Genomic DNA, 60,998 nt, shown 5'->3' with positions numbered 1-60,998 from the left:
CAGAAATGTTAGAGATTTAGTCTCAACTTGAGTTAGCAAGGTTCTAATAATTCATATTCTTTGAGAACAAGCAATACTTAAAAAATCTTTAAAATAAATGATATACAAGTTCTTTAATAAACTTCCATGTAAATTCTCAATTTTTCGTATCATTATTAATTGAGATAGTCTAATCGATCATGCCAATTAATTAATATATTTAGACTAATAAACTTTTTAATTTACTATGTACGTGATTCAATAATATTAAGATAAACTTGTAGATACTATATCATGTGATTTAATCATACAAACAAGTATACTATCATTGTATTGAAAAAAAAATCAGATAATAAGTCTGAAAATAGTTATAAATTTCATCATTGAAACAACCAAATATAAAACATTAAACTCAGTAGCCTAAAACCATATGCATTTATTGGGAATGACTCCACCAATCTTCCACCAAATAAAATTATTTAACCTATCAAACATTCCACCATATAATTTTTACAATGCACAACTTTACATTCCTTAAATCAAATGTTAGGAATGACTAGAGCCTCGTCGCAACATGGTGCCTTTGTCGGGAGGCGTGCACGCCGGCTACCTCCACCCTAGCAGATTGAAGGGTCTTTTGGGTTTGGGCTCCATTTCGGGTCCATTATACTGCCCCAGAGCCCTTTTTGGGCTTTGATCCAATTCAAGGATTCTGATAATGGGCTCGTTTCATGTGTTCAGGATATGGGTCTCGTTCACAAATTCGGTTCATGAATAAGGTTCATAGGCCCAAGTTGTGGATTTTAGCTTACATGTCCGATTCATGTGGCCTAATTGGGTCTGGCTAGTCGGTCCATTAATGGCTCAATAGGTCCGGTTTATTGGTCAAACTTAAGCTAATCGCCCACAAAAAACATGCATTTTGGAAGAAACAGAATAAAAACATCAAAAACACGACTGGACAAAACATTACCGACGCAAGTGATATAACTTGGTCTAAAATTTTGTGCAATAAATGGTTATATAGGGTTTTTTTTACATGGTTATTTAGTGTATTTAGTAAGGCAAAAGTTTTTATTTTCTTTTTGAACCAATCTAGTTAAAAATTATTAAGTAAAATTAATTTATTATTAACTGACGTATCTTGAAAAAAAAATATACTTCTACCAAAAAAATCATGAAATTAAAAAGTGAACATAATAAATCTAAAATTTAATTTATGAAATTCTTTGAAGAATATTGAATCAAATGAAAATAGAATAAAGGGAAAATGGAAAAGTTTAAACAAATGGAAAACTCATTTCTAAGAGGAGTCCTGAGCTCTGATTAAGCAATTCATTACATGTTTTGTGTAATTTAAAAATATTATAACATATTGTGTAACATTAATTACACAAATATACAAAGAATTGCAACTTTTATAATGTTTAGTGCGACACAATTATACAAAAAATTGGCTATTTAAACAAATGATTACAACATTCATTATATTATGTATAATTACAGAAAATATTGCCTAATTAAACAAACAATTACAAATCTCATAATATTTTATGTAACACTAATTATATAAAATATTACCTAAATAAATAATTTAGTAAATATATTTTTGTATTATTTTGTAACACTTGAGTTTATAGAAATTGTAAAGCCTTTCTTAGAGATTTCCCATTTCCAAAAGCTAATCATGAAATTTGTATATAAATTAAGACGAAAGGACGAGGGATGAGACAAAAGGTGGTGGCGTGTGGTGCAAATAGTGCCAGCTCGTGGGATCCGCATATAGGATGAGCTATTGTCTTGGTGCATTTATAATAATAAGTTCGAGGATTCATTCTCTTATTTACTTTCGTATTAAATAAGAATTCAAACAGATTAATAGTTTAATGCTTCATCCGAATTTGTAAAAATATCAAGCATTTGATCTGTCAGTGGCGCACTATTTTAGGTGTGACAATGACACCAAAATATTTCAAAGCAAAACGTCATACATCTCCCCGACCGTACCTTTGTTTTGGGTCATATATTTAATTACACGCATTTAATTTTATTATACATCAGGTATCGAATTTAATCTTAATAAATGTGACAAGGAACATGGGATATGCAGCTTTAACAAATATTGGTTTATATACCAAAATTGAAGATAAAGTTTATAAATAAACATCAAAACTCAATAGCGTAGAAACATGAAGTAAAAGAAAATTATTGAGAATAAACAAGCTGACAGTTTTAATATTTAACACTTTTTGCTGTTTAAATCAGCTATAAAAAAAAGTAAATCACACAATATAATATAATATAAACACTATATATAAATCCCAACAGCATGCAAAGTCAAATTTTATAAAGAATACCAGCTTCATCCATGACTCAGTAGTCAGTAATCCAGATTCAGGCAATTGAAACCAAAAGGTAAACCATAGAAAGATCACTTAGGGTAACCAGGTGCTGGATAACCAGCTGGAGGGTACTGATGAGGAGGATATGCGGCCGGCGGGTAACCTTGAGGTGGTGGATAAGGCTGTCCATATGCTGCTGGTGGATAGCCAGCTGCAGGGGGTATTGGTTGATCAAGGCGAGACATCTGCTGAACAGGGGGAATGGCCATGGGTTGTGGACCGAACATGCCATCTCGTTTGTCCATTTCAATCTTATGTTGTGTCTGTAATCAAAGAAAATGTTAAGAAATGGTTCAAAATAAGGATATAACAAAATGTCATTTTGCATGGATTAGAAACTCATCATACCTGCATACATGCACAGACCCTGCAAAAGGTAAAAATAAACGGGTCGTCAGTGTATTCTGAATGCAAAATTAACTAGAAGATAGATAAAGCAGAATGGAACAGATCACTTTACGTGCAATAAACCATATCAGCCAAACAGTTCAGCAACTGTGCAGCATCTTGAAGCTCATCACTTCCAACAATCATTGCAACTATGGAAAATATGCAGGCAACTTGTTGCAGGCAAAACATGAAACCCTGTATATTAAGTGACAATATGTTTAATCATTGGCCAAGGACATCAGATGGAATTACAGATACTGATATACATTAAGTGTAGAAAGGGATAGTTTACAATGATGCAGTTGTCACATTTTGTTGTTTGAATGTTGAATTCATCTTGCAGCAGAAACCGGGTTGAAGCCACGGAGTTTCCAAAGCAGAGGAAAACCTGGAAATGACAAACACATTATATGAAAATGATAACAAGATACGAATAGAAGCTCACTGCAACTGGCACACCAACTTACAAATTATCTTGAAAGAAAACCACACAAAAAGTTATATGCCTATCACGAAAAAGTAGGTTCTTTAGACAATTTTAACATTGCGCTTTATAAAATAATACAATGTCCCTTCCACCCTCTCCTTTCCCAGATTGGACGTGTTTTTGCGCCTAAGGATTGTTTTCCCCACAGCTAGATCTTTTACCAAATTTTCAGAATTGGACATGGTTTATCTTTAAAACCCTGTAGGTTTTTGTATATTCAGTTCAATCTCAGTATCACTAATATTCCTATAGTTTGTGGGTAGTCTGGAGTAGGGAACCAAGTCTGTAAGCTTATAAATTAAGTTGCATGTTGAAGAAAAAAGACAGCAATAGAGACCATATAGACAAACTTCCTACCTCAGTGCAAAGGCAAAACTCGGGACATTTACTTTCACCACACCTACCACTGCATGGCATATAACCAGCACAACATGTATACCTACAACAAAAACAAAATGACATGTTTAAACCAAGATATCACTTCATAAACTTGTAATGAAAGAGGGACCAAATGCATCGATCACCTTGACATGTCATTATAAAGAGCTCGTTTCCGGAGCATGTAGGATACACATGGGCCACTGCAGTAAAACAAAAGCAGCAATGTATTTTGGAGACAGAAATTAAAGGTTAGATGTTTCCAAAAGGTTGAGCGAAAGAGAAAATTCATCAACATATTGCACAAGACTGCACATAATTTACTAGTATAGAGGCTAAAAGAAATGAAGACCAAGCAAAAAGCGAGTATTTTCAATTTCCACGGTGAAAGTGTAAGTGATAGAATTAAGATATCAAAACACTAGCAGCAAAATTAGGCATTCTAGGAAAGACATTTTAGCATCCAAATTAAAACAGAAACATAAAAATCACGCAGAGTCAACCAGGTCAATCCAGTCACCACGTCTCGATCTTTAAACCCTAAACCATCACAAATAAAAAAAAACAGCGCTTATTGCAGCTAACTAAACCAAAAGAAAAAATCGAAAACACAAAATTCAGCAGAGTCAGAATCAGATCTACAACAAACAAAAAAAAGATTCGGAATTACTTACCACCAAAAAGCCAAGCAGCAATCTGCAAAATTGAAATTAATAAACAATAAATCAAACTTTAAAAACACAAACACACACAAAAACACAGAGAGAAAGAAAGAGAGGAAGGAAGAACTACAAGGAGGGTCGCGTTGAATGCTGCTCATGAGATCCGTGTGCCAGAGATTCCGATACTCCTGACGGACCTTCATCTTGTCCAAGTATTCTTGCGACGCCATGATCTCTCAAACCCTAAAACACAACCACAGAAACAGAGAGCGCAGAATAAAAATGGAATGGAAAATGGAAGAGGAAAAGCTTTTTTTGATGAATGAATTGTTAAGGGTCAATGGCAGGCTTTGGCTTTGGCTTTGGCTTTGGCGTTGGCGTTGGCTTTTTGTTTTTTAGTTTAGATTTATCTTAAATACCAAGTCATTAAGACTAAGAAAGACTTTTGAATTTAAAGGAAATAATTAATAAAATTTCAATTTTAAATCGAGACGCCCAGGGAAATGGAGAATAAAATAACGTGATTTGCCTTAATTGCTGACCGCGGTTATTCTATTAACGCTGTTAATTTTTGTGATTTAAATTTTACTTTTTTTGGTTTAAATTATTCTTGTTCATGGGTCCAATTATTCGTCTAAAATTTAGAACAATTTGAGAAAAAATATTAGGCCTAAAAAATAAGTTTTGGTAAAAAAATTAGACTCGTTTAAAATATGAGTAGAGCTCAAGTATAAACATTCAAGACTCAAACCCGGTCGATTTTTAAATTTATAATATTTTATATTATGTTATTTTTATATATCATGTAATTTAGAACACATTAAAAAATAAACCTATATAAAATATATAATACTACTCTAATATTAAGATGACTATATAAAAAATTTTCAATAAATAAAAAATTTATAAAATTGTTAAATATTAAAATAACATAATATAAATATTTTAAAAAAAATAAAAAAACATGAACCGGTTTGGGCAAAATTTTAAGCCCATATTTCGAGCAAACTGGGTCTAGATAAACATAAAATATATTAATATCATGATTAGACCCGACCCAACTTATGGACACTTTTACTTTAAATCACGTTTAATTACATTAATGTAAATTAAACTAATAAATATATATGCTTAGATTCGACTCAACCTATAAAAACCTTTACTTTAAATCACATTTAATTACTTTAATGCAAATTAAATTAGTAAATACATATATATAATTATACATATCTCCAAAAGAAAAAGTATCAAAGTAATGATTATGGTTATTCAAAAAAATTCCCCACATTCATGGCTATTGAATTACAAAAATGTTTTCTTTATGTTATGTATGTTTAATAAATTTATGAATTTAAATTCTTTTTATAATTTTGGGGCAAGGACAAGGATGTCATTTTATTGTTATATAAAGTGGATGCAATTTATTTAAAACTTAACATTTCATTTCACCAATAACATGATAAATATTTCAATTTGAATTATTTAATAAATATTAGAAATAATTAAATAAATAACATTGAGACTACAAATTGTCGTTTAAAATATAGACGGCCCTAAAGTCTTACATCATTTATTCAACTATATATGCCTACCAATAAAGGCTTCGCTCCAAAGTTTTCTTCTCTTTTAGTTGTCTTCCTCGAATTTTCTTCGCGTAAGAAAATAATATAAAATTAGTAGCATTAAAACTCATGAAGAATTTCTTACTCTTTCGATAGAAGCTACTAGTACTTTTCAAATGTTAAAAGCTTTATATTTCAATTTTGTTGATAACATAAATATTTTAAAATTCAATGTGTTTACATAGTAGAAACTTCTCATGGATGCTTAGCATTGTCGATCATTAATATCTTATATGCTACAAGGCATATGTTTGAGTCCAATCATGCGTATCGTACATAATTTATTTTGTTAAACTGTAATTGTTACTTATATCGTGAACATATGACAATCATTTGAAACAATTTTATTGAACTGTAATCACTGCTGATACCATGGATGTATAATCATTTATATTTGAAGATCAATTCATTTGAAGTAACATATATTAAATATTTGATTAGGTCAAACAATAAGACCTTTTTTAATAAAGAGATTGGTTTCAAATCTATTTATACTAATAATAAAAAATTCATGATTAAGTTAGATGTCAAAGTGACCTTGGCACCAACTCAGTTAGGAAATTATAAAAAAACATGAGATTTCCTAATTAAAATAAGTTATATTATTCGATGGTATTTAAACATTTTAAATTTAAAAAAACGATAATAATATGTATATTGTGAGATTTTAATCCATGCAAATTACACTGTAGAAATTTTAAATTTACAACTCACTAATGCTTCTTTTTTTTTATTTTTTTATACTTTTTAATTTTATTATACAGACTTTATTATCCCTGTTAATTTCCTATTTGTATCTATATTATTATTTAAGCTTTTACTGAGTTTGTGTCGCCCTCAATCGGGTCACCAACTCGATCAAAAATTTATGAAAATGTCCTTTCAAAAATCTAAACTATTATTTTAAGTGTTCTGTTAATTTTGTAGCACCCTCAACTGGGTCGCCAGCTTAATCAATAAACTATGGAAATGTTCATTCATAATTAAAAAAATTATTATTCGAGGTAATTTTAGTTTTTTATTTAAAAAAATTAAAATATGCGTATGATGAGATTTGGAACCATTAAATGTAAAATACCCCATACCCGTACCTGAGACCGGGATAGGATACGAGGCATTACCAAAATTTTCAGAATAATTTCAATTAATTTATATTATTCAGTATTCATTTTCATGTTTCATGTAACATCCTTTTCATATATTCAATTCAAAATATCATATAAAATACAATACAATACTTAAATTGTCATATTTACTTGCTCATTCAGGGTATCCGAATCTACCTGACTAAATTACAGAAATACCAAGATTTAGGGGCATATTGGTAATTTACCATTTTCTCAAATTTCACCCAATCTTAAATTGATAATTTCATTTAATTTATTAATTTAGATAATAAAACAATTTATTCCCTTCAATTTAGTCATTTTTGACATTTTTACAAAATTACCCCCTAAAGTTTTACTTTTATTCAATTTAGTCCATGAGCTTAAAACATGCAAATTAGCCATGCTAACTGAATATTCATATATATTTTTTCCTCCTCCTCATCTCCATTCCACATCCTTAATGTATATAACATTCTTGTAAGTACGATTTCATAATTTACTTATTAATGCTCACATCAATCCGTTCACACGAGTCATAGTCACTCAATTATTTATAATTCGAGCTACAGAGCTCAAAATTAAGATCCGTAAATTTTCCCTAAAACTAGACTCACATATAATTCCACCATAAAATTTTAAGAATTTTTGGCTTAGCCAATTAGTACATTTTATTCATTTAAGTTTCCCCTGTTTCACTATCCAACAGTTCTGACCTCTCTTTACTAAAAATTAATTATATCATAGTACAAAACTCGGATAATGTTCCCATTGATTTTTATTGAAAATAGACTCATTAAGGATTCTAAGCATATAAATTTGAGACTCTAATTAATTTTCTCCAATTTTTTGTGATTTTCCAAAGTCAAAACAGGGGAACCCGAATTCATTCTAACATTGTCTCACAAAATTCATTATATCTCATAATTTACAAATTCATTGCTTACACCGTTTCTTCTATAAAAAACTAGACTCAATAAGCTTTAATTTCATATTTTATTCATCTTCTAATTCGATTTCTAAAATTTATGGTGATTTTTCAAAGTTAGTATACTTCTGCTGTCCAATATTGTTTTAGTTCAAGATGTTTATTACCATTTTTCCTCTAAATTTCAATGGTCATACAATTCAATCCTTGCTCAATTAGCCCATCTATTAAGCTAATTTTTCTCAATTAACATTTTATTCCATCATTCTAAACTATTACACAATCTTTAAAAATCAGAATTTTAACACTAAACCTTAATTCACAACTTTTTCACAATTAGGTCCTAAAATCAATTTCTATTGAAATTACTTGATAAAATCATCAAACAACAAAATCAAAGCTTAAAATTCATTTTATTTCATCATAAACAGCTAACACTTATCAATGATAGCTTTTAATTTTGTTCATAAAATCAAAAACTAATGAATTAAACACTTGGACCTAATTGTAAAAGTCACAAAAACATAAAAATCTCAAAGAAAAGGGTAAGAATTGAACTCACATATGTCAAAGTATGAAAAACCAGCAGCTTTCAGACCTCCCATGGCGTTTTTGCTGAAGAAAAATGATGATATCTCTAGATTTTTCAAATTTGTCTTGTTTTATATGTTTAATTTGCAAAATTTCCCATTTTGCCCATGTTTCTCCTTGTCTTTTTTGCTGATTTTCTTGCCCAACCGTCCAGCCCATACAATTTGGGTCCAATTTTCTTTTAAATCCCTCCTTTTTAATCACTTAAACTATTTAATCACAATTTAATAAATTTCACACTATTTTCAATTTAGTCCTTTTTAATTAATTGACTAACCAAACGTTAAAATTTTCTAACGAAACTTTAATACTAACTTAATAACACTCCATAAATATTTATAAAAATATTTATGGCTCGGTTTATAAATTCGAGGTCTCGATACCTCGTTTTCAACCAAATTTACCTGATTAATTCTTTTAAAATCGCAAAATTCACTAATTAAAAACAATTCTTTTAAGTTCGCACTTGGCCTATAATTATTATTTGTTAAAATTTCTAAACATACTCGTCGGATTTAGTGATCTCGAATCACTGTTTCCGACACCACTGAAAAATTTGGCTGTTACAATACTAATTGGATTACTAAAACTTTAAATTAAATACAAAGCCAAAACTTCATTTTAATATAATTTATACATTTTTATTTTAATATGTAAAATTTATTATCTCCATTAGTTGTGTGTCTATATACTTACAATTTATTAAGCCTTTTAATGAGTTGGTGTCACCACCAACCGAGTCTCAACTTAGTTAAGAAATTAAATATATATATATATTGCAAAGTGAGTTATATGAATATGAGGGCTTTTTTCGTATTTTATAAATCAATAGAAAATTCATAATAAGATTTGAACTAAGGACACCATGTGTATAAAACTTTTTCATTTACCATTTGAATTAAGTCAATTTTAAGTTTTTATTTGAAACTTTTATATCTATATTGGCATAATGACTTGTTTAGCCGTCCAATTTTACAAAAAAAAAACTCTCCATTTAATTTTTTCTTTTTTTTAGCCTTTAAACTTGTATTGTTTGTCAAATTACCTAAAATGAATAGAAAAGTTAAGAATTGTTAACTTTGATAATGTGGCATGCATGTGGATTTTCATGTGACAATTAATTGATTTTTTAAAAATTTAAAAAATTATAAAAACTATTTGTAAAAAATAAAAAATATTTAAAAGATTATCAAAGATATATATATTTTATATTTTAAAGTTTTTAAAAAATAACTAATTGCTAATGCGATAAGTCACGTGTGTCTCATATAAGCTAGAGGTGTGCATGGGCCAAGCCGAGTTTGGGTCAGACACAACTAAAACTTTAGGCCCGTTTGCTCGGCTTGAGCTCAGCACGGCCAAAAAAATGGGCCTAAAATTTTGCCCAAGCCCGACCCTAATAAAAATGCTAAAATCCAGGCTTGACCCAGCCGCCCATATTAATTTTTATATAATTTTAAAATATATACATCAAAAATACTAAAAATATCAAAATAAATATTTCCTAATAAATTGAAAATAAATTTTAAAAATATGTCCAAGCCCATTTTTCGAGCCTATATTTTTGCCTAAGCCCTCTCACATTTTAGGCGGACTTTTGGGCTAAGCCAGGTGGCTCGACCCATGAGCAGGTCTAATGTCAGCAAAGTTAACAAAAATTAATTTTCTTATCCATTTTGGGGTGTTTTGACAAATAATGTAAGTTCAATGGCAAAAAGAGGCAAAATTTTAAATGAACGGTTAAATGACTTTTTTTTTGTAAAGTTTGAGGGCCAAATAAATCATTATGCCATGTACATTTGTGTTCTAAATTTTCATACATTTGTATCTATACTATTTATTAAGTCTTTTATTGATTTAGTTTCACCATCATTCGAGTTCCAACTCATTTAGAAAATTATCAAAAAATATTTTTATTTGCAAAGTAAGTTATACGATTATGTGGGTGTTTTTATTTTTTTTATATTTTATAAAATTAATAAAAAAATTTAGATAATGAGATTTGGACAAAGGAATCAATGCATATAAAACTTTTTTTATTTATCATTTAAACTAAAGCAGTTTTTAGTTTTCATTTGAAACTTTTATAAGAATATTTATGTTCTAAATTTATATATATATATGAATAATGTTGTTAATTGAGTTAGTGTCACAAGTCAATCGGGTACCAACTCGATTAAGAAATTTTAAAAAATGACATTCCGTATTTAAAGTAAATTATATTATTCGAGAGTATTTTAGACATACATTTGTGTTTTAAATACTTTCACACGCGTATGTAAAATAAATTTATCATACATCAATGTGGTTAGGAAGATTACGGAAATGTCCTTCTACAATAAAATAAATTATATTATTTGAAGGCACTTTAATTTTTTTATTTAACAAAAACCAGTAAATATTAAAAAATAAATATGATGAGATTTGAACTTACACCAGTTGAATTAATAACATCTAATATTTACCAGTCGACCAATTTTTTATTTTTTAAAGTTTTTCTACATTTTAAATTTAATATGCATAATTTATTATTTTCGTATTTATGTTTTAAATTTGTGATTTATATAATAAGATTTAAAGGGTATTTGAAAAGTATCATGATTTGAAATTTTGAATGATTTTGTTGATATTTTAACCTTGTATTGAGAATTAATGTCTAATTTTTTAACCATCTAACTTTGTAAAAAAATAGTTTTAGCTTTCTAATTATTTTTTCATATTTCCTATTTTTTAACTTTGTATTATTTATCAAATCACCTAAAAATGAATAGAAAAGTTAACGTGTTAATTTTGCTACCGGACATACACGTGAATTGACGCGTTGGTGTCGAGTTGGCTTGTGCCATAAACTCAATCACACACTTAAATAATAGTATATATATAAATAATAGTATATATATAAATAATGTACCCAAAACAATTTGTGTAATAAAATTGAAAAATATAAAAATATTATATTATAACTTTAGTTGAAGTGTTAAAGAAAATATTTTTTAAATGTTGATGGCTTGGTTCAAATCTCAACACTTGTAATTTTTTTTAAATAAGAAAAAGGAGAAAAGTACCCTCGTAATTGTATAACTTATTTAAAGTATGTAAATTTATTTTAGTAATTTTATTAATCGAGTTGGTGTTGAGTTGGCTGTGACATTATCTTAATCACACTTAAATAATAGTAAGTATAGATATTCAAATAATGTGAATGGACAATTTATGTAATAAAATTGAAATGTATAAAAATATTAAATAAAAAAAATTGTAAACATTGGTTGAAGTGATAAAAAAAGATTTATAAGATGTTGATGGCATGAGATCAAATCTCTAGATGTCTATTTTTTTATGTTGATGTAATAATAATTTGATGTTTTGATTTGTATGGAGTTGTAGTTAAAGTTATTGTCACTTTATAAATTACTGGTAATTTTACATTTTGGTCACTTAATTTTAAAAAAATTATAAAATGGTCACTAAACTATTTAAAAAATTTTATTCAAGTCATTGAACTATTCGAAAATTTTTATTTAAATCATGAGGTTGTTAAGTTTTTTTTTTTGTAAAAGTTTAAGTAGTGAGCTCCAAGGATCATTCGACAATTAGTATTCATCGACGAGTAAAAGAACAAATCTTATATCCAAATCAATCTGATAGTTATGGTTGGAGATCGAAGAAGAAAGCTGTTGGATTTTAGTTTGCCGATTTATGACGCTCAAAGTTGTTTCATGAAAATAAAATGAAGTGTAAAAGAGAAAGGAAAGAAAATCTTTCGATTGGTGCAAGCGTTATGAACAAAAAAGGTCATACAACAACGACTTTAACAACCCAATGACTTAAATGACAACATTTGAATAATTCAATAATCATTTTATAACTTTTTGAAGTTGAGTGTCTAAAATATAAAATTACTGATATTTTAGTAACCTTGATGATAATTTTTCCTTAAAATATTTGTCTTCGAACTTTTGATAATCTGATTATCATCAAACTGATTATTTTGGAGGCAGGGAGCTTACTTACTGCCTTAGACGACAATGGTTTGGGCCTTGGGGCATTCGGCAAGGGTACACCTTGATCTTGTTATAGTCTCCTTTTGCCCGAAACATAGCTTCAACTTGGGCCACATTTACGTCTAGTTTCCCAACATGTTCGAATAAAGGGTTCGTTCGTATATTAGATTAACGTCTCAAAATTCTACACATACATATATTCCATCTCCAGTCCTACATATAAATGCTGTTGTTCCAAGGGCGAGACCCGAGACCCTTTGTCTTGTTCTTCCATGGAATAATGTCGAAGACGTTAATAAACAAACTCAGTGCCTGAGCCTTGTCACCTTATGCATTCTGGCCGTTTCTTGGCCGAACAGAAAAATAAGTAAAATCAACCCAAAACTTTCCTTTATTTTTCCTCTTTGCTCTGTTTTTGGTTTCTACAGTAAAGAAATGGTTTCCACTGATACCATTGATTATCACTCATTGTTTGATCTTCCTTCCTTTCCTCTCAACGATTCTTCATTAGATTATAATAATCTTCAAGCCTTATTGAACAATAAACAAACCCCAGAAGAAAACCCAGTTGTTGATCATCAACCCACTTGCCAAAACCAATTACTTGGAACCCAGTTCCAGTCTTGTTTGTCATTTGGTCCGAATTTGGAACAGGGGTATGAAGAAAGTTTCAACAACTTGAATGGCTTTGAACTTAAAAATGAAGAATGTCAAGAGGTAACAAAGTACTTGCGAAGAAACTTTTCATTTCAACCTTGTTTTGATCCTCTCGTGGCGTCAGAGAATTTTCAAGGTCAAGCTTTGAGCATGCCCCAAAACACCTGCAATGGAGATTTAGAGGTTTGTTACTTCGTTTTGTTCCCTGTTTCTTGCTCTGTTTTTTTTTTTCCTAATGGGGATCGATTCTTGTTTTGTTCCTTTGGCTTTAGAATATGAACCAAAAGTCATATGAGGAAGCACAAACACCCTTTAAAGTAGGACGTTACAACCCAGAAGAGAGACAAGAAAGGATTTCCAAGTACAGAGCAAAGCGCAATCAAAGGAACTTCAACAAAACAATTAAGGTTTTGATTTATTTAGAGACCACATTAATTGGATCCATTGTGTTTTAAAAACCCTTCTAAACATGGTTTGGTTTTATGTTTGATGTTAAAGTATGCATGCCGCAAAACACTAGCCGACAGCCGTCCTCGTATACGTGGCAGATTCGCACGCAACGATGAAGCTATTGAGATTCCCAAAGCTGCATGTTCAACCAGAGATGAAGAGGAAGATGATTTATGGGTACTTCTAATACACCATTAAAACGATTTTTACTTCATATATTTTGGATACTAAAAGTGCATGTAAAATGTAAATATCTCGTTTTTTTATTGCTTCATTTTGCAGGTATTGCATGAGGTTGAAGATGATGAAACACTAGCAAGAGGAGATTTTATGAACAGTTTCTGTCAAAATCAATTTCAATACCACCATGGCTACTTCTGATAGTGTGGGAAAAAACCTTAGTTTTTTTAGCCTTCTAGTATCTTTAGGATAATCGCCATGGCTACCATTTTAGAGTAAGAAATAATTGTAATTTCTAATTAGTGTGAATAACTGCAGCCATTATATTGAGTTTGAAATATTTTTACATATTATCAAAAGCATTTTCATCCCCAATACTCGAACTTAATATCTTAAAAACTTAATAATTCATATTTAATATTATTATATGATAACATATTTTATGTGAAGTGCCCATAATCAATAACACTTTGAAAGGTTTGAATAATATATATGTATATTTAATGATCATGTCAAGCATCTTCACTTGTTGAATTGGATCCATTACTTTAAAAAAATTGGAAGATAAAATATGGGGGTCAAACATATGTTGGTGGTTGAAAATCTGTTTAATTAATGAACTTGTTCAAGTTAACTGGCTTGGTAAATTGTGTTAGAATTTAATACCAGAATATTGAACATGTTGATCAAAAGTCTCAAATTCCATGTGTTCCTCTGGTTTAAAGGTGCATTTGGTTTTTTTAAGCCTTATTATGGAACATTTTATAACAACTTGAAGAGAACTTGATTAATCTTTACCAATTCCTATCAAAATCAATACAGAAACTGTTCTGCAACTTGCAAACTTTTCTTCTTCTTTTTTTACTATAAAAAGAATTACAGTGATCGGTTACCAAAAAAGGGTAATCTTCATTGGAATATGTCACTTGCCAGTAGGTTTTTTTAGGAGGGTTTATGCTACATTTTTTGTCTAAATGTTTGGTTAAAGAGAAATGGTATCTTCCCTTTTCTATGTATATTTATGCCCTTCAATGTTCATCACAGAATGTTGAATTGTTCACACAAACAAAAAGGGTTGTTCACCAACATAAAAATGCCCTTATATAAATCCATAACAGTATAGGATAGAAGAAGAAATTCCAGACGTGAAACTTCGAATTTTAAATCCATTGGATGTTATATCTTAGAGGTGCTAACATGAAAGAAGATTCGAGCCTAAAAGTACTCTGAAGGTCCTTGTATTATGAGTTAGATTTTTTTGTCTCTTTTTATTAAAAACCGCTAGATCAAAAAGTAAACTGATTATTTTTGTTAAAAATATCATTCATTTTCATCGTTAAAAAATAGTCCTTATATGTCAATATGAGGTACATATGCCATGTCACATATAACTATTTGATTATTCCGTTAATTACTCTAATTTTTAATAATAAAAATAATTGAAATTTTTAACAAAAATATCAATTTATTTTTTAATCTAATGTACATAAACTAATTTACTATTTTTTAATAAAGAATATGAAATACAATCTAATGAATGAGACAGGAAAGGAAACAAAGTAATTAAGAAGGAAAAAACCTTTAAAAAAAGGCAATGAAAAGGAAAGGCAAATATATTTTCCTGAATAGAAAAAAAAAACAGAACTTAAAAATATCTTTCAATAAAATAACAGTCAAAGCAATTTCCAAGTCCAAGGGTAGAGGATTAGTTTATATTATCAAATGCTTTTAACTCTATTTAGTGTAGTCAAATTCAGGGTCTATAATGATTTAGCCTATGGAAAAGCCTTTGATGATTGTAATTCATATGGAGGGTCTGAAATTCAAGGCTGTAAATGATATTTATAGTTCAAGAACTTTAACCTAATGCTTATAGTTATATCTGGAATTTATACCTCTGCATTTTATATTTTGAAAAATGGGAATTCAAAGAGAATTAGACTGGTTGGCAATGGCAGCTTGCAGCTCCTTGTATCAGAAGCTAGAAATTAAACTATAATCTTCTTATTTTTAAAGTCATCAAAAGGGCAATGGCTTCTTTTTTCTTAGAACTTCAATAAAGGTTCTTCCATAGCGCTGCTAATTCAAAGATGAAACTAACAGTACCAAATTCTAAAACAACCGATAAAAATAAGGGTAAATTACATTAATAATCATCTGATTATTAGTATTTTTTTTTGTCACAATCTGATTAAGAATGATAATTTTTAAAATTAGCATAATAGTAATTTTAACCCTCAACATTTATATATTGTATCAATTTAGCTTTGATTCTAAAAATATCTAACCCTCAAGACTTACACATGGTGTAATTAGGTAATTTTTTGTAATTTTGCTTTTTTTTGAAAAAAGTAATTCTTTGAAATATTGTCAAAATGAAATTTTACATTATTTTTCATTTTCTACTAAGCCACATACTTATACTAATATGTTAACAGAAAGGCTAACAACCAAAACAAACTAATTACAGCTACTTACAATATACTCTAACTCTTTATGACCTTTACACCTAAAAAACTAAAAAGAAAAATTTATCAATTAAATTTAATTGAAAATATATAAAAAATAGAACACCCAAAAATCCAATAAATATTTTTCATCTTTTCTCATTCTTTTAAAATTAAACCTCAATGTTATAAAGAAAAGCAAAAAAAAAAAGACAACATTACAGAATGTGTAAATGTTTAAGGTTAATTTTTTTTAAAAAAATCAAGACTAAATTGACATTATTTATAAATGTTGAATGTTAAAGTTGCTATCATGCCGATTTTAAAAGCTACTACTATTAGCCTGTCGGTGATCAAAAAAGACAAAATTGATAATTGGATAACTATTTTATAACTTTTTATAATTAAGTGACAAAAAAATACTAATAAATTAACTGACCATTTTATAATTTTTTATAATTAGTGATAAAAAAGAGATTTATTAATATTTTAGTAATTCCGTGTAATTTACCCTAAAAATTAATAAAGCTGAAGATCTCTGCTTTCCCGTAAAAGTACATTGAGTTATTACTGACTTTTAATACCCTTGAAGATCTTTAGTTTCACCTGCTCAACTAGAGAACGACAAGTATTTAGGATTTATGATCAAACATTTTCTTGCAGGATTAAAAAAAAATGAATGAGAGACCAGATAGACCACCCACATTAATGGGGGGAGGAAAACACCAAAAAAAAAATCATAATAATATATAGTTTATATATAGGGAGAGAGGCACTAAAAAGGAGAAGATTCTATGCACACTTTGACCAACTCAATATTGGAAAAAAAAGATTCTTAAAAGCCACTTCTTCAATATCATATCATTGCATTGCAGGCTATAGTTATTTAGATGATTGGTTTGTGGACTTATTAGAAACTTTAAACACACACACAAAAAAAAGGAACTTCTTTCTTTTGGGATGCTGAGAATAGAATCAAATGGCCCTAAATATACAGAAAAGGGCTTTTGTTGGCTACATATATACTTATTTGCCACAACTATTAAATATATTAGCATATCATAAGTATGCACATGAATGGGATATGATTGGTTGAATGGACCAACCCTTTTCATTTTACTTTACAACATATCATGCCAGTGATAATGAAAGTAACTTTGGGTAAACAACATAAATATTCAGAAAAAATAAGGGTAAACTACTTTGCTAGACATTCAACTGTTTGGCAAGTTTCTTTATTTTTTGAGTTATTTAATTATGAAAAATTATAAAATAATTATTTAATTTTTCGATTTTTTTCTTTTTTGATCATTAGCAGATGAAAAATGAGTTGGTAGCTTTTAAAATATTAGTCTAATAATAACTTTATCCCTCAACATTTATATATTGTGTAATTTGATCCTTTTTCAGTTTTGTTTTTCTTTGAACCAATTTTTAGAATTAATACTAAATTGACACAATGTATAAATGTTAAGGATTAAAGTTGTTATTATGTCAATTTTAAAAGTTGTCATCTTTTTATTAATCTTTGAAGAACAGTTGACTAAAAAAGACAGAATTGAATAATTGAGCGTAAAAAAAAATTTACCAATAGTTGAAGACGTAGTTTATATAAAAAGTAAAGATATTAAAGGCTTAAACCAAAACTCCCTGCCATTGTTGCTGTAATTAGTATGGAACTCAAACAATGGCATCTTTGGGTGATTTCTCCCCACTTTACTGCCTATTAAAGTGTTTACAGTCTCTTGATGTTTCCCCTACAAATGGAAGATGTTGGCTCTTGGGTGATGGTGTTTTTAATAATTTGTTTTATAATATTACTTCCCTTTTTTACCTTGACTGAACTGATGTTTATTTCCTGTTTTTTCTTTGCTATAAAGAATCAGAACCCTACTTTACCACTTTGCTTTGTCTTTTATTCCTTTTGTTGGGTGATGTGTTATAATGCCACCTAGTCCTGGTTGCTTAATAAACTCAATAATTTTTCAAGAAAATGAAGAGGGAAATTTCTCAGATTTGCCTTTTTCATGACTTGATGATGAAGAAAGTTTTTTCTAATGAAAATATACTCATATTAAACGTATACTCGTACACAAGATTCGCTTTTGCTTTTTTTTTGCTTTTCTATGACTAAAACAGCAAATAGAAGGTAAGGAGAGAGATTCATGCTACAAGGGGAATGTCGCTAAAAAAGTAGTCAAATGCTAGAGAGACCCTAGCTAGGTATTGGTAATGGTTGGGAAGTGAAACTAATAGTATATTGAAGAGTGGAAGAATCCCATAAATTCTCTTTTATATACGTCAAAAGATTCAAAAGTGGTGTTGGTGAGGATGGGGTCTCTTACCAACTTCCATTTTCATGTCTCACTACAAACCTTTCCTGCTATCAATTTGAGCTGTGAACCAAACACAACTGCTGATATGCTCTGGGATGTAAAGCTTCTTTGTTAAAACTTGCTATTCGCCATTGTCTTGCATGTTCTTCAATGCCAATATTGTATATCATTCACCACTAGGAAATATCACTGTTCATATATTTCAAACAAAAGTCCTTTCATTCTAAAACAAGAAGAGCCTTCTCCGTATACAGAAATACGACTACTTGTTACAAACTATAACTATCTTTAAAAGTCGTCTCCTTAGTTAGAATTGTTTGATTTAGAATTGAAAGGGTTTGTTTTTGTTGAGTGTTTTTTGTGTACTCATTAAAGCCAATTCTTATTTATATGTTACAGTTCCATGATTTGATATACTAAGATTAAGTAGGTCTTCATACAGGTCAACACGTATAGGTTAACATGTGTTTCTTGAATAAGGGTTTACCTGCATGGTGATACGAACACATGCAAGCGAACTACTTAGTGGCAAACTATATATCAACGAGCTATACATGCTGGTTTGGTTGTGGGTTGGTATGAAAGTTGTGCCGGTCTAAGAATTGAGTAGAGGTGAATACCATAACAGTTTTAATCACACATAAGCATATGTAAAAAGATAATTTTAATGGTAAAAATGTCATAGTAGCAAAATAAAAATAAAAAAAACTTTTGAAAGGCTTTGGTTTTTAGACACATTTCAATATCATTAAATTAAAGGTGTGTTCATTAAATATGATTTAATATTCAATTCCATACATAAAATTTGATTTTATGCAATGTAATACATAAATATTAATTTTAATTTAATTTTTACAAATCATTAACACTATACTCGATATAGTATATCATTTTATAGGTTTACTTTTTGCATATACAAAAATTTTTATTTACCTAACATGAAAATTATTGGATTTATTTATTTTTAAATATTTATAAGTGAATCAAAATAAAAATTTTAAATATATAATTTAAATATATAATATTACACGTTAAATCTAAGTTAATGTGTAAAATTGATATTTACTTCTATAATTAACATTGATTGTATGCAAAAACTATTGTTTAATTAATATGATTTCTTTTTTTGCAATGTTGAGTTAAACTGAGTACCTTTTGTATTATATTTTATGTGATTAAAATATTATATTTGTATAAAAATAACTTATTTAATATGGATTTTAATACGTCGATATATTTATGTTGTGTTCATGCTATTTTTATATTGTGTATAATTATTTTTTCATGTGTTTGTGTTGATATCTCAATTATATTTCGTATAAATTTATCATAATGATTTAATTGTTAAATTTAAATAAATAATCTACCAATTTTAAGGGCCAAGACCATTACCTAACCTTTTACTGAATACCTAAAATTATTCATAGCTCCTTCCTAACCCATAAATAAGAGGATAATGCATTTCAGTGTACTCAAACCCACATCATTTTACATTAATAATAATATTCATGCCAATCAAGCTAAGACTCAATTTAGAATACATTTCAACAAGGTAAAATTAAGCACAGTTCTTAGACGGGCTGGGCTTTGTTCAAGGCTGCAAAAAAAGCCCAAGTTTAATCATTAACGTTTGCGATTTTTTTTTTACTTTTAAGCTTTTTTTTTCTTTCAATTTATGTACAAAAAGTGAGTTTTTTTTTAATTTAACCATTCATTTATGGATTCCCTTGTTTCTCAACATAGACCAGCCTACTGAGTTGGGGCATCTGAGTTGACTCAGCAATTCTCTCAGCATAATAGGTAAATCTTCAATTTTTATTCCTCTATTCCTTTATAATTTTAGATTTTGACTGTTTAGAGAGCCTCGCCAGTTTAGTAAAATATCGTTTTTTAAAGAAATAAATCTACTCTATTTCCAAGGATTTTCAGTGATTTTATTGTTATGAATCTGTGTTATGATTTTTATTTTTGCATGTTCTGAAAATTAAGATTCAAGAAGCAAAACTCATAAATTTTATGTAATTGATAGCGGAATCATGAATATTTTATTGTTTATCACTTAAAAGGCTGAAAACTATTATGTTTGGTTGCTGAGAAAATGACCGATAGTGAAGAAAATAATGAAAATAAATATAAAAAGAAAGGAATGTTTAAAATCATTGAGGTAAGGAAGTGATAATTTTAGTGTTTAAAATCTTGAATTTGTCTTTTGCTGTATTGGCAGATGTCATATTCAAGGGAAGGAAGGTCAGTTCCCCCCCCCCCCTTTTAGGTCATTTTGTTTTGATGTAAGTAAATTGAATTTTCCTTCAAACTGACACTTTCAGGTCGGTTTCTCCGGGAAGAAGACGTCAGCCTAGGTCTGGTAGGAGTCGCTCCAGGTCTAGGTATATGAAAGCTTAGTTATTTGTTTGTTTTAGTATATTAGTATCATGTATTATCTGGCTTTTACAGTTCAAATTGTTTGTAGTGATTTAGTTTTTATTGCCCCAGGAGCCGTGAATCTCAGGATGCATCCAATCCAGGAAATAACTTATATGTTACTGGGTTATCCACAAGAGTTACTGCCGGTGATCTCGAGAAGTATTTCGGCAATGAAGGAAAGGTATGGAGTGATTGTTTATGGAGACAACATGCTTTGTTCTTTCAAGTGCTTCAATTTCTTTTATGTCTCTCGATAAAGAGGTAATTTCGGGGTTGTGCTTCAAGTTGTAGTATGAACCATCAACCTTGTTTTCATTAAGAACCTCCATGGTAGTGGAAAAAAATGTATAAATCAATATAACAAGAATTCCCTTAGGATCTTAAGTGAGTGGAGGATTTAGATCTGATGAATTTTTCTTCCAGGTTTTGGAGTGCCATCTAGTTACTGATCCACACACCAAAGAATCTCGTGGATTTGCTTTCGTGACCATGGAAACTGTTGAGGGTGCAGAGCGCTGCATCAAGTATCTGAATCGTTCAGTGCTTGAAGGCCGATTAATCACTGTGGAAAAGGTATTAATTTATACGAAGGATCGACTTGTTAGTCTATACCGAAGCTAAATCGTTTACATAGAATTTTATCTTAACTTCTGCTTTCTTCCGAAGTGTTGCCTGATAAATTTTGGCAGCAGGTCTTGTATGTGTAGCTTCATCGAAAACTAAGCTCTTAACAGTTCAACCTGTACCCTCTCACGACATGAGTTCTGCATCGACATTCCAAACTCATGGATTCAAACTCACTATTTTGCAGAAGGTTGCATGCCCTTTTTTCCTTTTCCACAACAGTAACAGTATCTGGAGAGGCTGTTTATTATTTTTCAATTTTGAAATACCCGCCTGACATGCATGTTTTCATCAATTTTTTTGGTCTTTTCTTGCTTGTTCCGTGAAGGTGAATATCCTATCTTATTCATTACAATAAAGATCTTGCATGCTTGTAATATTTTAGAAATTTTTTGTTGGTTATGTAAACCTCTTGTGTATGTCAATATCATGTAATGTAGGCAACTGTCTTTTATTTTCGGATAAGGGGAATGGTTTAGTGGTTGTCCAGGAATCAAACCCGAGATTGGTGTTAACTGAAGACTTAATATTTAAGTCCTCGCAACTCTACCCATGGTTCAGTCTACGTAGGGAACTTTTTTCAGTTTGTGATGATAACAACTATTTTGAGTAAATCACCAGTTCTCGCTGTATCTGCTATATTTTAACTTTTGAGCTAACAATGCAGGCAAAAAGGTCCCGAGGAAGAACACCGACACCTGGGAGGTATCAAGGTGTGCGAGATAGAAGAGGTGGATACTAGTATTTTTTTTTATTGCATTTTTTGGAAATTCTTTATGATGTTTTCAAGTTTCACCCTTGTCATTTATTCTTATATGTTAATCAACATGCCAAAATTACGCAGGACAAGGCCACAGACGGTCTCGTAGCTATTCACCTCGACAAAACAACAGATATTATCATTCAAGGGGTAGACGAGGGAGATCCCGTTCTCGTTCTCCATATGGTAGGAGAAGAGATGATCGTGACTTACATAGGAGGCGCAGAGAGCGCTCCTTGTCTGGTGATGGCGGTGGTCATCGTAGATGAGAAATTTCATTCTCCATATTGAGGGAGAAGTGATAAATATGACTTTATATAGGGAGGGCACGCTCAGAGGGCACTCCCTTGTGTGGGATCATTATGAATGTCACCCTTTTATCTCATCTATCTGAATGTTTATTATATTTATGATGTGCCCTAAACTTGGCTTTGTTTTTTGCAATTAGATATGAGTGATTCAAAGATGAAAAATAAAAAGGGTTTCTCCAAAAACCACTAGAGCATGTGAAAGTGTGATGAACATTTGGACTTTGATTTTGAGTGGACAGCAAGCAAAGCCTTTAACCAGTACTACTCCTTTTGCCTTTTGCTTTATTTAGTAGAACATGTTGGGATCGATTTTTGAGGGAAAATAACTTGACATATTGAGGTGAGACAAATGTGTCCAAGAATTTATTTCTGGAAGAAGTTAATGCAAACACACCACTCTTGGCTCTGCTTTGTAAAAAAATATCCATAAGCAAGTAAATTACTATGTTAGGCTCAGAAGGATTTTATTATTTTATAAAATTATTATGCCTGGTAAAAATTAAGTTATTACATTTATTTTAATTTTTTTTAAATCTAATATTCTTGAACGAGTGGAATATTACAAAGTTTGTGATCTATATGTAATTAAGATTAAATTTAAATGTATTTTGTTAGGTAATGAATTAAATTTGTAGGTAATATCTTTATCATATGAACCAGAAATGATGAATGATATTATGATTATTAATATAATAATATTATAAATAGTATATTAATTAAAGATAAAATGTATCCAAATTAAATTTGTTAAGAAACCCCAATTTAGAATTAAATATTAAAAACAAAATTGAGGGCCAAAAGACAAAAAGAGCATGTAAAGTTAGGAATTGGGGTAATGGCCCACACTTTGGGAAAAAATCTGGAAGTGAACTCTGGTTGAAGGGCGGACTTCAAATCAATTTTTCAAATTTATTCATTTCAAAACTTCAAAAATAAATTTATTTATTTGGATGAAAATAATAAAATCTTTCGAATTTTGTAAGAAAGTTCCAAGTGGACTTGCTTAAATACCGTATTTAAATCCTACCTGAAAATTAATTTTTCAAATTTGTTTTATAATTTCATTTCATTTAATTCTAAAATATATTTATTGAGGGAAGGTTGGATTTATTGTGAAAATTTTTAGAATATCGTTCGTCGGGAGTTAATAGACCTCTCAATAGTAGAGGTATTGTGTGTAGGTTGTTTATGTTTAGTTTCTCAAATTTGTCTTCTTACCAACTAATGCCATGTAAGGGTACGAGTTTAAACTCTACTATGACCAAATAATCACATTTCTTTAGTAGGCGAGATGCTCTCACTCTGTGAGCCCATCGAAAACTCTTCGTAAAGTTGAGAAACAAAACTCAAAGATAAAATTGAGCACAAACACCCTCGGCACAATACCTCCATCGTTAAGGGGTCCATTTGCTCCCAACATATGACATTTTAAATACATCTTTTAGAGTGAGTCTCACCTCCTCAAGTATTACCATGATTAAATATCCTCCACCAAGGTTAAGTGCTCACATTTCCTTGGTGTATGAGGTGCTCCCACTTTTTGAACATGTCCAGGTTTTTCGCGAAGTCTAGAGAGAAAACTCAAAAGATAAAATTGAGTATAGACACCCCATACACAATACCTCCATCGTTGAGGGTTAAACTTTCAACGAAAGACATTTCAAAGATTTTTTTTAAAACGAGTATGACTTCCTCAACAATATTTTTTTATATTCTATGTTAGTGAAAGTACTTATATATTTATATTGTTTATTTGTAATACCTATGGTTTTTTTTTTTGGCTTAATACACACTTTAGTCTTTGAAGTATATCCTTTTTTCACTTTGATCCTTAAAGTAATTTTTGACCTACTTTAATCCTGATGGTATCAAATGCTCTTGGTTCAGTCCTATTGATATTAAAAAAACTAGATAATCAATCATATGTTATCACATGTCATATAAATTACGTTGTTGTGACGTTATCATTCTAAAACCCTTTAAAATATTTAAAAATTATAAAAAATTTATTAAACAATAGAAAAAAATTATAAAATTATAGAATTGCAAAAAAAAATTAAAAAATATAAAAAATACTAAAATACATTTACTAAAGCTTGAATATGAGATCATTGTCATACAAGAATTATTTTATATTTCAATAATTGAAATTTATAGTACCTAATAAAATATGTGACAGCTGGATCTCAAACACGTGTACTTCACATGCTTCTCCTTTTTCTGGAACAACCGGTCATCGGCTTGGCTATGCATGGGAACAAAATCGGCGGCTTGGATATTAGATGTGCTAAACCAAATGACAAAGTTGCCCACTGTCAGAATAATCAGTTGAATCCTAGCCGTTAAAAATCGCTGTCGGACATCTTGTAAACAGCTCTAGGAATAAAGATATCCAGCAAATTAAAATTGCTTAATATTAGTATGCAAAACCCTCTCAATAAAAATACTTTTCAGTTTATATTTAATTGAAAATTCTTAAAATAAATTAATGTTGTTTTTAAACGTAATAAATCGAACTTTTGGACAAACTTGTTAATTAAATTTGTGAATATACTTTACATATTTTTTTATTATTATAGAGATTGGATTAAATTAATTTTAAAATTAATTTTAAATGAATAAATTTAATTTTTATTATATTATTAAAAAGAATCAAATAATACTAAATATAAACATAATTAACATTTATTGTTTAGAAAATGTAATTTATTGTATAATAAAGTTATATTTTAAAGTTTTTTACGGTTATGCAAATAAAATATCTAGTTTGAAATAAGAAAAGGGATGATGTCACATTAGTACATGTACTTTCATAAAACGTTTAATGTGATACTTAAATTATTAATATGTGTTCTATCATGGTACCTATACTTTCATAAAATGTCCAATGAGACACTTATACTTTGAAAATGTCCAATGTAAAGGTACCATGGTGACATTTTATGGAAGTACATGTACCACATTGGACAATTTGTGGAAGTGGATGTGCCACGTTAGATATTTTATAAAAGTACAAGTAGCAAATATGACATCATCCCCCAAAAAAAAAAATTCATATCATTTTTTAAACAAAAAAGTTTTAGCTTCATTACAATTTTATCTTATTTGAATTTTTTTAGCAATAGATGGATTAAATTGATACATTTAATGGTACGAAGACTAATTTGATTCAATCTTTGTAATAAAAGGACTTTGTAGGTACTTTTGTCACGGACCGCTGATCAATGTCCGTGATGGATGCATATTGGAACAACCCATTGAGATCCATTGATTAAATGAGACTCATTTGACCCACTTGAATTGGTCCGATTCATGTAACATATGGAGAAGTCAATTTATTTGAAGTTTTTGTGGCATAATGGAACATTTTAGTAAAGTTGAGCTACCATGATGAATATTGTAAATCTTAAGGGATACGATTGTAACGCCCCGTACCCGAGATCGTCGCCGGAGTCGAACACGAGGTGTTAACAGACTTAATTCATTACTTAAACAGCTCAAACAATTTATTTTTAAAATTTTTAGTCAAGCTAGCAATCTGCATCACAGTCGCTTAAAAAATCATATCTCGAGTTCCAAAACTCGAAATCAAATTCCGTAAATTTTCCCTAAAACTAGACTCATATATCTATTTACTGATTTTTTTTCTAGAATTTTTGGTCTAGCAAATTAGTACAGTTTATTAGTTAAAGTCTCCCCTATTTCAAGGTTCGACTGCTCTGACCTCTGTGTATTATGAATCAGATATCTCCTTGTACAGAGTTTCAATGACTATGCCGTTTATTTATAATAAAACTAGACTTAATAAGGAATCTGTAAATATAAATCATGACTTATAATTATCTTTGAACAATTTATGGTAAATTTCCAAAGTCAGAACAGGGGATCCAGAAATCGCTCTGGACCTATTTCACAAAAATTTAAACATCTCATAAAATATAACTCATATACCTGTTTTGTTCCATCCATATGAAAATAGACTCATAATTCTTCAATTCCATATTTTATTCATCATGTAATTGTATCTCTACTATTTTTAATGATTTTTCAAACTCACATCACTGTTGCTGTCTGAATCTATTTTATGGTAAATTTTACCTATTTCATGGTTTCTATGGATTAGCTAGCAATTTAGCATACATAACACCAAATATGATCATGATTAGCCATTCCAATGGCTAATCATTACCAAGCATTTCCATACCACTCAATAACCATATCATAAGACCATATATACAAAATGATTATAATGCTATACATGCCATACTCAAAATATACAAGCCATTATGCCAAGATGGTATACGGATAGTGTGAGTGTGCCTCCGACCGTTCTCGATTTCCGAGCTGGCTTGTCAACACTACAAGGAATGAAAAGGAGGGAGTAAGCATAAATGCTTAGTAAGCTCACATGCAAATAACAAGTAACACAACTATATACGCAAACATAAAACATCATTTGCATAATCATCACCGAGACATTCATATCACATTTTCATTTATCATCTTACCATATTGTTGTTATATCGAGTTTTCAACCCGAGGGTTAAGTACATACCTGTTCAAAGTATTCATTTCACAACACTTACCAATATGTCCCTTTCATCTCGAGTATTCCTCCATTTGAGTAGAATTTTACCCGTTGAACACATCGGAATATAATTCGGATACATGGAAAGTTTGCACATAAGTGCCACATATGTAGCCAAGCTACCATGTAACCCGCCCATAAGTGAACTCGGACTCAACTCAATGAGCTCAGGTGTTCGCATCCATAAGTGAACTCAGACTCAACTCAACGAGCTCGGATGCCTAGTTACATCTCTCGAACTCGGACTCAACTCAACGAGTTCGGACATTCGCATCCATAAGTGAACTCGGACTCAACTCAACGAGTTCGGATGCCCAAATATCCTAGTGACATGTCACTTGTATCCTAATCCATTCCTAAGGTTCAACGGGACCTTTTTCCCAATCATGTGTCTCAACCATCTTCTACGGAATGCCGTTACCGATACTCGGTAGTATTTCACATTTTCCAAGTATATCACATAATTTGACATATTAACAAACAATTATCATAGTATAATATTTCATAATAATTATCTTATCATTTAAATAACATTAAAACATTTAAAATAATAACTATGTTACCAACATTTACATATGAACTTACCTCGTATGCGAAAATGGCTACTTTTACCATTTCGTCCACAACTTGGTATTTTCCCCATTTTAGCCCGAATTTTAGTTTTCCTTGCTCTATCATTTAAAATATAGTATAATTAGGACTCACATTATTCAAATTGACCCAAAATCATATTTTGGCAAAATTACAGTTTTGCCCCTAAACTTTCGCATATTTACACTTTTGCCCCAAAGATCTTAAATTAAATTTCAGCCTATTTTCTTATGTTTTATGACATGCTGATCATTTTTCCCTTCTATGGTAACATCAAATTCTCACTCTAACATGTACTTATGACTATTAGGTATTTTTACCGATTAAGCCCTTTTGCTCGTTTTCACTTAAAACCGAGTAGTAAAAGTTGTCTAACATAATTTAAAACCTCATATTCTATCATAAACACCAAAATACACAAATTTCACCTATGGGTATTTTTCCAAATATGAACCCTAGGTTGAATTATTGCTAGCATAAGCTTAATCGAGCTACTGGGACTCCAAAAACGTAAAAATCATTAAAAACGAGGCTAGAACGGACTTACAATCGAGCTTGGAAGCTTGAAAAACCCTAGCCATGGTTTCTCCTTGCTATATTCGGCCATGGGGTTGAAGATGAGCAAAATTGGCTTTTAATTTTGTATTTTAATTCATTTTACCCCTAAATGACCAAAATGCCCTTACTACTTAACTTTCCAAAAATTCCATCCATGTCCAATTTTTGTCCATAGACTTATAAATTGGTAAAATTTCTATTTAAGACCTCCTAATTAATATTTCAAAACAATTTCATACAGAAACTTTTAGAATGCAAGTTTTACAAATTATTCGATTTAGTCCCTAATTTCAATTTAAGCACTTCATGCATAAAATTTCTTCACGAAATTTTCACACAATCATGCAATCATATCATAGACCTCAAAATAATCATAAAATAATTATTTCTATCTTGGATTTTGTGGTCACGAAATCGCTATTCCGACTAGGCCCAAAATTAGGATATTACAAGATTGTATAGTGTTTAAATCCCTTAGTACTTGCATATTGTAGATGGATTTTAATATTAGCCTCAATGTAATTTAAACTATACTGTTAAATTGGGAGAGCTCAACTATATAAATAGAGGCATTCTCCCTCATTTGCAATAATCTCATTTAGAGTAATTGAATACTTTTGAGAGCATTTAGTCAAACACTAAGAGTTCACTCTCGCTAAATTTCAGTGCCTTTTGAAAGTTAGAGTGACTTAAGTGAATTTGAAGCAAAGTTTTCACCTAAAGCTACACAGATTGTTAAATTAAAGTTCTAGCCCCGTAACATTTTTACCCAATTAAATTATTCTGAGTTATTATGAGTTAAATAAAATTTTATAGAATTAATTTGAATTTAAAATTTTTTACGGTAAACTACAAAAATAGTCACTTTTGTTTGCCTCATATTACATTTTAGTCACTTATGTTTAAAATGTTACATTTTAGTTACTTATGTTATTGTTTTGTTACGAAGTGGTCACTCTATCATTAAGCTCCGTGACCTCCTTAACAAGAATCATACGTGGCAGTTCAAATGGGTTTTAAATGCCAACTTGGATGTCAAACTGAAACAAAAATAGGTTTTTAATTAAATAAATTTAATTAATTAAAAAATTTAAATTAATTACACTTTAAACTGAATAGAAACCATTCGTCTCATTTTTCTTTTAGTTTTCTTTTCCATTTTGATTGGAAAACTATTCTCATCCCAGTTAGACATCCAAGTTGGCATTTAAAACCCAGTTAGACTGTCACGTAACATTGTTGCTAGGGTGGTAACAAAGCTTAACAATAGAGTGACCACTTTGTAATAAAACAATAACATAAGTGGCTAAAACGTAATATTTTAAACATAAATGATTAAAATGTAATACTAGACAAATAAAAGTGACTATTTTTATACTTTACCCCTTTTTTAATAAATTACTTAAGGTTTGAATTAAGTCATTTGGGTTTTAGAATTAGATTATTACGCATTCAAATAATTTATAGTTATTTGTCTAAATTATTTTAAGTTTGAAATACTTCAAATTCGGGGTTTCTCTAATTTTGAATATTTAAAATTTGTATCAATTTCATATTCAAATCCATTCAAGTAGAAACTGGATGAGTTTAAATGATTAATTTTCACAATTAAATTAAAATAAATAAAATCTAAGTTAAATTTTAATATTAGTCCATGTACTTTATAAAAGTCGTGGATTTAATCATTATATTTTTCTTTGATAAATTTTAGTCTCCTATATTCTTCAAATTCTAGAATTTTAATCCCAACTGAAACAATAGGAGTTAAATATGTTTGATCAAATTCAATTATTGGAGCTATACTATACATGCAATTGCAGATTTAGCCTACATACTACAATTGGATCACTTTATGTCCTTATACTTTTTGAATTCTGAAATTTCAGTATTGATGTAAATGACCACCGTTACTCTATTACATGAATCTTTAGTGAGTAATATGTAAAAATAACAAGCTGACATGGCATTACACATATGATAATATATTTGCCGCATTAGATTTTGAAAATATCGCAACTTAGGTTATGCTTGATAATCTAAAAAATTAAATGTTGAAAAATAAGTACTAAAAAAATAAATATTGAATTTGAGTTATAAAATATGTTTAGTGTTTTATTTAAAATTGAGCAGTAAATATAATTAAATTATTTGATAGAGAATAATATAATCTTAAATGAAATAAAATAAAATAAAATAAAAAACCATTAAATTTATTCTCTATTAAGTGATGTGTAAGAACTTATCCACTTATCATTTTATATATATATATTTTTTCAGCAAAAAATCTATTCAATTGGTTTCATTGTGGGTTATCAAATGCGTTTGAAAAATTAAGTTATGAAAATATTAATTCATAGTTGATTGATTTTTCTTCAACACTTTATCAAACAAAATGAATTCAATAGTTAATATTCGGTGAGAACTATAAAATTTTAAAGGATAAAAATTAAAATTGATCAAATTAAAATATAAATACTAAATTAACAACCTTTGTAAAGTATAAAAAGGGTCAAAATTTGTAATAAGACCTCGTACTTTGCATAAATTGTAAATTTTGTACATGTACCTTAATTTAATTGATTTTAGCTCGTGTACTTTTCGAATTTTGAAATTTTAGTATTGATCTAATGGTAACAATTAAATCCGTATGTTCAAATTATGTCACCAGTCTGTATATTTTGATTAAAGTTATAATTTAGTCTGCATTTACATATTGGATCATTTTTAGTAGCTATAATATTTGAATTTCAAAATTTTAGTTTTAATGCAAACGACTTTTGTTAAATCTATTAACTAATTTTTTGTGAGTAATATGTGAAAACAATTTGACACATTAAATTTCAAAATAATAAGACTTAACTTAATGAATTTAATAATTATTATTTAATTAGGAATAGAATTTTCAAATTCTAAAAATGACAAAATTAAAGTATAAAAGAAAATAAGAGGTGTATTAACAAAACTTTACAAAAATAATAGCAGAATTTAACCTAAAATAGGAATTCAAACGAATCAAGGTAGGAACAAAATGAAGGGATTTAAGTTTATGGGGTATGGCGACACACCACAACATTTAACGCAGTCATGAAGAATTCGTGTGCGGGAGAGTGCGTAGGTAAGAATAGGAACCATGCAAAACAATTTCCTCACCAAACAAATTAATCCAATGGGACCCACACTATCACTTCCATATCACTCTGGGTCCCACATCCATTAAATACCCCCACTCCGCTTATTATAGCCGTTAGCCGAGCCATTTTCAACAAAATAAAACACAATGGCGTGTTGCATTGCCCGGTTACCAAAGGAAAATGAAAGGACCGACCGTACGACACCATGGCAGGTCGTTTCCCATGGCAGTTGATAAGCATTCACTGTGCTTTCTCTCTCCCTCTTTCCCATTTTTCGATTCAAACTTTTCTTTTCTTTCGAAAACCTCTGCATTTACAGTTTCTCTCTTTGCTCAACTAATAGGCGTTTTTCTTTCCCCCTCTTTTTATTTTTCTTATAAAGAAATGCTTACAAACCCAATTTTCTGAACCCGAAATCCAGTATCCCCGACCCGTAAAACACATTCATTGTATTGTACTGTGTTTTTCTTCTTTCTTTTGAATCGTTTTGCATTTTTATCGTGTTCTTCAGGTACCATCGGAATTTTTTTCCTTCTAAATTTGGGGTTTCTTTTATTCTATGCAAGATTCTTTTAAAAAATAGCCTTTTAGGCTTTATGTTTGAATGGATTGTATACCAAATAGTTTCTTAATTCTCACTTGGGTTTTAGCTGTTTTGTTTATTGAATTTGAGCATAACGTTGAAAGTGACTAATAGCGTTCTTTTTCTTTTTAAATGCCAAAATTCTGACCTTTTTCAACTTTTGTTTTACTAAAGTTTCCTCGAAGAAAATGCGGCCAAGAGAATCTTACAGCTTCTTCTGTTCTATCTATCTCTTTTCTTCTTAGATTAATGGAGGGTTTTAGAATGTAACCAGTTTTTATTTATTTTTCTGATGCTTCCCTTAAATGGTTCATGAGTGTTTTATTTTTTTATTTATAAGTTTTTGTTCTATAGTTAAAATTTCTAAGCAACCAAACATACTTGTCTTCATTGGTCTACTTTTTCTTGGCTATTGATATCTACAATCCAGCTTTTTAAAAAGTTTTTTTTTTCCCACCATGGGTTGGTGATTAATATATTGCAAATTGGATTGTTTTCAACCTTAAAGTTCTTAATACAAAAAAGGGTTTTAAGTTTTAATCCATTTCTGCTTGTTTCAGGTGATATGAACGGAAGCTTAATGATGAGATAGCAGTAGCATCGTCTTCTTTTTCGTGGGAGTTCATTTATTAAGATCAATTAAAGTCTCGTGAATCAGTGATCGGTTTCTCTGAAGACAAAACCCGCATTCATTTCTTCCTCTAAATATTCGTGTCAGTGATCAAACTTTCTCTTCTCTGGCTTCTATTTAATTAATCTTTACGATTCTCTCTGTACTTCATTAAAAAAAAACCTTGTCCTTTTTTACAGAATCATAACCTAAGGCTCAGAATCTTCCATTAATAAAACGAAAACAAACGTGGAAACTGATGGAGCTGATGGGGTTTTTGATTAGCTAAAGTCAGCTGTTTATTCCCCTAAGTTAGCTTTGTCTCGACAATTGTTAACAAAAATGTTGGAGCATGAACTGTGTTCTTCTCGGGTTCTGTCGCCGTTCAGGGAAGAAAGCGGCGATGAAGAGCTTTCGGTTCTTCCGAGACACACAAAAGTTATTGTCACGGGAAATAATAGAACAAAATCTGTATTGGTTGGCTTGCAAGGCGTGGTCAAGAAAGCTGTGGGCCTAGGTGGTTGGCACTGGCTGGTATATTTTCAGCTTTACTTTCATTTATCATTATTATAGTCTCTTCTCTTTCTTTTTTCCCCTTTTAAATTCCACTATTTGATGCAAATTCTCTCCATAGTCAATATATATCAATGGTTAAGTTGTTTTGCACACTGATTTTTGTAGCTTTAACTTTTGATTAGTTTTCTATAGCTTTTAGTCCGACAGGATGGACCAGACATCAACTTTGTTGTGTTTATGATGCTATTTCCTTAATAATATTGTTTATATATGTGATTGAAGAATCTTGTTTTCTGACCATTTTCAAGGTTTTGAAGAATGGGGTTGAAGTTAAGCTTCAGAGGAATGCATTGAGTGTGTTGGAACATCCTACAGGGAATGAAGTAGGTGATGATCATGATTTTGATAACTCGAGCAGTGGATCGGACATTGGCGAGAAGGACCGCGATTTCCGTAAGTCAAACGAATGTTCTCAACCTTCTGTTTTGTTTTTTCATGTTAACAGATCATGCCCCTTCATGTTTATTTTTTTGCTTTTGGACAGCTAGTAACATTGAGTTCCACAGGCCTGCCAAACCCAGAGTTCGAAATACAAAACCATGGCTGCCATCTGCATCCATGAAATCAACGAATCGTACAGGTTACAGAGATGTTCAATCCATTATTCATGCAACACAATCGGTTAGTATAAGCCAAAAATTGTAGTATGTATCATATATGCCATTGTTTTATGATTCTAAATATACTTGTATCATGTGTTCCTAATTTTGAAGGTAAATTTGGCAAGACTCGACACTGACTCCTTGCGAAGATATTGCAGGCACTTCAAACTTGTCGGTCCCTACTAACTCTCGCCGTCAATGAATTATTATATTTATAGAATTCATGGGGTTCTTTTATCTTTATTTTCAGGGAAGCATCAGTGGTTATTCACCAAGGGAACAAGTACTTAATACGGTGCAGCGGCATTTTGTGTCACAGGTCAATTATCTTCTCTGTTAAGAGACTCATGCATACATACAAATGTGCTGTATTTTCACAGCTTTCCTTTCTAACATCCTTTATTTCGATACAGCCACCGCTAAATGAGGTTAAGGTGATCTCGGAATTCATCACTGCTGCTAAGAGACTGAAAACCGACGACGCGCAGAGTGAGCAACTATGAATGTTTTCATCAATGTATGTAGGACATACATATTTTAGCTCTAACCTTAGATTAGAAAAAAGACTAATTCGGCAAGAGTTGTCGATTGACCGACCGGATATCTCCCCGGTTTTCTAACTTTGTAATATAGGGCTTATGCCCTTTGTTAGTTTCCGGTATATCTACCATTCCCATTAGTTCATATATCCTTATATAACCTATCCTTTAATGAACTACACTAAAACTATTGCTGCTGAAAATAGTTGATGTGTTATCAATTGCTCATATGGGGGGTGGCATAACATGAAATAGACGGTCAGATCATAGACCCTGAACCCTATATATATTTATATATATCGACATATCTCAACCCCATTAAATCATATTATAACTCAAATAACATGATATCGTAATCAACACATTTATCAAATAATTTTCAATATAAATAGCATCACTTTATCACAATGCAGACAGTTATATACATATGTTGGCGTAATTTGAACAAATTAAGTAAATGAGTGTGTACGAACTTTGATTCATGTTTGACATCATTATTGTTGGATTATATTTAATTATTTAATAAAATATAAATTAAACTCAAATTATAAGAGTACAAATAGAGTTTATTACCCGTTTTCGCCTTTGATCCTTGATGTCGCGATCTCATCGATAACTTGTGAATTTTGGATAAGCTTGAAAAACTATCAATTTTTTTATAATGGTCACCTCTCCTCTCTCCCACTTATCATATAAATATATACTTAGTTAATTTAACATTAATTAAACTTTTAATTTATTAGTTAAAAATATGGTTTAATGATGGTTAATGGACTTTGATGATATAATCATGCGAAAACATTTCTATGAATTATAATTGGTTTAATTTTTTCATAGTCCTTGATAAAATTGCATATTAAAGACTTTCAATTCCCTTCAATTAAATCTCATTAATTTAATAGCTTAATCAATTTAATCACTCAGTATATTAATATTATTATTTCCTACTGAACACATAATTATTTTAACTAAATTTTCAATCAACTCATTTTGCGGAGTTGGATTTCAAATTTGAAGTTTCTGGCACTGAATAAAATCAGGTCGTCAGACACTGCTCGTTGTTATTATCGGTAGGCCACTTGTTAAGTAATAGCTGGATTCGACCTTTTCTGTATTTTGCTGGTTGGGAGACCCACGATAGTTTCCAAGACTTGGAGCTCGTCATTGGAGTAGGCTGGGCTGCTTGACCGCATTTGATTGCTAGTTTTACTAAGGAGGTTAAAGTGTGGAATCGGGATCCCTTTGGAATAATAGGTAAACACAAGAGGTTAGTTGTTGGACGTCTAAAAGGGGTCCAAGCTGCTCGTAAACGTTGCTATTCTACGAAGTTGGTTAATCTGGAATCTAAACTTAGGAGAGAACTGGAGAATATTTTAGACCCTGCGGAGCTCTTTAAGCGCTAGAAATCTAGATCAGATTGGCTACTCCATGGGATCGTGATACATCATATTTCGTAAGAGAGCGATGGCCTGGCTAAGTCATAATAAAATATGTGTTTTAAAGGTACAAGGTGAGGAATGGTGCTTTGATGATGAGGACCTTCAAGAGTAGAGGTGTGCATGGGTCGGGCTACCCGGCTCGGCCCGAAGGCCCACTCGAAAAATGGGAGGATTCGGGTAAAAATATAGGTTCGAAATATGGATTTGGGCAAAAAAAGAGGCCCGTTTAAAAAACGGGACGGGCTAGGGTAAAACTTTTTTTAACCCGGGCCCAGCCCGGCCCGGCCCGAATTATATAGTAAATATATATTTTTATTTTTAATCATATTTACATTTTATTTTCAATTTTAATATAATCACTTCTTATTGTATTTTTAATTTGTGTATTATTTTAAGAATTGTTTTAGTATTATTTTTCATTTGTTTCTTATTTTAATATTTGTTTTTAATGTATTTGATTTATTATATTTTAAAATTTTTTTATTTAATGAAATAAGTTAAAAAAAATTAATATGGGCCGGGCCGGGTCGGGTTTAACAAATTTATTTCGAGTCGGGTTTAGACAAATTTTTAGGCCCATATTTCGGGCCAGGCTAAGAAAACGAGCTTAAAATTTTGTCTGGGGCCGATCTGGGCCTGGCCCGAACCCAGACCGGCCCATACACACCTTAATTCAAGAGGAAGCTATTCGATTTTTCCATGATTTATATTCGAATAGTGTTGTGAATGGTGATTTTCCTATTTGTGCGTGTTTTCCATTTTTAAGCTAACAACATTTGGATTTTCTTTTGGCCAAGATTACATAAGAGGAGATTTAATATGCCTTATTCGAGATGGCACCTTTCTAGTCTCCTGGGGTCGATGGCTTGCATGCTCATTTCTTTCAATTGAGTGGGGATCGTTGGTGAAGCTTTGTGTGATTTTGTGAAATTGTATTTAGTGGGAATGATATTAAAGGTTCTATAAACAAAACCCTGATTGTCCTCGTTTCGAAGACTTAAGCACATCATGCCTAAACTTATTGGTCCTAACCAAGTGAGTTTCATTGCAAGGACATCGATAACTGATAATATTTTAATAGCTCAGGAGGTGGTTCACTCTATGAGGACAAGGAAGAGTAAAAAAGGTTGGATGGCCATCAAGGTGCACTTGCAGAAGGCATATGATAGAATCCAATGAAATTTTTTGGAGTACTCTTTATACGAGACAGGACTATCATGTCATTTGGTAAGATTTATAGTGCATTGTGTCTCGTCGAACTCTATGCAAATATTTTGGAATGGTAGTTTGACTGAAGAATTTAAGCCATCTAGGAGTATTTGCTAAGGTGAACCTCTCTTACCTTATCTATTTGTTTTTGGAATGGAGAGACTTGGGCATGATATTGTGAAAGAGGTGAATGAGAACACATGAAAGCCAATTAAACTTGCCAAGGATGGACCGCGGCTGTAGCATTTATTTTTTTGCTGATGATTTAGTGTTGTTTTGTGAAGCTGACGGATTACGAGCCCATAACTTGAAAGGAATTCTCGATTAGTTCACCTATTTCTCAAGGACTAGCAATGAAGTAAGGCAGGAGATGGAATCGATTTTGAGCTTTAACCAAGTGGAGGACTAGGGTAAATATCTTGTATTCCTCTCTCCCACAAATCTGTTCTAGCACCTACGCCTTTTTGCTTGACGAAGTTAAGAGTCACTTGAGTGGTTGGGATGTTAGGGTGCTCTCAATGGCCAATCCTGTTGCTTTGGTGAAATCGTTACTACTTCAATTCCGAACTATTTTATGCAAATTTCTATGATTCCGTCTAGAGTGTGTAGAGATATTGAAGAAAATGGCTAGATAGTTTATTTGGAGGACTATGAATAATGGTAGAAAGATGGCCCTTTGTTTGGAGGTCAATCACTTAAGTCTGGGAGGAGGTCAGGTGCAATGTGGTTTGGTTAATTGGTGATGGCAAATCTGTTGAGTTCTGGACTGACCATTGGATTAATGATATAGACCCACTATAGGAGCTCTTTACAAACTTAATTGGGGTCGACAAGCGCTCTATGGTAAATGAGATGGTAGATTTGGATGGTAACTGGGGTCTGGGCATGGCACAAACTTTCTTTATGGTTGGATCACTCCCTGCTGTCTCGGGTTGCTAGTATTCCGCCACCCAAAGTGACAGATGGGGATGATCGCATTAGCTGGAGGTGGAAGAAGGATGGGCGTTCTTCTGTTTCGGATGCTTACGACCGATTAAGTAATCTCAAGACATCTTTTGGTCAATCCAGCGGGACTTAAATTGCCTCCGAAGAGTGAAAAAATTTCCTCTGATTGGTTGCTAAGGAGAGGATACTCAGTAATGCTGAGAGATGCAAGAGAGGGATTGCTATGGATGCTTCTTGTTGTGTGGGTCGATACCCGAAAGAGCTCTACATGTTATACGTGATTGTTCTTTTGCCAATCAGGTATGACAGCGAACTGTTTCTCATTCAAATCAGACGCAATTATTTTCTCTTGTTGTATTTGAATGGTTGGTTGTTAATCTGAAAAATTCGAATGAACTAGCATATATTGGTGCTCCTTGGAATACTCTTTTCGCTATAGCTTGCTGGAATATCTAGAAACAGAGGAACACTTTGATTTTTCAGGAATCAAATTCTTCACTAGAGGAGGTCATTAGTCGAAGCATTTGTTGGGCACAAAACTGTAAACTGTAAAGAGTAATATGGTTCTGAAGATTACAGTGGGTGCATGTCGGTTGGAAGCCTCCACCCCCAGGGTGGTTGAAGATTAATTCAGATGGGGCGAATCTTTCTAGTGGTCAACTGTTTTCTTCTGCAGGGTTATTAAGGAACAACAATGGGGACTTGATAGCGGGCTATTGCAGGAAGTTTGGTGGATGCTCGACCATTCGGGCGGAGCTTTGGGCGATTCATGACGGGCTTCACATGGCATGGAAGAGAGGATACAAGCAAGTAATTCTTGACAGTGACAGCAAGATTGCAGTTGATGGGATTATCAAGGCTCCGGTTGGCACTATCAATGATCCGCTTATTCGGAGAATCAGGGAATTTTACTCCATATCTTCCGTGAAGCCAACTATGTGGCAGACCTGTTAGCTAAGGTGTTTGATGGGAGAGAAGTAGTGTTACACGAGCTGCAGATGGTGTGCATATGACCTTACTTGCAGATAAGCTGGGGGTGACCAAGGAGAGGAGGCATAGAGTTCTCTTTATTTACTAAGAAGAAAATCAGATACTCCACGTTTTTTACCTTGAAATACAAGACAAAAGGAATTCTATTTTTAGTCAGTAGCCAGCTAGCTTAGCCACATGCGATTTGCAAAATAAAGGAAAAATAAAACAAACAAATAAAAGTTTGTTATTTATAACATGAAAAATAAATTTCAATGTATTTTCTTCTGGCTAATCCCAACTGTCATCACCAAACGCTCACCAACTCTGTTAAAACAAACATTATCCTTTTGCCGCCTTTTGTTGCTCATAAATACGGTGCGTGGAATAAACTGAACAGATTAGCGCGTGGAGATAAATAAATCCCGAAAATAAACATTTCTATGAAATTCTGCAGTAGTGGAATCTGTTTTTAAATGGAGGCTTGGCATTCGAAAAGTCCTCCTTTCCCACTGAAAAGCCTTTTCCTACACGAAACAAACTTAAACAAATTGCTCTTTCAAAATGAATGATTAAAATTTTATTTTTAATCATCGAATTTTCTTTTCACTTGGAATTCTTGGATTCGTTTCCAATCCAGCTTTCAATCTAAAGGTGAATTTCATATCCTATTCAACTTTTTCTTTCTTGGAATTTGGCTCGTTGTTTATTGATTAAATTATGGTTTTCTCTAGGGTTTTTACTGAGCATAAATTGATTTTCCTTTTTCTTACTAGCTCTAGAATTGTTGAATTGATTATGAATTTACTTAGGTATCTTTCTCAACTTTATGATATTTAGTTGTTTGTGTTTGAATTGATTTTGTTTATATTGTTTATTTATTTAATTTCTTTTTCTAGTTTCTACTATTTAGCTATTTCCATGCTAGTTTGTTATTGAATAGAACCTTGTTCAGGTGCTAGTTGATGAAGAGAACTGAAGGCAGCTGATTTTTAACTGATTTCTTATTGAATTTACATGTTTTATTTGTTGTTCTTGTTTCACCACATAGGTTAATTAGATTTTGTCTAAAAAATTGTGGTTGATCCGTGATTGTTGGAGGGTTTAGTCCTGCTCTTTTACTTTCTTCAGTTATCAGAATCTTGTTTGGGTTTTAATTGGCTCAATTGGTCTACTTTGATTAATTTATGTTGAAATTCTGGATATGGGATTATAACAGGACAATTGAACAGATTAGGGGAGAAGTTTTTTTTTTTTTTTCTGAGAGCAGGAGATGGAGTAAGGGTTATCCAGGATGCAATCCTTGGACCTGATGCCTCCAAGTTCTATTACCACATCAGTGGCTTAGTTGACTAGGGGGAAGGTTTTTAAACATTCTTTGTGTTTGACAATCAGCAACAGATTCACTTTTGCTTTTACATCTATAATTCTGCTACTACTTGTATTTCAGAATATAATAATATTTGTTGTATGTGATCCACTAACAGGCTGCTTGGCTTTGGTTTAGGGTATTATTTGTGTTTTCCATTATCAATTTGCTTGTTAATGACAAGTGTGAGTGAGAAGCCAGAAATAGTTTTGTTACTTTCTTTTGGGTTTTACCTTTTCTACAAGAACTTCATACTTCGATTATTTTTCAAAACTTTCTATTAGGAATTATGCTATTTGTATATCTAACTGCTTCTAGCTTTGCTTTTGTATTGATGATATCTTTTACATTTTCATCTGGCATTTGGCATGAATATGGTTTATTGAAAGGAATGGTATGCTTTTTATATCTTCAAGAGTGATTTTATTTTTTTTCTTATAACAGATTTTCTCACCCTGTGATGTTACAAAGTACCAGTAGTGTCATATGCGTAAGTAAAAGGAATGGGGGGTTGCTGCTGTTGTTCTTCTAGAGGAGTTGAAAATAGTGCACCAGCAGATTATTGTGTTAGTATAATTTCTTCCTCCATGGAATTTTTTTTCTTTTATTTTCCTTTTAATCCTCACTTTTCATGGTGTCTTTGACCTCTTATGTTTTGAATTTGGCTTCAACCCTCGTCAAGTTCAGTGTAGAGTACTGTGTTTTCTATTAAGTGCCACAGTGCAAAATTTAGGGTGAATGTTACTAAAGAATGAGTTAAACTGGACTCTCTTGTGCACTTGACAGGATCATAATGTCTCTTAAATGTGTGAAGTGCTGGGGCCTTTTCATTTCTATCTTTCCTTGTTTTACAAAATGGACGTCTGGATGCAACTAAATACAAATGTTTCCAATTGTTAATTCTCTATTACCCTTATGTTGCTCATAAATCATGATCTGATCCCCATTACTAAGTTGATCGTGAGTAATGATCTCTATCTGCGTATACTTTTTATGCTAACTAAAATGAGCCATAGTTATACCGTAGAACAACTTGAAACTAAAAATAAATGCCAGAATTTCTTGTTGACCTTTCTGCTCTCATACTTATTAGATATTATAAAATGGCTTGCTTAAATACTTATACAAAGATAACCCTAAGAGGTAACTATATTGAACAATTATTTATCGTATTGAAATCATTTTCATTATCTTTGTTGAGTTAATTTCTTTCTTTTAACAGAGCACAAGAGCCTCAGATAGGCATGTTCCTTTATCTTCTCGCAATGCTACCGCCTCTGCCCTCTCCACTGGGCTGCTGGTTGACACAAATCTTGAGGTATCAGTTCCTGATGCTTATCGATCTCCTCCTGCTCCAATTCCATTTGATGCAGCTTTAGGACATCCTCTAACTCCTTCAGCTGCTCAAGGAATTCATAGCAGTAAGAGCGATGAAGCAGTGCAAACAACAAATATTGGTTCTGGCCAAGAAACAGTTGCTGTAAACACTCAAGAGACTTGTATAAAATCTGATGATGCAAAGGAATTGGACTGCAAAGCACAAGATACTACAGAAAATGAATCTTCAAAAGAGCTAGAAATAGAACTTTCAAAACCAGTTGGATCAATCGTGCCTACAAAGGAGGAGGAAGATTGTTGTCCAACCTGTTTGGAAGGTATGTCTTCCATTTGCAATCTATGAACTTTTCTGCCTCACTGCAAGAAAAGATGTTGTGTTTTTTATGCCAAGTCGTTTTTCCACTTCCAAATAGAAAGGTTGTTGATAGGCCCCTTTTCTGTTCTTTCCTGCAGAATATGATGAAGAAAATCCAAAAATTATCACAAAATGCGAGCATCATTTTCACCTTGCATGTATCTTTGAATGGATGGAAAGAAGTGAGACATGTCCTGTGTGTGATAAGGTTTGTCTTGAAACTATTTTCATCTCTTATAAGTCTTTAAGAATTATTGTATATAACCTAAGCAAATAACAAGAGGGCCCTAATTATCTTCTGATGCAGGAAATGATATTTGACTTGCCCACCAATTAGTTTCCTGGTTTTGGACTCAGCTTCGGCTGCTAGAACTTAAGTTTTGTTGCAAAGGTTACAACTTACCAAACCCTTCAGAATTTCAGTTTTTACTCCCCCCCCCCCCCGGCATTCGTCATCATATATTTAGTGGCTCCTGCAGATTTGGCAAAGTTCAGTTTTGAATTTCTTTTCCTTCATCCCCCCCCCCCTTTCCTTCTTTCATTTTATAAAGGAGTCTTGGTCTCATTGTGCTTTCACCCCTTGGAAACTTTTGAAATTGAATAGAGAAAGAAGAAAGAAATACAGAAAAAGTATCACAGAAACAAGTTTGATACCATTTTAAAGTTCAATACTTGAAGGCCTATGCCTGAGGGAATACAATGCTGTTATCCTGTTTTGTAGTGCCTTGTTTGTACAGACCTGCTCAGCAGCACATTAACTCTTTCTTCTCTCATTCATTCATACATACACACATGCATGCATGCATACATATACATACATATCTTTTTTATTAGTCTGGAAACTCGGATCTTCTGAACCAATGATTGTCTGCTTTTGGGGGGGTTACTTCTGTAAGTGTCATGTGTTTACAGTCATCTCCAGTTCATCTTTATGTGCAAAATTTGTTTGATGGGTGGGACTGGATGCGATAATGAGTTTGTGAACTCCTTAGAATGATGGGAATTTTGTTTCTTTTATTTTGTGTAAATAATTTTCCTTATTAAGAGACAGGAGGGGATAAACTGAGTAGCCATTTCATTTTGTATATAACATGATTCGTGCCCATATATATAAAAATTTGATTGAAGGTATGATTTTCACATCGAAGTTTTGATGAATTATGCATATTTGTCAATGTCACTGATTCCCTTTGGTGCTTTGGTGAGCTTGATCTAAACTTGTTCCCCTCTACCCCCGCCCCCCGGGATTCTGAAATTTACATGGTAAAACTTATATTATTTATGTATGATTATGGGATTATAAAATACGAAGTTAATATCAATGTTGTCTCTAGCGTTTTGAGTTTATCGTTAGTCATTTTTATTTTATATATTTATTGTCTAATTTTAATTTTTATTAAAATATGCATAATATACATGCAAATATATATTAGCTACATAATATAAATATGTCTATTCCGAATAGAATATTTAAACAATCCAGAAATCTGTTGCCAACTTTTTCCTGGAATAGAAGTGCTTATTTTTCTTATTGAACAAATAATGCACTTAAGTAGCAGTGTAGCACTCACTTAATCAACATGTTAAGTGAGTGTATCTTTCATATAATCTCGATTATGTTCATTATCTTTAAAACTTTCTTCACTAAATTATCATTTTTCATTCTTACCTTTCATCACAACTATGCTCTCATCAAAGCTAGTTTACTGTTTATTTAAATGGAACCTTAAGCGGTTTACATCCATTACAATCACCCCAATTTTAATCATTTCTAGCCACTTACCATTTTCATTACAATCATTCGCCATTTCTTTTTTAGGGGTGGTTTGGCTCAAGCCATCACATTTTCGGTTCCAAAAATTATCTTAAGTTTATAATTTTATATTCTCAATAATATCAAAATATGATAATATAATATAATAATCTCAGTATCACATATTCCTTAAATAATCTCAAATTCACCTTATAAACAAAAAAAAAAATCGTTGATGGCATTTGGCTTCATAAAAATTGTATCTCTTTCCTCTGGTCATTATGCAGATTAATTATGGCATTTGGCATTTGGCATTTGGCATCTGTGTTTTGTTCCTTTGAGTTTATGTAAAGTTAATGTGATTATTTGTTTTGTGATCAATTGTCCGATTCATAATTTTTTTAGTTGAATAAGATTTTTTTTGTTTGTTAAATTAAATAAGATTTTTTTTTCTAATTAAAATGGAAACTTTAATTTAATGTAGTTGTAATAAATATTCCTCTAGCATATATAATTTTAATTTACATGCTATTTTTTATCGAATATTATATAAATATATATACTAAAAATAAAATTATGATATAGAAAAACACAAATAATAAATTACAATGTCGGCTACGCTGAGCCAATGAGTGTCGATATCGCTTACTAATATTCAACAACGAAATATGATAAAAATAGTGTAAAAAAGTTTTAAGTACGAATATGGAATCTTGGTGCTCCAAAATGTTCTGTCTGACCTAATCTTATCTTTATAGTTAATAGTTAAATGTTCCCCAAAGTCTATCCTTTTTTATTCTTCTACCAAATAAACATAAACAAATATATATAAAAGCAAAATCTTCGATATATTTTAGATTATCCATGATGTGAGAAAAAAATATGTAAAAATATATTTTTTAAAATTTTAAAATTATTATTAAAAATGATAAAGTTGAAGGTTTAACTTTTTTATTTTAAATTAAAATCCTATTTTGTAAAAAAAAGAGAGATTTACTGAACGTGAAACTAGAATTACTGCGGTAAAGATACACACGTATATAAGGTATTTGGGTTCACTTATTGGCGTACGAACTACTTTTGTGCTCTGCCACTTTTGTTTGTGAAGAAAAATTTCCTATCTCTTCTTTCTTTCTCCTCTGAGAAATTCCCTAAGAAAAAAAAATGTCTTCTCCAAGTAAACGCCGAGAGATGGACTTGATGAAACTGTAAATTATTTTTCTCTTTATTTTGAAAAAAATCTGTATCTTTATTTTAGTTTGATTTTTTTAATTTTTTGTTGGATTTTTTTTCTAGGATGATGAGTGACTACAAAGTGGAGATGATGAATGATGGCATGCAAGAATTTTATGTTGAATTCAACGGACCAAAAGACAGTAAGAATAGTTTTCTTTACTGTCTTCTTCTTCTTACGAATCTATAAGCCTTTTTAAATTTTGATTTGTAACTAATTAAGTATTTGTGTTGATTTTTTGTTAAGGGCTTATCTAGTAAAAAGGAAAAAAAAATGGAGGTTAAAGTATATTTGGTTAAACTAGAAGTTAAGGGAATTATTTGGGCGCAATGGAAGTGTTGATGTTAATATTTTATATTTTAATTATTTATTCTTATTTGAGTTGCCACTGTTTATTTATGTAGTTCATTGAATTTTTCTGAATGAGGATAGTGCTTGTTGATAGAATTTGATTTTGGTAGTTTTAGACCCAAATGGGGATAGTATTTGTAATCATAGATTATCTGATATGGAATTTGACAGGTCCTTACCATGGTGGTGTGTGGAGGATAAGGGTAGAGCTCCCAGATGCTTATCCTTACAAATCTCCATCAATTGGATTTGTGAACAAGATTTACCACCCAAATGTTGATGAAATGTAAGTTTGTGGATGTTAAGTCCTAAATTTGGCTGTTCTATCTGTCTTAGGGCTGATATTAACTTGTATTTGGTAATTTAGAGTGAGTAACTGGTTTCAACTTTTAAATGCTTTATTATTGTTAACTAAAATATCTTTGAACTTTGAGTTTTAGGTCTGGCTCAGTTTGTTTGGATGTCATCAATCAAACTTGGAGCCCTATGTTCGGTAAACCTTGCGCATTGTTTCTTTGTTTCAAAGTTGCTGCTAGTACTATTGGAACTTGATAAATGACGATCTATACTTCTCTTTTTTCTTTTTTCTTTTTTTTTTTGCTTATCCTTGTGTTCAATTTCAGATCTTGTTAATGTCTTTGAAGTGTTTCTTCCTCAACTCCTTTTGTATCCCAATCCATCAGACCCATTGAATGGTGAAGCTGCTGCTCTTATGATGCGTGATCGTACTGCTTATGAAGAAAAAGTGAAAGGTAGCATTTCTACATAAGTTTTTATATCTTAAATATGCATTTCTTTCTCTTAAGAATGCCTCTCTCAGCAAAGGTGTTTAGTTGGATTTCTTGTCGTGCTAAATCAACTAAGTGATATCTGCTGGCTATTTAGCTAAGTGATATCTGCTGGCTGATGGCCAATTAATCAAGTATTCAAGTTGTCGACAAGATTGAACTTTATCATTAGTCTAAAGTAGGTTACATCAGTCTTGAACTTCATAGTTTTAGTTATAGTTTCTATATGCCTTGGCATCAGAATTTTGTATTGATACATTTTTCTTAATCAAAGAGGTGGTTTTAGTTTCTTGAAATTAATCCTTAATTCCTCTTGATGTAATCGAGGTACTACTTCTTAAGTGCTCAGAGAGTCCTATTTTCTCCAATTATAATCTTGCCAACTCTCCGCAAAAACATAAAAAGGGGCGTGAAGCTGAAGCTTGTTACCTATCGTCATCGGGAGTCCTTTCTTTGTAATCAGGCTACGTTTTTTATAAGGGATTAGAAAATACGTTTGAGCTGACTAGTTTCTATGTTAGTATTTGGAAAGAGGAGGTTGCAACCTACTTTGTTGTGGCTGTAGCATTTCACCTACTCTCTCGGTTCTTATATTGTATTCAAATGAAATCCATTCTTTTCAATAGTAATTCATTGTGGCAAACCGCATTTATCATCCTCGACAAGACCCCAAGGTGTTTACTGTTTACTATCGTTGCAAGTACTGTTTTTTTCAGAGTGTGCTCTGGCAATTTGACTTATGTGGCAACATACATTTCACGTCTTCTTTTTGCAATGGCATTTTAAGGATGCCTTTTTTTTCTTATTCCTAGAATGCTTATAAGTTATGACTCTTTTCGTGTACCAGAATATCGTGAGAAATATGCCAAACCTGAAGATGTTGCAGGAGCAGAAGAAGTGAAGTCAAGTGACGAAGAACTGAGTGAAGATGAATATGCTGCCTCGGATGATGAGGAAATCGCCGGAAAACCAGATCTTTAGGCAGATATTATGCCCTGCATACTCGCTACGAAAATCATCTTGTGTTGTACATGATGTTCAGCTCCAGGAAAATTCGAACACAACAAAACTGGGGAACATGTGGAAAAATTTCTATTTACCCCTTTTTGTCATTACTTTCCAGGGATGTTTGTGTAAATTAATCCACTGTGCAATAATTCAAATATTTATCCACTGCTGAGACTTTGAAAAGCAGTTCTCCCATATGCTCCTGTTCCTTGTGTTCCTGCTTCAATTATACTACTATTTATTATGCTTTGTTAGTGTCCATTTGCACATCGGTTGATCTAACTTTGGTGATGACTTGTTTGGCTGCTGATGGAATTTATATCTCCCACGTCTCCAACACTTTATGGTGGAAATCCATTTTGCGTGGCTTTTGAATTGGTCTACAAATTTCTGATATTTGGATGAATGATATTAATGCAGTTTATGGTTGGATTTGTAGGATATGAAATTTATATATTATTTCCTTAAGTGGAGAAGCCCCTATAGCTCAGTGGTAGAGCGTCAGTCTTGTAAACTGAAGGTCCGTAGTTCGATCCTGCGTGGGGGCATGCTTAATTTACATCTTTTTGCAATTTTTTTAAGTAAATTAAGGAGATCTGTAAGTAACATTAAACTTGAGACTAATCTATGATAAATTAGGGTTGGTGTCTTATTTATTATCTTTTTAGTTAATTTTTATTCAATATAAATTTTTTTGGTGAATTAACAGTACCGTGATTAGCGCGACTCGAACCTAAGTTACATCTAGGGTGATGAACACCTTAATTATGAGGTCAATATATAGGATTTTATTCAATATAACTTCAATTACTATTTAAAAAGTATGATTATGATAATTAATGGATAGGTTTTACGAATTTAAATAGTGGTGATTAATGTATTAAAAATTATCGATGAAAAAGTATTAAATTAATCCCAACTTGTTAAATTAAAAGCATTCCTAACAAATATACTTTTAAAATTTAAATGTATGCTTAGCATTGCAATTTTCAATTCTCGCTTATCAATCAATACATTCTTTTATTATTATCATCTTTCTTCGTTTGAATGAAACTTCAACTACATCACTCCTGTCGCTTTTCGTACTTATCGATGAAATAGAATTGTTTAAAATATTTTATTTTAGATACATTAATGCTTTTATTATATAAAATTTCAACATTTATGTGACATCTATTCTTTTATTATTATACGATGCTTTAGGGTAATTTTGGTTATGTTTGATAAAGTGAAAAATTATGTTGAATTTAAGTTGTAATATATATTTGGTGTATTACGTAAAATTAAATATTAAATATAATTAAATTATTTGATAAAAGATAATAAAATTTTAAATGAAATAAAATAAAATTAAAAAAATAATTGAATTTATTCTCTAGTAGAAACCTGCTCATCATTTTACACACTTTTTATGAAAAAAATTTGCCGTAGTAGTTTACATGGCAAATTATCAAAGTTAAGAAATTAAATATCTTCAGTTGATTGGATATTTTTTTTTAGCATTTTATCAAACAAGATCTTAGAAATTGTGTTGGCGTGGAACATAAAATTAAAATTCCTTTTTTTAGTATTATAGTGATGATTGATTAGGAGAAAGAGAAAGGCATGAGAAATCTAATTTTGGGGCCAAAGTCCAAAACTCAGTTATCTTGTCGCAGGTAGCTGCCATTGTTGATTCTCTTTCTCGCTCAATCCAACCTAACATGATTGCCTTCACCTTCTCCACTTATCAATCAACTTATTTACTTCACACCATTAATCTTGAGAAAAGTCATTCAATTGTCACGTGCAAAGAGATGGACGTGGCGAGGATGTTGAAGAGTACAGCCGCTGAGAAAGGAGGTCAGGTCAAAGGTCAAGACTAGAAATTTCGGATTTACAATTCCACCCCCGCTAATTGAATTGGCTGGCTCCCACTTCCAGTCACCTAAAACAAAAACGTTTTCTCTTTTTTCGTCAATAGCCATTGCTCAGTTTCCGCACGTGTCGACCATCCATGACTCTGGCAAATTTCCTTTTTTATTCTTTCTCTTCGCTTTCGTTGGTCCTTGTCTCCTTGCCTAACTTAGGTCTCGGGTCTTATCTTCTTCATCATCGTCGCTTCGCCTTTACTATTATATTACTACTCAAAATTTAGACTACAAAAATAGTATTATAAGAAATTTACAAGATAAATTTTTTTTTAGAGATCGCTAACTTAAAATATTAAACTTTTCAAATTTTTTATAAAAGTGATTCGATAAGGGTATCTTATACATTTAGTCCAATTTGAATAAAAATTAGATGAATGTTAACGTCTTTAGAATAAAATACATAACAATTAAATTAAATATAGTTTAAAAAATGATAATAATGCAATTTAAGACTTGATATGTGACATTTGTGAAGTCTTTATTTAAGCACTTAAAAAAATTTACCCTTATTTCATTATTTTGAAAACTTTTATTTCTATTTAAATTTTTTAAAATTTTAAATTAATAAAAATAAAATTACACTTTAACTCCTTAAAAATAATAACGTAAAATTTACAATTTAATTTTAATCACAGAAAAAATTTAAGATTTAGCCACTAAATATATATATAAATTATGTTAGTAATGAGTATATTTAAACAGCAACCATTCAACTCCATTAAAGGGTGGAAAGAGAATAACAAGAAGATTCCTTTTCAAGATTATTAAGAATATTAAAAGAGAAAAAAAAGTTGTAAACTTTGTTTTGTTAAAATAAGGTCTCATACTTATCTACAGAATGTACTGACCTTTTCTTCTTCTTCTTCTTTTTTTTCCCTACTTAAAAGGCCTCTTCAAAGAGATAATAATTGTGATTAGAAGAGAGAATTAAATCTACCTTTTTCATGACCTAAAAAAGTTTGACTTAAATGTTAATAATTGGGAAATAAATATGACAACTTACTAAGAGATCTCTTTTTCTTTGTTGCTTATTGCTTGGTCAAAAAGTAAGGCATTACTTTTCATCTCACTCTTTTTCTTTATTTTTCTTTTTCAACCCACAATTTAACTTAATTTTTTTGTTCATAAATCATATATTATTTTATTTATTTTCAGCTTTTCTAAAGCCCCTCAATTTATGTGCATATAAATAAAGCAAAACCCTATAGCAAATAAAAAAGGTGAAGATCCCACCAGAGTATGCTAGTGTGAAATCTAGTGCTACTACATATTATTGTGAAAACCAAACATTTAGACTGTCAAAGCTAGGGCATAGTTTTACAACCAAAAGCCACTTTTCCCTGCAGTCGACTTAGATTAAAGGGGACTTTGGGCCATTGATTTCACAAATATTAAAGAAACTAGAAAAGGGCAGCTAGATAGGTAGGCAGGCAGCATATACTTAAAACTTAATAATTCCTGTCTATTTGAGTAATTGATTTTATCATGTATATGAAAATGATGAGATGAGAGATTGTGGGTATAAATTAGGTTTATTTAAATTAGGTTAATTGAATCAGAAACCGGTTAGAGATTAGTATGGAAAAATATATTATTAGATCAGTTGATTTAAGAATTGGTATGAATAATTTGAATTAAATATTTGAATTAAATTTTTATTTTTATAAATTTTTAATAATTTATTTAATCGAATCAGATGAATTGATTAAATCGAAAAATTAATGGTTAGATTTATTTGACCACTATTCTGATTCTAAAAATTGTGGCATAAATTTCATAAATATTACAAAAAGGTAAGGTAAGGCCACCTATATGGTAAACCTTTTTGCCCTTAAAAGGTACAAGATCATTAAGTTGATAAAGAGATGGGAATAAAAACCATGTCTTTTAACTATCTTAAAAAGAAAAAAAGGATAAACACTTTTTGAGAAAGTCACTTTGTTTGAAGAAAGGTTATAAAGGACTAATATTTTTTTCAAATTTGAATGTTGGAAATAGGGTTACTTTAGTTTAGTTTGATGTAAGTGTTTAATATTATTGTTAGAAAACTATTTTTCTAAAATATAAAATGTTTATTTTAAATAATGTATTGTAAAATAATAATTATGTATTTAGACAATGTTTAAATTTATTAATATTATGATATATGAAATATTAATTTAAGTTATAATAAAGAGCAATTATTTAATGTATGAGTTTTTTAGATTCTTCAAGTATGTTGAAAATGTGAGAAGTATCGTATTTATTTATATATTTAATTTTTTATATATTTAATTAAAAAAAATTACCACACCCCTATAAAACACTTGTCATATCCTCACTTCACTGGCGGTGTATGAAGTATTTTTCTATAATAAAAATATAAAAAAGCAATTTATTGTAGCTCGATATTAATAAATTGATATACGAGAAATATAAATTTAAATACTTTTTTAAACAATTAATGTAAATTATTTGTAAAATCTACTTTAAATATATAAATCATATTTTAGATATTAAAATATGACAATTAAAAATTCAAATTGCAGTTAGATTTGGTATGTTCTTCTACTCGTCAATGAATACTGATCCACATTATTGTTTGTCAAATTATTGCTTGGAGCTCACTGGCAAAACTTTTTAAAAAACCTCTAACATTCCCATTACTTAAATAAAAACTTTTAAATGATTTAATAACTTAAAAGAAAATTTTCGAATAATTCAATAACTAAAACGGAAATTTAGACATAATTTATTGAGTAACGATGAATTTACCCTAATTCTAAATTTAGGAATTGAAAGATTAAATAGGAAACATGGAAAAAAAAAGTTATAAACATATAAAATTTATAGCAGCACTTATGATAATAATCACCATTAAATGAATAATATAGTAGCACTTGCGATAATAATCACAATTAAATAAATAAGACAAACTAGTTAGTTAAAACTATTAACAATACAATTTTATTTATTGATTGAGTTTTAATTCGATTGGTGTTAATATTATTGCATAAAGATTTAAATTCAAGTGCGTTGAAGCACCTTTTATCTTTTTGATTAAGGGTTGAGGATGAATTATGATTAGTTATACATATAAAGAACACAATTTGATTTTAAGCTCTTATTAGTATTACTAATAATCATTATATGAGTCGGCTAAGTATTAACTCGGTTGGTATCAGCATTTGTTAGTGCAGAAGCACGTGGTTCTAGCGCATTGAAACACATTTATCTTCTTATTTAAGAGTTAAAAAAGAATTACGGTAAGTTTTAGACAACTGTTTTAAAAAATAAATATATGTTTATATTAAAAAAAACTATTAATGTTATACTAATAAAATGTTTGGATAAAATTATAAAAAAATAAACGTGTTTTAACTTGTTCAAATTCATGTCTTTTTATACCAATAGCGAATATCAATATTAATTGAGTCAAGCTTTAATCAATTTTATTATATTGTATTATTAAAGTTGAGATGTTTTATAGTTATATGAATTTTGAGATGTTAGTGTTGTGCTTATCTTAATTTATTGAATCGAATGGTAATGATGGTACTTTTTCATCGTATTTAAAAAAATTATATTGTTCTCGTGTGATATTAGAAAAATTAGGGAAGAAAATGTTGTGTGCTGCTCACGTTTCATTATTTTAGATAATATTAAAAATATATTTATAGTAATATATTTATAATTGAAATTTTAATAAAAATAATTTTATTATTGAACTAAAATTTTGTATAAAAAATTCTAAATCGTTTTATGTTTTTCTAGACTAATTAATATTAATTTTTGAGGTAAAATAAGATGAAATTAATAGATATTTTGTGATAAATTATTTCTAAATATATATATATTTTAACAATTTTGTTATAAATTTTTATTATATTTATATTTTTTAATATAATATTTAAAATTATTCATAACTTTGCGTTTCAGCATACTCAAATATATATTCTTTTGTATTAACAATAATATCTATATTAATTAAATTAAAATTCAATTAATAATTTTTTAAAATACTTAATTGAAAAACGGTTTATTTGAGAATAAAGTAAGCCTGAATTATATGCAGTGAACATTGCTCAAGTAAATCTATCGATAATATATTGATAACTAAAATAAATTTCTGTATAACACTTACCCTTAAAATAAAAAACAATGGGCAATAAAAGATGGGACCAACGGTGGGAGGTTGGTCGAAGCGGCAGGTAAAGGGGGAGAATTTTCGAGGAAGTCGATGGGACCCCTTTTTCTCTTTTTCATTATTATATTATTATGCGGTTGGGTAGGGGCGCGCACGAAGCCCATCAAGACGTGGATGAGCACACGTGCACACCTTGGACAACCACTTTATTTATTATCCCCTTTCTTTTATAATTTCACTCCTAACAAAATAATCTGCTTAAAATTTACATTTTTTTTTGTTAAAATTTATCTTTAGTTGGATAATTGTATTTTCTTATTTATTTATATATTATACTAGACAATTTTAAATAAAATTTAATTATTATTTATTATTTAAAATCAAATTTATCATTGTTAAAAATATTAATAGTTAGTTTTTATCATATTTTGTTTGATGAAATATTTAAATTAATAATTATCTTTTTACATAATATTGTAAAATCTCTATATACTACAATCATATTAGTAAATAACTGTGAACAGGAAGGGCATATTAGTAAAATGGAGCTAATAATTTAAGGAATTTTATAAACTTTAACCTAAAGTCGGGTCTTTTCGTTAATCACATCGAATTTATAGAAAATCAAGTGACTGCCGTGTTTGACCTTAATAGCTTTTGCTTATACATATATTTCACACGATATTAGTTGTCTACTAAAAGAAGGATTTAGATTTAATGACCAAAAAAAAAGAGTTCAAAATAGGTGGGGAAGCTTCGTCTATAAATCACAGTTTCCTTCTCGCCGATCACTCTCTCTCTTGATTTTTTCTTTCTCGAGAAAATTTGACAATTCCGAGAGGAAGATAATTTTGGAGCTGTTTGGTTCGTCGGAAAAAGAAGAAGCAAAATACGTAGAAATGAGAGGCGCAAATGGAGAATCTAGAGCTATGAATAACCCTTTGGAGACTATACATGCTGCGGCTAACGCGATCGCTTCAGCTGAGAATCGTGTCCCGCAATCTACGGTTCAGGTAAAATTTATATTTTCCTTCATATGTATTTTTTTAATTACTGTTGGTTTCTTTGACGTGATTGTTTTAATTGAATTTAGATCAATTTGGTTGAGTTCCAGAAGTGTTTTTAAGCTTCTTTGGTATTCATTTCGTGATCTTTTTTTGTATGATTTTTTCCCTTTTTCTTCTTTGATTATATTCTGCCGTGATTTAGTGAACTTCGATCTTTAATCAAGTTTAGGATTATTTTTGTGGCTCAGGAAATGTCAAGTTAAATCGTTGTGATTTTAGGCTTAGATTTATTGAATGTTGACTTATTCCAGAATCAAGTCTTTTAACTGTTGCTTGTGGTTTTGATATACTTATATTTATAAATTGTTTTTTTTTTTGGTACTTCCAAGTTTAGAACATACAGGTATTTTACTTTTTGAACTTGGCAGTTCAGGAATCTGAGAATAGTCAGTGTTGATGAAACAGTGTTTATTAGTCTGTGTGGGTTCTCCAGGAAAAAAATGGTTCCTTATTTACCGAGAAAACACCTTGAGGTTAGATGATCTTCCTCACGTCATATTTCTAGTTTTACTTTCATTCAGCAGAGGTTCCTAGATCAGAAGTAAAAAACCAAAAGAATTATACAATTTGGAACCTAAATACAGTTGTTAAATGGATTTGTATCATGGTCTATTTATGGCCATGATATTGGGATAGCTAATTAGAAGGTTTCAAATGCGTTCAGATTTTGGAAACTATAAACTTCTGTAGATATTAAGATCAGGTAATCCCATTTGGACATGCAAATTCAAGGTGGATAGCCAGTGGTTCTGAATAATAGAAATTGCTTTATTCCTTCTGTAGGTATAATCTCCTTGTACTGGAGGTCTAGTTGAAAAATTGTAATTTATAATCACGAAGTTGAAGGCTCAGAAGTACTTAAAAAAGGGGCAGGAAAATTACCTCTGCTCCTTGAACTTAGATGTTAGAAGGGTTGGTTTAAATTGAGTTATCTTGTTGGTTAAAACCTTTTCAATTGGAAAAAAGAGCCGTGTGCTCATACTCTTTCTGCCAAAGAGCTGAAAGTAAATTTGTAGCATGGTGTCCTATAACTTTGAGCATGTATGCTTTAATATGTTTCATTACTTGATACACTTCTGTAAAAGCTTCAACGAGGGTGGGTTGTATTATTGTTGTAATATGGCTGTCTTTTAGAACCAAGGTTTTTGCAGTGTCATTTAATTGATTTCTTTCTAGTTAGATAAGGATTTGGTGTGATTTCCCGTATTAATCCATTTCATCTTAAATTTGGTGACATCTAGAAAAAAAGATGGGGTGGTTGGTGGAGCAAATATTGGTGTTTCAGATCTTACAAACAGAAAAAGCGAATTGGACCTGCTGTTCCTGTTTCTGAAACGACTTCTTCCCGTGCTAATATACCTGCTGCTGAAATTCCAACCCAAGCCGTTACAGTGACACTTCCCTTTGTTGCACCTCCTTCCTCTCCTGCATCTTTCCTTCCATCTGAACCCCCTTCTGCTACTCAATCTCCAGCTGGGTTAGTGTCTCTCACCTCTATTTCTGCCAGTATGTACTCCCCAGGGCCTGCTTCAATTTTTGCAATTGGCCCTTATGCTCATGAAACTCAGTTAGTTTCACCACCTGTTTTCTCCACCTTCACCACTGAACCTTCAACTGCTCCCTTCACTCCTCCTCCGGAGTCGGTACACTTGACCACACCATCCTCGCCCGAGGTGCCATTTGCTCAGTTCCTTGGCCCTAACCTCCATTATGGAGAGGCTGGACAGAGATTCCCAATATACCAGTATGAATTTCAGTCCTATCAACTTCATCCTGGGAGCCCCATTGGGCAACTGATCTCACCAAGCTCAGGAATCTCAGGTTCTGGCACCTCATCTCCTTTCCCTGATGGTGATTTTGCTTCTGGTTTACGTTTTCCTGAGTTCCGAATGGGTGACCCTCCCAAGCTCTTGAACCTTGATAAGCTTTCCAACCGTGAATGGGGATCAAGTCATGGTTCTGGAACTTTAACCCCAGATGCTACAACGTCCACCCCCCGCAATGGTCTTCGTTTGGATCATCCGCTCTCTGAAATTGTGTCACATCCGAGTTTGGATAAACAAAACCCAATTGATCAAGTTGCAGTTAATCATAGAGTTTCATTTGAGTTGACTACAGAAGAAGTTATAAGATGTGCGGAAACTGGGGCAGCAACATCATCTGAAGCTGTTTCAGAATCTTTACGTAATGAAGCAACAAAAGAAAGAGAAGAAAACACAACTAAGGTGGCAGATGATTATGAATATCGTGTCGGTGAAACATCCAATGAAAGACCAGAGAAAGCTCCAGCAGATAGGGAAGGCACACCGCAGCACCACGAGAATCAATCCTTAACACTCGGGTCAGCTAAAGAATTCAATTTTGACAACGTCGATGGAGTTGATGCCCATAAGCCTATTCTTAGTTCCGATTGGTGGGCCAACAAGAAGGTGGCCGGAAAGGATGATAACGTAGCCAGGAATTGGTCATTTTTTCCTATGATGCAACCAGGAGTAAGCTAACGGGTACGCATTTTAGTCTATGTCTACTGATTTTCAAATCATTTTAGGAACATAGGTGTGGCTTTGGGGATCCAGAGTAAACAATTTGGTAACAGCAACAGGGTACAATTAATCAACCATATCATTGATAATTTTAGGGGGGGTTTGACACAGACGGCGCATATTGCAATGTTTTCGGAGGAAACAGGGTCTTATGGGCGTAGTTCTGTTGTTTAATATATGTATTATATATCTCTAATTTAGGCAGAAAGATACGAAAACAGTCCTTTTGATTTGTGCCCCCATATTTAAAATCCTAATGACAGGATAGTAGATGGCAATAATAATAAATAATAATAGCATTGCCGTTAAAAGAAGGGGAAATTTTTTTATCGATGTTTACTTTTTCTGGTATCTGCAAATCGATGGGTATTCAATTCGCTCTAGTGATATTGTTACCTGAAGATGCTTCGATTAAATTTTTTCTATATCACTAAACTCAAAAAAAATAAAAAATTGTCTGTCATTGTCAAGCTTGAATGATTAAAATAGTTAATTATTTAAATGTTTGGTTTAAATCAATTCAAAATAAGAATTGAAAGTTGTTTTGTAACTCAATGGAAAGCTGCAGCTGGAAATCAGAATCAGCTGCCTAACTTCTTATCCAACTTATCCATCAACAAATCAAAGGCCAAACTGAAACTGGGGAACCATTTTGGTCTGTTGGGCTAATTGAAATCTATACTGAACTGATGGGCTGATGGGGGGATCAAAGTTATTCCTTTTTTCGTTAAATTGATCTCTAAATATCAAATTGATTTAAATTAGATTTTACAAATATATGTGTTCTATTAGTCTGGATTTTTTTTTTGAATTTTACAAACAATATGATTACGCATTTAATACATATCTATAACTTAAATTGTATAAAATCATAATTGATATTAATATTAATATTAAATTGATATCTATATCCATTAAGTGATAATTAATATTAATCTAAGAAATCCAGGTTTAAACTTTTTAATAAAAATTGAAATTTAGAAAACTGAATTAACAAATAAAAGAAAGACGAAATAAAAATGTTCGCATATAGTCTGAAATACATTTCTTTTTGTAAAAATATGAATTAAAAAATTAAAATATTAGCATATTGTCTAAATTTAGTTCTATTGTACAAAAAGGTAAATATTGGTATTGTTGTGAGGAATAAATTTATGGTCTGAAAGAACTAATTAATATTGTGTTGTCTCGTAAAAAGGCCTTAAAAGGTAACAAAAAAATACTTCCAGGGAAAAAAAAACAAAACAGCATTCTCGTTCCATTTTTGTTTTTTCTGTGCTTCTAGAAAAAGAAACCAAACAGATAGTCAGACATGTAAAAAGCTTGTCAATGTTGGACGGCTCCTTTCATCAGTTTCAGGTGTTTAGTTATAAAATATTCAGTTTGTGTCAAATATGCATTCAAATGCTCAGATTTCATAATCCGCAATGTTACGCCTGCCCGCCTTATATTACCTTATTGCCCACATCTCCTTCTCCCTTCAAAATTAGAGTCCATCTGTCTTTCTCTCGCAAAAAATCTTGCTCAAATTTTGGGTTTTGAAAATAAGGTAAGAAGGTTTTCCCTGAGACAATTATGCCATCATTCGATATTTGTTGTTTGGAGACAGAACCGGGGTTGAACAGTAATGTCGTGTCGATTAATGTCGGCGGTCGGATTTTCCAAACGACCAAGCAGACCCTAACCCAAGCGGATCCCAAATCCCTTCTTTATCGACTTGCGGAAACGGGTTCGGATCGTTTCGTGGACCGGGACCCGGGTCAGTTCTCGCTCCTCCTCTCCCTCCTCCGCAGCGGGACCCTTCCTTCGAAAGTCAAAGACTTTGACCTCCGGGACCTCATCGAAGAGTCCAGATTCTACGGCGTTGAGTCGCTTTTGACTAGCTCTTTAAGCGACCCTTCCCACTTTGACGCTTTTGCCCTCCGGAAGTCGTCTGAATTACCCTTAAACGGCCGCGACACCCCTTCTGCGATTGCCTCGACGCCGTTTGGGTCCCTGCATGTTTCCCACGGTAGCAAGATCACGTCTTTCGATTGGTCGCTGACAAGAAAGTCAACGATTTTGACCCAATTCGCCGCCATCGATTCCTTGCTCGCAATTTCCCCGGATATCGCGGCGGCCGGGGCCACCGACTTTTCGGGGCTCCAGATTCTCGATCTCCAAAAAGGACGCGTCAAACAGGTTCTCAATTGGGAGAACGCGACCCGATCCGGTTCCACGGTTCAAGCAATCGGTTCATCAGGCGAGTTCTTGTTTACTAGCTTCGAATCCAGTAGGAGAAACTCCAATTCAATCCTGGTTTATGATATGAATACATTGAACCCTGTTATTGAAATTGCTCGCAATGAGATTTTCGGGGCTGATCTCGATTCAGCCATCCCAGCTACAAAGCTGAGATGGGTTTCGGGTTACGGGTTACTCATGGCATCCGGGTCGCATAGTGGGTTAACGGGTGTATCGGGGAACATTAAGTTCTGGGATATAAGGTCGGGTAATGTAGCCTTTGAATTGAAGGAGAAAGTCGATTGCTTTGCCGATGTTTGTGTTTCGGATAATATGAATGTGCTTTTCAAGGTTGGAGTGAGCTCTGGGGAGGTTTTGAATGCGGATTTGAGGTGTTTAGGGGCTGTGAACACTGATGCAAATGATAATAGTAATCCATGGATGTGTGTTGAGAATAGAAGGAAGGTAGTGAATGGGAAGAAAGAAGGGTTAGGGTGCAAAATCGAGAGCCATGGGAATCAAGTGTTTTGCAGTAAAGGAGGGGATATCGAGTTGTGGTCGGAGGTGGCGGTGGGTTCGGGGGGTCGATTAAAGGGTAAGGTTTTTAGGAAGAATGTGATGGGGAGAGTGAAGGCAATGGGAGGCTTGAAGGTAACCAACTTGGCATTTGGTGGAAACAAGATGTTTGTAACCCGAAAGGATCAGCAAGCTGTTGAGGTTTGGCAAGGTTCAACGGGAGGGTTTTGATCCTTTGGCTAGCTGTTGTAATTATAGGACAGTGTTGTATCTTGTAATTGTTTTATGGCTATTGATTTGATTCTTGGTGATCGAATTCATTATATCAAACAACAGATTTTTTTAATTAAATATTGAATCATTAACAAGAAGATGCAAGCCTTTTCTGTTAACTGAATTGCCACTATTGCTGTTGCGTTTGTGATTGGCTTAGGATCTTCTTTCTTGGTTTTGTCTAAAAATTATATGATGTTTCGCTAAGCCCCGGAGGATGAGTTTTTCTGACATATGGAACCCTTTTCCTCTTAATTTAGACCAAACAGTAACATAACATGTGCAGTTTATGTTATGGTCAGAGAAAGCATTATTATTAATGGCAGTAGTAGTATTCTGACTTGTGAAGAAAATAACAGTGGCAAATATTGGTGGGTGTTTGAAATTTAGAAGTTTGCCTTTTTGGCAATGACAATCATTTAAGTGAGCTTCACTCTGCATGTATGCATTACTTTATCAAGAACGGCGGCTTCAGCATTTGCAACTACACTATGTCTTTCTTTATATAAATCAGGTCGTACCATTAAGAATGTTTGCAGATTTCTAAATATTCAATTTCAGTAGTTTAAGTTTAGCTTAAACAACAAAGTGGCACGGTGATATATATATATTTACAAATGGTACCGAAATTATATTAATTTATTTAAATGGTACATAAATTATTTTCATTACCTAAATTACATTGGCTATTCAAAAAAAAATAGTCAATTACCTTGTGACATGTAATAATTTTTAATAAAATTTTTTATTAACATAAAAACTTGTAAACATATTCTTCTATTTTGTCATTTACTCAATAACTCTAATGATAAAAGATTAAAAAATTCATAAAAAAACTCATCCAAATCTAATTTTTTCGATAAAACTTTTATTCTGACAAGTTTTTTTTTTTTTGACCTTGACTTTGATTTTTTTTTCATCTCCAAATTCAAAATTTATTTTTTATTACTTCTTAAAAGTAACTTTTTCTGTTCTTTTCTATATATTTTGCATAAAATATGTTAGATGAATTTTTATAATGAAAAAAATTCAGATAAAACATAAAATTCAATTACAAAGAAGA

At 31.4% G+C, this 60,998-nt stretch overlaps 8 protein-coding genes and 1 non-coding gene across 12 annotated transcripts; 8 read left to right on the top strand and 1 right to left on the bottom strand.

The window, feature by feature from the left end:
* Positions 1-2,174: 2,174 nt before the first annotated feature.
* On the bottom strand, positions 2,175-4,691 carry LOC107931935 (uncharacterized). The gene is made up of 8 exons (XM_016863905.2): positions 4,429-4,691; positions 4,311-4,332; positions 3,783-3,839; positions 3,616-3,697; positions 3,064-3,159; positions 2,842-2,966; positions 2,730-2,748; positions 2,175-2,644 (listed from the first exon to the last, which is right to left on the bottom strand). The coding sequence occupies exons 1-8, from the start codon at positions 4,526-4,528 to the stop codon at positions 2,411-2,413; spliced, it is 735 nt and encodes a 244-aa protein (XP_016719394.1). The 5' UTR covers positions 4,529-4,691; the 3' UTR covers positions 2,175-2,410.
* An 8,101-nt stretch (positions 4,692-12,792) lies between these two features.
* Positions 12,793-14,189, top strand: LOC107931897 (uncharacterized). Its single transcript, XM_016863854.2, has 4 exons — positions 12,793-13,389; positions 13,479-13,613; positions 13,705-13,833; positions 13,939-14,189. Exons 1-4 carry the CDS (start codon positions 12,985-12,987, stop codon positions 14,035-14,037), a joined length of 768 nt encoding a protein of 255 aa, XP_016719343.1. The 5' UTR covers positions 12,793-12,984; the 3' UTR covers positions 14,038-14,189.
* A 6,082-nt stretch (positions 14,190-20,271) lies between these two features.
* Positions 20,272-22,999, top strand: LOC107931862 (serine/arginine-rich splicing factor SR45a). Its single transcript, XM_016863818.2, has 7 exons — positions 20,272-20,419; positions 20,844-20,866; positions 20,947-21,006; positions 21,113-21,224; positions 21,467-21,616; positions 22,335-22,398; positions 22,512-22,999. Exons 2-7 carry the CDS (start codon positions 20,844-20,846, stop codon positions 22,694-22,696), a joined length of 594 nt encoding a protein of 197 aa, XP_016719307.1. The 5' UTR covers positions 20,272-20,419; the 3' UTR covers positions 22,697-22,999.
* Positions 23,000-31,713: 8,714 nt separating this feature from the next.
* LOC107931870 (uncharacterized) lies at positions 31,714-34,661 on the top strand. 3 transcript variants are annotated; one of them, XM_016863828.2, is made up of 8 exons: positions 31,714-31,818; positions 32,750-32,902; positions 33,000-33,333; positions 33,624-33,768; positions 33,860-33,996; positions 34,089-34,148; positions 34,228-34,296; positions 34,391-34,661. In XM_016863828.2, exons 3-8 carry the CDS (start codon positions 33,142-33,144, stop codon positions 34,478-34,480), a joined length of 693 nt encoding a protein of 230 aa, XP_016719317.1. In that variant the 5' UTR covers positions 31,714-31,818; positions 32,750-32,902; positions 33,000-33,141; the 3' UTR covers positions 34,481-34,661. The 3 variants fall into 3 exon arrangements, with proteins under 3 accessions (XP_016719317.1, XP_016719314.1, XP_016719316.1); XM_016863825.2 differs by having other exon boundaries at positions 31,750-32,117; XM_016863827.2 differs by lacking the exon at positions 31,714-31,818 and adding an exon at positions 32,208-32,455.
* A 4,867-nt stretch (positions 34,662-39,528) lies between these two features.
* On the top strand, positions 39,529-43,280 carry LOC107931869 (probable E3 ubiquitin-protein ligase RHB1A). Its single transcript, XM_016863824.2, has 5 exons — positions 39,529-39,732; positions 40,892-41,013; positions 41,670-42,102; positions 42,239-42,348; positions 42,448-43,280. Exons 2-5 carry the CDS (start codon positions 40,951-40,953, stop codon positions 42,475-42,477), a joined length of 636 nt encoding a protein of 211 aa, XP_016719313.1. The 5' UTR covers positions 39,529-39,732; positions 40,892-40,950; the 3' UTR covers positions 42,478-43,280.
* Positions 43,281-44,753: 1,473 nt separating this feature from the next.
* On the top strand, positions 44,754-47,469 carry LOC107931864 (ubiquitin-conjugating enzyme E2 4). The gene is made up of 6 exons (XM_016863820.2): positions 44,754-45,101; positions 45,190-45,269; positions 45,650-45,764; positions 45,919-45,971; positions 46,102-46,230; positions 47,114-47,469. The coding sequence occupies exons 1-6, from the start codon at positions 45,058-45,060 to the stop codon at positions 47,245-47,247; spliced, it is 555 nt and encodes a 184-aa protein (XP_016719309.1). The 5' UTR covers positions 44,754-45,057; the 3' UTR covers positions 47,248-47,469.
* A 281-nt stretch (positions 47,470-47,750) lies between these two features.
* Positions 47,751-47,822, top strand: TRNAT-UGU (transfer RNA threonine (anticodon UGU)). The gene has a single exon. It is a non-coding gene; the product is annotated as a tRNA-Thr (tRNA).
* A 6,139-nt stretch (positions 47,823-53,961) lies between these two features.
* On the top strand, positions 53,962-57,234 carry LOC107931939 (uncharacterized). 2 transcript variants are annotated; one of them, XM_041083565.1, is made up of 3 exons: positions 54,003-54,326; positions 54,754-54,853; positions 55,622-57,234. In XM_041083565.1, the coding sequence occupies exons 1-3, from the start codon at positions 54,268-54,270 to the stop codon at positions 56,879-56,881; spliced, it is 1,419 nt and encodes a 472-aa protein (XP_040939499.1). In that variant the 5' UTR covers positions 54,003-54,267; the 3' UTR covers positions 56,882-57,234. The 2 variants fall into 2 exon arrangements, with proteins under 2 accessions (XP_016719397.1, XP_040939499.1); XM_016863908.2 differs by lacking the exon at positions 54,754-54,853 and having other exon boundaries at positions 53,962-54,326.
* A 250-nt stretch (positions 57,235-57,484) lies between these two features.
* On the top strand, positions 57,485-60,013 carry LOC107931868 (BTB/POZ domain-containing protein At5g41330). The gene has a single exon (XM_016863823.2). It carries the CDS (start codon positions 58,499-58,501, stop codon positions 59,891-59,893), a length of 1,395 nt encoding a protein of 464 aa, XP_016719312.2. The 5' UTR covers positions 57,485-58,498; the 3' UTR covers positions 59,894-60,013.
* Positions 60,014-60,998: the final 985 nt, after the last annotated feature.

The sequence above is a fragment of the Gossypium hirsutum genome, chromosome A12, assembly GCF_007990345.1.
Source record: "Gossypium hirsutum isolate 1008001.06 chromosome A12, Gossypium_hirsutum_v2.1, whole genome shotgun sequence".
In the NCBI taxonomy this organism is placed as follows: domain Eukaryota; kingdom Viridiplantae; phylum Streptophyta; class Magnoliopsida; order Malvales; family Malvaceae; genus Gossypium; species Gossypium hirsutum.
Note: the sequence above shows the minus strand (reverse complement) of the source record. Positions and strands in the feature narration are given on the sequence as shown.

Bases quoted from the DNA above. Each gene is read 5' to 3' on its own strand.
- LOC107931864 (XM_016863820.2), top strand. From the start codon at position 45,058: ATGTCTTCTCCAAGTAAACGCCGAGAGATGGACTTGATGAAACT. The intron at 45,765-45,918 runs GTAAGTTTGTGG...TTTGAGTTTTAG, and splicing joins CACCCAAATGTTGATGAAAT to GTCTGGCTCAGTTTGTTTGG. The intron at 45,972-46,101 runs GTAAACCTTGCG...GTTCAATTTCAG, and splicing joins AACTTGGAGCCCTATGTTCG to ATCTTGTTAATGTCTTTGAA.
- LOC107931862 (XM_016863818.2), top strand. From the start codon at position 20,844: ATGTCATATTCAAGGGAAGGAAG. The intron at 20,867-20,946 runs GTCAGTTCCCCC...TGACACTTTCAG, and splicing joins TCATATTCAAGGGAAGGAAG to GTCGGTTTCTCCGGGAAGAA. The intron at 21,617-22,334 runs GTATTAATTTAT...CTAACAATGCAG, and splicing joins GATTAATCACTGTGGAAAAG to GCAAAAAGGTCCCGAGGAAG.
- LOC107931939 (XM_041083565.1), top strand. From the start codon at position 54,268: ATGCTGCGGCTAACGCGATCGCTTCAGCTGAGAATCGTGTCCCGCAAT. The intron at 54,327-54,753 runs GTAAAATTTATA...TTGGCAGTTCAG, and splicing joins TCCCGCAATCTACGGTTCAG to GAATCTGAGAATAGTCAGTG. The intron at 54,854-55,621 runs GTTAGATGATCT...GGTGACATCTAG, and splicing joins TACCGAGAAAACACCTTGAG to AAAAAAAGATGGGGTGGTTG.
- LOC107931935 (XM_016863905.2), bottom strand. From the start codon at position 4,528: ATGGCGTCGCAAGAATACTTGGACAAGATGAAGGTCCGTCAGGAGTAT. The intron at 3,698-3,782 runs GTGATCGATGCA...TTTTTGTTGTAG, and splicing joins CTTTATAATGACATGTCAAG to GTATACATGTTGTGCTGGTT. The intron at 2,967-3,063 runs GTAAACTATCCC...CTTAATATACAG, and splicing joins AATGTGACAACTGCATCATT to GGTTTCATGTTTTGCCTGCA.
- LOC107931870 (XM_016863828.2), top strand. From the start codon at position 33,142: ATGTTGGAGCATGAACTGTGTTCTTCTCGGGTTCTGTCGCCGTTCAGG. The intron at 33,769-33,859 runs GTAAGTCAAACG...GCTTTTGGACAG, and splicing joins CGAGAAGGACCGCGATTTCC to CTAGTAACATTGAGTTCCAC. The intron at 34,149-34,227 runs GTCGGTCCCTAC...CTTTATTTTCAG, and splicing joins ATTGCAGGCACTTCAAACTT to GGAAGCATCAGTGGTTATTC.
- LOC107931897 (XM_016863854.2), top strand. From the start codon at position 12,985: ATGGTTTCCACTGATACCATTGATTATCACTCATTGTTTGATCTTCCT. The intron at 13,390-13,478 runs GTTTGTTACTTC...CTTTGGCTTTAG, and splicing joins CCTGCAATGGAGATTTAGAG to AATATGAACCAAAAGTCATA. The intron at 13,614-13,704 runs GTTTTGATTTAT...TTGATGTTAAAG, and splicing joins ACTTCAACAAAACAATTAAG to TATGCATGCCGCAAAACACT.
- LOC107931868 (XM_016863823.2), top strand. From the start codon at position 58,499: ATGCCATCATTCGATATTTGTTGTTTGGAGACAGAACCGGGGTTGAAC.
- LOC107931869 (XM_016863824.2), top strand. From the start codon at position 40,951: ATGGGGGGTTGCTGCTGTTGTTCTTCTAGAGGAGTTGAAAATAGTGCA. The intron at 41,014-41,669 runs GTTAGTATAATT...TTCTTTTAACAG, and splicing joins GTGCACCAGCAGATTATTGT to AGCACAAGAGCCTCAGATAG. The intron at 42,349-42,447 runs GTTTGTCTTGAA...CTTCTGATGCAG, and splicing joins CATGTCCTGTGTGTGATAAG to GAAATGATATTTGACTTGCC.